Below are 72089 nucleotides of genomic sequence, written 5' to 3'. Positions count from 1 at the left end.
TACAACGAGCGATGATGTATATATACACTTTTACAAAAAATATCAATCAGGGCAACTCATTGCCTAAAAATAAAAAAGGACGCTGATTTTTGCAGGTCTTAACAATCACCAAAACCCGTTGAGCTTGACACACACTGGCAAAAAAAATATTCTACATGTAAACGTTTATTATGCCATTTTCAAAGAAATTTTGCTTCCAATATGCCAGTACCCCAACGTGCCAGTACCCCAACGGGCCAGTACCCTAACGTGCAAGTACCCCAACGTGCAAGGACTCCAACGTGGCCCGGGCTGCGAGGGCCCTTTATAGCTGCTCGCAGCTCTAGTTATTCTTCTTCTTCTTCTTCTTCTTCTTCTTTATTCTCCGCAAACGATCGCGATTTTGGGTACCTAAACATTCACGAAAACTCACCGAACTTTGCACACTCCTCAGGCCCGGCGAAAAATTTGATATTATTAAGTCGTCATAACAATGCGACTCGATAGCGCCCCCTAGCGTAGAAAAATAAAAACCAAGCCCGGCACGTTTGAGCTAGAGCAACAAAAATTGGCAGGCACGTGTAGCACCCCGAGACGCACAAAAAAGTCTATTGGGACCATGTAGCTAAAATGTACAGGAAGTGAGCTATGAATTTTTTTATGTCCAATTTTGGCCTATTTTGGCACATTCACTGTGGTCATGCTTTTTCCCCCTTTGCAAACATTTTTCATCCAATTGACTTCAAACTTGGCATTTATCATCTCAAGACCTGAGAGAACAACTGGGCAAAACATCTTGCCTTTTTGAAATACTATATGACGGGGGCGGGGCATCAAATATTGCCTTTAAAATTTCATTTGTCCAGAAAGAGCAAATGCTTAATAACTCCCATGTTCAAGCTCCAAAAAATCTCAAACTTCTCAGGCAACGTAATAGTCACGGCCTGAAAACATCTATATGATAAAATTCAGTTACACATATAGCGCCACCTAGTGGTTACAATAAATGTCATACTTTACGTTTTTAGCTACTGTGCTGAGCTTGTTGAAGGGATCCATTTGAAAATTGGTCAGACAAGCCTTAAGATGTTGATCATGCCCCACACCGAATATTGTAACTTTTCGCCAAAGGGCGTGGCCGCTACGGTGACGCAAATTCTGAAGATTTTTCGTGAAAATAAAAGCTGCATTAACTTGACCGAGATGATCCTATCTTCTCAAAATTTCACACATTTGATGAGAGTCCAGCCCTACAGACATCTACTGACTTATATTTCATCTAACTGATAGCGCCACCTAGTGGCAATTTTTTTTATTACGAATTTTCTTCTACGTTTTTCTCCTAACACGTTAACTGGACCTACCTTATATTTGCTCAGATGAGGGTTTCGGCCTTCATGATGTCACAACACGAAGTTTGTGAGTTTTCGCGAATTGCTGTGGGTGTGGCTAAGCGCTGTTCGCCAAGAAAACAACGCCAGTTTTGAGGGTCTAAACATGCACAGAAACTCATGAAACTTGGCACACACATCTGGCCTGGTAAAATGAGCAATATTTTATTGTTGATTGTGCTATTTTTACAAAAATGACTCAATAGCGCCCCCTAGAAGTTTTTAACGAAGCAGCCCCGGTTGTACGTTTAAGCAAGAACGACGAATATTTTTAGGTGTATGAGGGAGCCCAAGACCTACAAAAAAGTCTCTTGGACCCATATGCTAAAATGAACAGGAAGTGAGCTACGAATTTTTGAATGTCCCATTTTTGACAATTTTTGCACATTCACAGGGCGCAGACTTTTGCCCACTTCTCCTACACGTTTCATCTGACTGAGTTAAGACTTGACCTGGACCATGTCAAGACCTGAGCCAACGACAGGGGGAAAAATCTTGACCTTTCGAAATACTATATGTTGAAGGCGGGGCATCAAAATTTGTGTTTCGCACTGAAAAAGGATATGCTTAATAACTCCCCGGTACATGCTCCAAAAAATCCCAAACTTGACATGTATGTTTATCGTCAAGGCCTGAAGCTATCTCTATGACAACATTCAGTTATATATGCAGCGCCACCTAGCCCTTGAGGCATAAAAAAAAAATACCCCACATACGGTATTTTGTACAAAAAATGTAAACTCATTCTAAGTGTGATAACTAAGTCATTTATGAATATTCTTTTAGTTTCCACCACTCAAAATGTTCACTGGCATCAGACTTATCCAAACATATATATATTTTTATTTATTTTTGATAGCCTCTGTGGACATTAAAAGCAATATCGTGAATGAAGGATATGCTTAATAACTCCACGGTACATGCTCCAAAAAAAATCCCACACTTGACATGTATGCTTATAATCAAGGCCTGAAGGTATCTCGATGACAACATTCAGTTATAAATACAGCGCCACCTAGCCCTTGAGGCTTATATAAAAAAAAAACCCACATACGGTATTTTGTACAAAAAAATGTAAACTCATTCTAAGTGTGATGACTAAGTCATTTATGAATATTCTTTTAGTTTCCACCACTCAAATTGTTCACTGGCTTCACACCGATCCAAACGTATGTACGTTTCCATTTTGTTTTATTCATTTTTGATTGCCCCTTTGGACAATAAAAGTAACATTGTGCAATGAGTACAACGAGCGATGATGTATATATACACTTTTACAAAAAATACCAATCAGGGCAACTCATTGCCTAAAAATAAAAAAGGACGCTGATTTTTGCAGGTCTTAACAATCACCAAAACCCGTTGAGCTTGACACACACTGGCAAAAAAAATATTCTACATGTAAATGTTTATTATGCCATTTTCAAAGAAATTTTGCTTCCAATATGCCAGTACCCCAACGTGCCAGTACCCTAACGTGCAAGTACCCCAACGTGCAAGGACTCCAACGTGGCCCGGGCTGCGAGGGCCCTTTATAGCTGCTCGCAGCTCTAGTTATTATTAGGGCCCGAGCAGCGACCGCTGCGAGGTCCCTATTGTTTTTGTAAAAATTATTATTATTATTATTATTATTATTCTTTATTCTCCGCAAACAATCGCGATTTTGGGTACCTAAACATTCACGAAAACTCACCGAACTTTGCACACTCTTCAGGTCCGGCGAAAAATTTGATATTATGAAGTCGTTATAACAACGCGACTCTATAGCGCCCCCTAGCGTAGAAAAATAAAAACCAAGCCCGGCACGTTTGAGCTAGAGCAACGAAAATTGGCAGGCACGTGTAGCACCCCGAGACGCACAAAAAAGTCTATTGGGACCATGTAGCTAAAATGTACAGGAAGTGAGCTATGAATTTTTTTATGTCCAATTTTGGCCTATTTTGGCACATTCACTGTGGTCATGCTTTTTCCCCCTATGCAAACATTTTTCATCCAATTGACTTCAAACTTGGCATTTATCATCTCAAGACTTAAGAGAAAAACTAGGCAAAAAATCTTGCGTTTTCGAAATACTATATGACGGGGGCGGGGCATCAAATATTGCCTTTAAAATTTCATTTGTCCAGAAAGAGCAAATGCTGAATAACTCCCATGTACAAGCTCCAAAAAATCTCAAACTTCTCAGGCAACGTAATAGTCACGGCCTGAAAACACCTATATGAAAAAATTCAGTTATACATATAGCGCCACCTAGTGGTTACAATAAATGTCATACTTTACGTTTTTAGCTACTGTGCTGAGCTCGTTGAAGGGATCCAGTTGAAAATTGGTCAGAAAAGCCTTAAGATGTTGATGATGCCCCACACCGAATATTGTAACTTTTCGCCAAAGGGCGTGGCCGCTACGGTGACGCAAAATCTGAAGATTTTTCGTGACAATAAAAGCTGCATGAACTTGACCGAGATGATCCTATCTTCTCAAAATTTCACACATTTGATGAGAGTCCAGCCCTAAAGACATCTACGAACTTATATTTCATCTAACTGATAGCGCCACCTAGTGGCAATTTTTTTTCTTACGAATTTTCTTGTACATTTTTCTCCAAACACGTTAACTGGACCAACCTCATATTTGCTCAGATGGGGGTTTCGGCCTTCATGATGTCACAACACGAAGTTTGTGAGTTTTCGCGAATCGCTGTGGGCGTGGCTAAGCACTGTTCGCCAAGAAAACAACGCTAGTTTTGATGGTCTAAACATGCGCAGAAACTCATGAAACTTGGCACACACATCTGGCCTGGCAAAATGAGCAATATTTTATCATGTATTGTCCTATTTTTACAAAAATGACTCAATAGCGCCCCCTAGAAATTTTTAACGAAGCAGCCCCGATTGTACGTTTAAGCAAGATCTACGAAAATTTTTAGGTGTATGAGGGAGTCCAAGACCTACAAAAAAGTCTCTTGGACCCATGTGCTAAAATGAACAGGAAGTGAGCTATGAATTTTTGAATGTCCCATTTTTGACGATTTTTGCACATTTTCAGGGGGCATACTTTTGCCCACTTCTCCTACACATTTCATCCGACTGACTTTAGACTTGACCTGGACCATGTCAAGACCTGAGCCAACTACAGGCAGAAAAATCTTGACTTTTGGAAATACTATATGATGAGGGCGGGGCATCAAAATTTGTGTTTCGCACTGAAAAAGGATATGCTTAATAACTCCCCGGTACATGCTCCAAAAAATCCCAAACTTGACATGTATGTTTATAGTCAAAGCCTGAAGGTATCTCTATGACAAAATTCAGTTATATATGCAGCGCCACCTAGCCCTTCAGGCGTGAAAAAAAAATACCCCACATACGGTATTTTGTACAAAAAATGTCAACTCATTCTAAGTGTGATAACTCCCATGTTCAAGCTCCAAAAAATCTCAAACTTCTCAGGCAACGTAATAGTCACGGCCTGAAAGCATCTATATGATAAAATTCAGTTATACATATAGCGCCACCTAGTGGTAACAATAAATGTCATACTTTACGTTTTTAGCTACTGTGCCGAGCTCGTTGAAGGGATCCAGTTGAAAATTGGTCAGAAAAGCCTTAAGATGTTGATCATGCCCCACACCGAATATTGTAACTTTTCGCCAAAGGGCGTGGCCGCTACGGTGACGCAAAGTCCGAAAATTTTTCGTGACAATAAAAGCTGCATGAACTTGACCGAGATGATCCTATCTTCTCAAAATTTCACACATTTGATGAGAGTCCAGCCCTTAAGACATCTACGAACTTATATTTCATCTTACTGATAGCGCCACCTAGTGGCAATTTTTTTTCTTACGAATTTTCTTGTACATTTTTCTCCAAACACGTTAACTGGACCAACCTCATATTTGCTCAGATGAGGGTTTCGGCCTTCATGATGTCACAACACGAAGTTTGTGAGTTTTCGCGAATCGCTGTGGGCGTGGCTAAGCACTGTTCGCCAAGAAAACAACGCCAGTTTTGAGGGTCTAAACATGCGCAGAAACTCATGAAACTTGGCACACACATCTGGCCTGGTAAAATGAACAATATTTTATTGTTGATTGTACTATTTTTACAAAAATGACTCAATAGCGCCCCCTAGAAATTTTTAACGAAGCAGCCCCGATTCTACGTTTAAGCAAGATCTACGAAAATGTTTACGTGTATGAGGGAGCCAAAGACCTACAAAAAAGTCTCTTGGACCCATGTGCTAAAATGAACAGGAAGTGAGGTACGAATTTTTGAATGTCCCATTTTTGACGATTTTTGCACATTTTCAGGGGGCATACTTTTGCCCACTTCTCCTACATGTTTTATCCGACTGACTTATGACTTGACCTGGACCATGCCAAGACCTGAGCCAACAACAGACGGAAAAATCTTGACTTTTGGAAATACTATATGATGAGCGCGGGGCATCAAAATTTGTGTTTCGCACTGAATAAGGATATGCTTAATAACTCCCCGATACATGCTCCAAAAAATCCCAAACTTGACATGTATGTTTATCGTCAAGGCCTGAAGGTATCTCTATGACAACATTCAGTTATATATGCAGCGCCACCTCGCCCTTGAGGCAAAACAAAAAAATACCCCACATACGGTATTTTGTACAAAAAATGTAAACTCATTCTAAGTGTGATAACTAAGTCATTTATGAATATTCTTTTACTTTCCACCACTCAAAATGTTCACTGGCATTAGACTTATCCAAACATGTACTTTTTTATTTATTTTTGATAGCCTCTATGGACATTAAAAGCAATATCGTGAATGAAGGATATGCTTAATAACTCCACGGTACATGCTCCAAAAAAATCCCACACTTGACATGTATGTTTAGAGTCAAGGCTTGAAGGTATCCCTATGACAACATTCCATTATATATACAGCGCCACCTAGCCCTAGAGGCATAAAAAAAAATACACCAACTTAACGGTATTTTTACAAAAAAAAAAAAAATCCACATGTCAAGGTTTATCATGCCATTTTCAAAGAAATTCTGCTTCCAATGTGCCGTACCTAAACTTGCCAGTACCCCAACGTGCCAGTACCCCAACGTGCAAGTACCCCAACGTGCAAGTACCCCAACGTGGCCCGGGCTGCGAGGGCCCTTTATAGCTGCTCGCAGCTCTAGTTCTTCTTCTTCTTCTTCTTCTTCTTCTTCTTCTTCTTCTTCTTCTTCTTCTCCGTAAACGATCGCATTTTTGAGTACCTAAACATTCACGAAAACTCACCAAACTTTGCACACTCCTCAGGCCCGGCGAAAAATTTGATATTATGAAGTCGTCATAACAACGCGACTCTATAGCGCCCCCTAGCGTAGAAAAATAAAAACCAAGCCTGGCACGTTTGAGCTAGAGCAACGAAAATTGGCAGGCACGTGTAGCACCCCGAGACGCACAAAAAAGTCTATTAGGACCATGTAGCTAAAATGTACAGGAAATGAGCTATGAATTTTTTTATGTCCAATTTTGGCCTATTTTGGCACATTCACTGTGGTCATGCTTTTTCCCCCTCTGCAAACATTTTTCATCCAATTCACATCAAACTTGGCATTTATCATCTCAAGACCTGAGAGAACAACTGGGCAAAAAGTCTTGCCTTTTCGAAATACTATATGATGGGGGCGGGGCATCAAATATTGTCTTTAAAATTTCATTTGTCCAGAAAGAGCAAATGCTTAATAACTCTCATGTTCAAGCTCCAAAAAATCTCAAACTTCTCAGGCAACGTAATAGTCACGGCCTGAAAACATCTATATGATAAAATTCAGTTATACATATAGCGCCACCTAGTGGTGACAATAAATGTCATACTTTACGTTTTTAGCTACTGCGCTGAGCTCGTTGAAGGGATCCAGTTGAAAGTTGGTCAGAAAAGCCTTAAGATGTTGATCATGCCCAACACCGAATATTGTAACTTTTCGCCAAAGGGCGTGGCCGCTACGGTGCCGCAAAGTCTGAAGATTTTTCGTGACAATAAAAGCTGCATGAACTTGACCGAGATGATCCTATCTTCTCAAAATTTCACACATTTGATGAGAGTCCAGCCCTAAAGACATCTACGAACTTATATTTAATCTTACTGATAGCGCCACCTAGTGGCAATTTTTTTTCTTACGAATTTTCTTGTACATTTTTTCTCCAAACACGTTAACTGGACCAACCTCATATTTGCTCAGATGAGGGTTTCGGCCTTCATGATGTCACAACACGAAGTTTGTGAGTTTTCGCGAATCGCTGTGGGCGTGGCTAAGCACTGTTCGCCAAGAAAACAACGCCAGTTTTGAGGGTCTAAACATGCACAGAAACTCATGAAACTTGGCACACACATCTGGCCTGGTAAAATGAACAATATTTTATTGTTGATTGTGCTATTTTTACAAAAATGACTCAATAGCGCCCCCTAGAAATTTTTAACGAAGCAGCCCCGATTGTACGTTTAAGCAAGATCTACGAAAATTTTTACGTGTATGAGGGAGCCAAAGACCTACAAAAAAGTCTCTTGGACCCATATGCTAAAATGAACAGGAAGTGAGCTACGAATTTTTGAATGTCCCATTTTTGACGATTTTTGCACATTTTCAGGGGGCATACTTTTGCCCACTTCTCCTACACATTTCATCCGACTGACTTTAGACTTGACCTGGACCATGTCAAGACCTGAGCCAACTACAGGCAGAAAAATCTTGACTTTTGGAAATACTATATGATGAGGGCGGGGCATCAAAATTTGTGTTTCGCACTGAAAAAGGATATGCTTAATAACTCCCCGGTACATGCTCCAAAAAATCCCAAACTTGACATGTATGTTTATAGTCAAAGCCTGAAGGTATCTCTATGACAAAATTCAGTTATATATGCAGCGCCACCTAGCCCTTCAGGCGTGAAAAAAAAATACCCCACATACGGTATTTTGTACAAAAAATGTCAACTCATTCTAAGTGTGATAACTCCCATGTTCAAGCTCCAAAAAATCTCAAACTTCTCAGGCAACGTAATAGTCACGGCCTGAAAGCATCTATATGATAAAATTCAGTTATACATATAGCGCCACCTAGTGGTAACAATAAATGTCATACTTTACGTTTTTAGCTACTGTGCCGAGCTCGTTGAAGGGATCCAGTTGAAAATTGGTCAGAAAAGCCTTAAGATGTTGATCATGCCCCACACCGAATATTGTAACTTTTCGCCAAAGGGCGTGGCCGCTACGGTGACGCAAAGTCCGAAAATTTTTCGTGACAATAAAAGCTGCATGAACTTGACCGAGATGATCCTATCTTCTCAAAATTTCACACATTTGATGAGAGTCCAGCCCTTAAGACATCTACGAACTTATATTTCATCTTACTGATAGCGCCACCTAGTGGCAATTTTTTTTCTTACGAATTTTCTTGTACATTTTTCTCCAAACACGTTAACTGGACCAACCTCATATTTGCTCAGATGAGGGTTTCGGCCTTCATGATGTCACAACACGAAGTTTGTGAGTTTTCGCGAATCGCTGTGGGCGTGGCTAAGCACTGTTCGCCAAGAAAACAACGCCAGTTTTGAGGGTCTAAACATGCGCAGAAACTCATGAAACTTGGCACACACATCTGGCCTGGTAAAATGAACAATATTTTATTGTTGATTGTACTATTTTTACAAAAATGACTCAATAGCGCCCCCTAGAAATTTTTAACGAAGCAGCCCCGATTCTACGTTTAAGCAAGATCTACGAAAATGTTTACGTGTATGAGGGAGCCAAAGACCTACAAAAAAGTCTCTTGGACCCATGTGCTAAAATGAACAGGAAGTGAGGTACGAATTTTTGAATGTCCCATTTTTGACGATTTTTGCACATTTTCAGGGGGCATACTTTTGCCCACTTCTCCTACATGTTTTATCCGACTGACTTATGACTTGACCTGGACCATGCCAAGACCTGAGCCAACAACAGACGGAAAAATCTTGACTTTTGGAAATACTATATGATGAGCGCGGGGCATCAAAATTTGTGTTTCGCACTGAATAAGGATATGCTTAATAACTCCCCGATACATGCTCCAAAAAATCCCAAACTTGACATGTATGTTTATCGTCAAGGCCTGAAGGTATCTCTATGACAACATTCAGTTATATATGCAGCGCCACCTCGCCCTTGAGGCAAAACAAAAAAATACCCCACATACGGTATTTTGTACAAAAAATGTAAACTCATTCTAAGTGTGATAACTAAGTCATTTATGAATATTCTTTTACTTTCCACCACTCAAAATGTTCACTGGCATTAGACTTATCCAAACATGTACTTTTTTATTTATTTTTGATAGCCTCTATGGACATTAAAAGCAATATCGTGAATGAAGGATATGCTTAATAACTCCACGGTACATGCTCCAAAAAAATCCCACACTTGACATGTATGTTTAGAGTCAAGGCTTGAAGGTATCCCTATGACAACATTCCATTATATATACAGCGCCACCTAGCCCTAGAGGCATAAAAAAAAATACACCAACTTAACGGTATTTTTACAAAAAAAAAAAAAATCCACATGTCAAGGTTTATCATGCCATTTTCAAAGAAATTCTGCTTCCAATGTGCCGTACCTAAACTTGCCAGTACCCCAACGTGCCAGTACCCCAACGTGCAAGTACCCCAACGTGCAAGTACCCCAACGTGGCCCGGGCTGCGAGGGCCCTTTATAGCTGCTCGCAGCTCTAGTTCTTCTTCTTCTTCTTCTTCTTCTTCTTCTTCTTCTTCTTCTTCTTCTCCGTAAACGATCGCATTTTTGAGTACCTAAACATTCACGAAAACTCACCAAACTTTGCACACTCCTCAGGCCCGGCGAAAAATTTGATATTATGAAGTCGTCATAACAACGCGACTCTATAGCGCCCCCTAGCGTAGAAAAATAAAAACCAAGCCTGGCACGTTTGAGCTAGAGCAACGAAAATTGGCAGGCACGTGTAGCACCCCGAGACGCACAAAAAAGTCTATTGGGACCATGTAGCTAAAATGTACAGGAAATGAGCTATGAATTTTTTTATGTCCAATTTTGGCCTATTTTGGCACATTCACTGTGGTCATGCTTTTTCCCCCTCTGCAAACATTTTTCATCCAATTCACATCAAACTTGGCATTTATCATCTCAAGACCTGAGAGAACAACTGGGCAAAAAGTCTTGCCTTTTCGAAATACTATATGATGGGGGCGGGGCATCAAATATTGTCTTTAAAATTTCATTTGTCCAGAAAGAGCAAATGCTTAATAACTCTCATGTTCAAGCTCCAAAAAATCTCAAACCTCAGGCAACGTAATAGTCACGGCCTGAAAACATCTATATGATAAAATTCAGTTATACATATAGCGCCACCTAGTGGTGACAATAAATGTCATACTTTACGTTTTTAGCTACTGCGCTGAGCTCGTTGAAGGGATCCAGTTGAAAGTTGGTCAGAAAAGCCTTAAGATGTTGATCATGCCCAACACCGAATATTGTAACTTTTCGCCAAAGGGCGTGGCCGCTACGGTGCCGCAAAGTCTGAAGATTTTTCGTGACAATAAAAGCTGCATGAACTTGACCGAGATGATCCTATCTTCTCAAAATTTCACACATTTGATGAGAGTCCAGCCCTTAAGACATCTACGAACTTATATTTCATCTTACTGATAGCGCCACCTAGTGGCAATTTTTTTTCTTACGAATTTTCTTGTACATTTTTCTCCAAACACGTTAACTGGACCAACCTCATATTTGCTCAGATGAGGGTTTCGGCCTTCATGATGTCACAACACGAAGTTTGTGAGTTTTCGCGAATCGCTGTGGGCGTGGCTAAGCACTGTTCGCCAAGAAAACAACGCCAGTTTTGAGGGTCTAAACATGCGCAGAAACTCATGAAACTTGGCACACACATCTGGCCTGGTAAAATGAACAATATTTTATTGTTGATTGTACTATTTTTACAAAAATGACTCAATAGCGCCCCCTAGAAATTTTTAACGAAGCAGCCCCGATTCTACGTTTAAGCAAGATCTACGAAAATGTTTACGTGTATGAGGGAGCCAAAGACCTACAAAAAAGTCTCTTGGACCCATGTGCTAAAATGAACAGGAAGTGAGGTACGAATTTTTGAATGTCCCATTTTTGACGATTTTTGCACATTTTCAGGGGGCATACTTTTGCCCACTTCTCCTACATGTTTTATCCGACTGACTTATGACTTGACCTGGACCATGCCAAGACCTGAGCCAACAACAGACGGAAAAATCTTGACTTTTGGAAATACTATATGATGAGCGCGGGGCATCAAAATTTGTGTTTCGCACTGAATAAGGATATGCTTAATAACTCCCCGATACATGCTCCAAAAAATCCCAAACTTGACATGTATGTTTATCGTCAAGGCCTGAAGGTATCTCTATGACAACATTCAGTTATATATGCAGCGCCACCTCGCCCTTGAGGCAAAACAAAAAAATACCCCACATACGGTATTTTGTACAAAAAATGTAAACTCATTCTAAGTGTGATAACTAAGTCATTTATGAATATTCTTTTACTTTCCACCACTCAAAATGTTCACTGGCATTAGACTTATCCAAACATGTACTTTTTTATTTATTTTTGATAGCCTCTATGGACATTAAAAGCAATATCGTGAATGAAGGATATGCTTAATAACTCCACGGTACATGCTCCAAAAAAATCCCACACTTGACATGTATGTTTAGAGTCAAGGCTTGAAGGTATCCCTATGACAACATTCCATTATATATACAGCGCCACCTAGCCCTAGAGGCATAAAAAAAAATACACCAACTTAACGGTATTTTTACAAAAAAAAAAAAAATCCACATGTCAAGGTTTATCATGCCATTTTCAAAGAAATTCTGCTTCCAATGTGCCGTACCTAAACTTGCCAGTACCCCAACGTGCCAGTACCCCAACGTGCAAGTACCCCAACGTGCAAGTACCCCAACGTGGCCCGGGCTGCGAGGGCCCTTTATAGCTGCTCGCAGCTCTAGTTCTTCTTCTTCTTCTTCTTCTTCTTCTTCTTCTTCTTCTTCTTCTCCGTAAACGATCGCATTTTTGAGTACCTAAACATTCACGAAAACTCACCAAACTTTGCACACTCCTCAGGCCCGGCGAAAAATTTGATATTATGAAGTCGTCATAACAACGCGACTCTATAGCGCCCCCTAGCGTAGAAAAATAAAAACCAAGCCTGGCACGTTTGAGCTAGAGCAACGAAAATTGGCAGGCACGTGTAGCACCCCGAGACGCACAAAAAAGTCTATTGGGACCATGTAGCTAAAATGTACAGGAAATGAGCTATGAATTTTTTTATGTCCAATTTTGGCCTATTTTGGCACATTCACTGTGGTCATGCTTTTTCCCCCTCTGCAAACATTTTTCATCCAATTCACATCAAACTTGGCATTTATCATCTCAAGACCTGAGAGAACAACTGGGCAAAAAGTCTTGCCTTTTCGAAATACTATATGATGGGGGCGGGGCATCAAATATTGTCTTTAAAATTTCATTTGTCCAGAAAGAGCAAATGCTTAATAACTCTCATGTTCAAGCTCCAAAAAATCTCAAACTTCTCAGGCAACGTAATAGTCACGGCCTGAAAACATCTATATGATAAAATTCAGTTATACATATAGCGCCACCTAGTGGTGACAATAAATGTCATACTTTACGTTTTTAGCTACTGCGCTGAGCTCGTTGAAGGGATCCAGTTGAAAGTTGGTCAGAAAAGCCTTAAGATGTTGATCATGCCCAACACCGAATATTGTAACTTTTCGCCAAAGGGCGTGGCCGCTACGGTGCCGCAAAGTCTGAAGATTTTTCGTGACAATAAAAGCTGCATGAACTTGACCGAGATGATCCTATCTTCTCAAAATTTCACACATTTGATGAGAGTCCAGCCCTAAAGACATCTACGAACTTATATTTAATCTTACTGATAGCGCCACCTAGTGGCAATTTTTTTTCTTACGAATTTTCTTGTACATTTTTTCTCCAAACACATTAACTGGACCAACCTCATATTTGCTCAGATGAGGGTTTCGGCCTTCATGATGTCACAACACGAAGTTTGTGAGTTTTCGCGAATCGCTGTGGGCGTGGCTAAGCACTGTTCGCCAAGAAAACAACGCCAGTTTTGAGGGTCTAAACATGCACAGAAACTCATGAAACTTGGCACACACATCTGGCCTGGTAAAATGAACAATATTTTATTGTTGATTGTGCTATTTTTACAAAAATGACTCAATAGCGCCCCCTAGAAATTTTTAACGAAGCAGCCCCGATTGTACGTTTAAGCAAGATCTACGAACATTTTTACGTGTATGAGGGAGCCAAAGACCTACAAAAAAGTCTCTTGGACCCATATGCTAAAATGAACAGGAAGTGAGCTACGAATTTTTGAATGTCCCATTTTTTACGATTTTTGCACATTTTCAGAGGGCATACTTTTGCCCACTTCTCCTACACGTTTTATCCGACTGACTTATGACTTGACCTGGACCATGCCAAGACCTGAGCCAACAACAGACGGAAAAATCTTGACTTTTGGAAATACTATATGATGAGGGCGGGGGCATCAAATTTGTGTTTCGCACTGAAAAAGGATATGCTTAATAACTCCCCGATACATGCTCCAAAAAATCCCAAACTTGACATGTATGTTTATCGTCAAGGCCTGAAGGTATCTCTATGACAACATTCAGTTATATATGCAGCGCCACCTAGCCCTTGAGGCATGAAAAAAAAATACCCCACTTACGGTATTTTGTACAAAAAATGTAAACTCATTCTAAGTGTGATAACTAAGTAATTTAGGAATATTCTTTTACCTTCCACCACTCAAAATATTCACTGGCATCAGACCTAACCAAACATACATATTTTTGTTATTTAGTTTTATGTATTTTTGATAGCCTCTATGGACATTAAAAGCAATATCGTGAATGAAGGCTATGCTTAATAACTCCCAGGTACATGCTCCAAAAAATCCCATATTTGAAATGTATATTTAGAGTCAAGGCCTGAAGGTATCTCTATGACAAAATTCAGTTATAAATACAGCGCCACCTAGTCCTTGAGGCATAAAAAAAAATGCCTCACTTACGGTATTTTTGCAAAAATTGTAAACTCATTGTAAGTGTGATAACTAAGTCATTTATGAATATTCTTTTACTTTCCACCACTCAATATGTTCACTGGTATCAGACCGATCCAAACATACGTATTTTTTATTTAGTTTTATTTATTTTTTTTATCGCCTCTATGGACAATAAAAGCAACATTGTGCAATGAGTACGAGCGATGATGTGTGTATATATACTTTTACGAAAAATACCAATCAGAGCAACTCATTGCCTAAAAATAAAAAAAAGACGCAGATTTTTGCAGATCTTAACAATCACCAAAACCCATTGAGCTTGACACACTCATCACACCTGGCAAAAAAAAAAAAAAAAGTCCACATGTTTATCATGCCATTTTCAAAGAAATTCTGCTTCCAATGTGCCAGTACCCCAATGTGCAAGTTCCCCAACGTGCAAGTACCCCAACGTTGCCCGGGCTGCGGGGGCCCTTTATAGCTGCTCGCAGCTCTAGTTATTCTTCTTCTTCTTTATTCTCCGCAAACGATCGCATTTTTGAGGGCCTAAACATTTACGGAAACTCACCAAACTTTGCAGTCTCTTCGGGCCCGGCGAAAAATTTGATATTATGTAGTTGTCATAACAACGCGACTCTATAGCGCCACCTAGCGTAGAAAAATAAAAACCAATCCCGGCCCGTTTGAGCTAGAGCTACGAAAATTGGCAGGCACGTGTAGCACTCCGAGACGCACAAAAAAGTCATTGGAAGCCATTTCCTAAAATGTACAGGAAGTGAGCTATGAATTTTTTTATGTCCAATTTTGGCCTATTTTGGCACATTCACTGTGGTCATACTTTTTCCCCCTATGCAAACATTTTTCATCCCATTGACTTTAAACTTGGCATTTATCATCTCAAGACATAAGAGAACAACTAGGCAAAAAATCTTGCCTTTTCGAAATACTATATGACGGGGGCGGGGCATCAAATATTGCCTTTAAAATTTCATTTGTCCAGAAAGAGCAAATGCTGAATAACTCCCATGTACAAGCTCCAAAAAATCTCAAACTTCTCAGGCAACGTAATAGTCACGGCCTGAAAACACCTATATGAAAAAATTCAGTTATACATATAGCGCCACCTAGTGGTTACAATAAATGTCATACTTTACGTTTTTAGCTACTGTGCTGAGCTCGTTGACGGGATCCAGTTGAAAATTGGTCAGAAAAGCCTTAAGATGTTGATGATGCCCCACACCGAATATTGTAACTTTTCGCCAAAGGGAGTGGCCGCTACGGTGACGCAAATTCTGAAGATTTTTCGTGACAATAAAAGCTGCATGAACTTGACCGAGATGATCCTATCTTCTCAAAATTTCACACATTTGATGAGAGTCCAGCCCTAAAGACATCTACGAACTTATATTTCATCTTACTGATAGCGCCACCTAGTGGCAATTTTTTTTTTAACGAATTTTCTTGTACATTTTTCTCCAAACACGTTAACTGGACCAACCTCATATTTGCTCAGATGGGGGTTTCGGCCTTCATGATGTCACAACACGAAGTTTGTGAGTTTTCGCGAATCGCTGTGGGCGTGGCTAAGCACTGTTCGCCAAGAAAACAACGCTAGTTTTGATGGTCTAAACATGCGCAGAAACTCATCAAACTTGGCACACACATCTGGCCTGGCAAAATGAGCAATATTTTATCATGTATTGTCCTATTTTTACAAAAATGACTCAATAGCGCCCCCTAGAAATTTTTAACGAAGCAGCCCCGATTGTACGTTTAAGCAAGATCTACGAAAATTTTTAGGTGTATGAGGGAGCCAAAGACCTACAAAAAAGTCTCTTGGACCCATGTGCTAAAACGAACGGGAAGTGAGCTACGAATTTTTGAATGTCCCATTTTTGACGATTTTTGCACATTTTCAGGGGGCATACTTTTGCCCACTTCTCCTACACGTTTCATCCGACTGAGTTAAGTCTTGACCTGGACCATGTCAAGACCTGAGCCAACAACAGACGGAAAAATCTTGACTTTTGGAAATACTATATGATGAGGGCGGGGCATCAAAATTTGTGTTTCGCACTGAAAAAGGATATGCTTAATAACTTCCCGATACATTCTCCAAAAAATCCCAAACTTGACATCTATGTTTATCGTCAAGGCCTGAAGGTATCTTTATGACAACATTCAGTTATATATGCAGCGCCACCTAGCCCTTGAGGCATGAAAAAAAAATACCCCACTTACGGTATTTTGTACAAAAAATGTAAACTCATTCTAAGTGTGATAACTCAGTCATTTAGGAATATTCTTTTACTTTCCACCACTCAAAATATTCACTGGCATCAGACCTAACCAAACATACATATTTTTGTTATTTAGTTTTATGTATTTTTGATAGCCTCTATGGACATTAAAAGCAATATCGTGAAGGAAGGCTATGCTTAATAACTCCCCGGTACATGCTCCAAAAAATCCCATACTTGAAATGTATATTTATAGTCAAGGCCTGAAGGTATCTCTATGACAAAATTCAGTTATAAATACAGCGCCACCTAGTCCTTGAGGCTTAAAAAAGAAATGCCTCACTTACGGTATTTTTGCAAAAATTGTAGATTCATTGTAAGTGTGATAACTAAGTCATTTATGAATATTCTTTTACTTTCCACCACTCAATATGTTCACTGGCATCAGACCGATCCAAACATACGTATTTTTTATTTAGTTTTATTTATTTTTTTGATCGCCTCTATGGACAATAAAAGCAACATTGAGTACGAGCGATGATGTGTGTATATATACTTTTACGAAAAATACCAATCAGGGCAACTCATTGCCTAAAAATAAAAAAAAGACGCTGATTTTTGCAGATCTTAACAATCACCAAAACCCATTGAGCTTGACACACTCATCACACCTGGCAAAAAAAAAAAATAATCCACATGTTTATCATGCCATTTTCAAAGAAATTCTGCTTCCAATGTGCCAGTACCCCAATGTGCAAGTTCCCCAACGTACAAGTACCCCAACGTGGCCCGGGCTGCGAGGGCCCTTTATAGCTGCTCGCAGCTCTAGTTATTATTAGGGCCCGAGCAGCGACCGCTGCGAGGTCCCTATTGTTTTTCGTTCGAATTATTATTATTATTAGGGCCCGAGCAGCGGCGGCGGCGGTGCCGCTGCGAGGCCCTATTGTTTTGTAGGAATTCTTCTTATTAGGGCCCGAGCAGCGACCGCTGCGAGGTCCCTATTGTTTTTCAAGGAATTCTTATTATTCTTCTTCTTTTTATTTGTTATTATTCTTTTCCGCAAACAATCACATTTTTGAGACACTAAACGTGAACGAAAACTCACCAAACTTTACACACACGTCAGGCCTGGCGAAAAATTTGATATTTTAAAGTCGCCATAGGTGATAACAGAAAAATGGCTCCATAGCGCCACCTACATAGGTTAAACAGATCCCTGGCCCGCTACGATTGTCCGACGGCTATGAAAATTGTGTGGCACCTGTAGCACATCCAGATGAACAAAAACCTCTTTGATGTGTGTACCCTAAAATAGACAGGAAGTGAGATATGAGTATTTAAATGTCCAATTTTGGCCAATTTTTGCACATTTACAGGGGTCATACTTTTGCCTGCTTCTCCTACACGGGTAATCCAATTGACTTCAAACTTGGGATGTACCATCTCAAGACCTGGGACAACACCATGGTAAAAAATCTAAAGTTTTCGACATACTATATGACGGCGGTGGGGCATCAAATTTAGAGTTTCAAAACTCTTACTAAACGTAGTATTGCCGGTTGTATGTTTAACCTAGAGCTACGAAAATTGGTACACATATGTAACAGACTATGACCTACAAAAAAGTCTGTTGGTGCCATATGCTAAACCCAACAGGAAGTCCGCCAGAGGCGGGGCATCAAATTTTGAGTTTCAAAATTCTTACTTAATGAAGCATTCCCGGCTGTACGTTTCACCTAGAGTTACCAAAATTTAAAGACATATGTAACAGCCCTCAAGGTACAAAAAACTCTTTTTGAACCATATGCTAAACCTAACAGAAAGTCCACCATTTTGATTTACTTTGGAACGTGTTCCCATTTTTTTGGCCATTTCATAGGGGTCCTATTTTAACGAACTCCTCTTACAGAGTTTATCCGATCATCTTCAAACTTGGTGTGATTCATCTTAAGATGTTGAAGATGAAAAGTTATTGAAAGCTTTTTATTTCGCTGCACGCTGTTGTCGTGGCATGCACTTGTTTGCAAAGGAAAAAAATTCTTCTTAATGAAGAATTCTCAGTTGTACGAAGCAGCTAGAGCTACGAAAATTTGGAGACATATGTAACAGCCCACGATGTACAAAAAAGTCTCTTGCTGCTTTGTGCTAAACCCAACAGGAAGTCCCGCAAGGGCCGGGCATCACTTTTTGAGCTAAAAAACTCCTCTTTAACGAAGCATTCCCGGTTGTACCTTTCACCTAGCGCAATGATAATTTGGAGGCATACATAAGAGCCCACGATGTACAAAAAAGTCTTTTAGAACCATATGCTAAGCCAAACAGGAAGTCCGGCATTTTGATTTACTTTGCTATTTGTAGCCATATTTTGGGGGCCTTTTATAGGCCTCATATTTTCTACAAAACTTATCAGATTGTCTTCATTCTTTGGCATGTTTCATCTGAAGTATTGCCGGTTATACGTTTAATCTAGAGCTACGAAAATTGGTACACATATGTAACAGACTATGATCTACAAAAAAGCCTGTTGGTGCCATATGCTAAACCTAACAGGAAGTCCGCCAGAGGCAGGGCATCAAATTTTGCATTTCAAAATTTTTACTTAATGAAGCATTTCCGGCTGTACGTTTCACCTAGAGTGACCAAAATTTGAAGACATATGTAACAGCCCTCGAGGTACAAAAAACTCTTTTTGAACCATATGCTAAACCTAACAGGAAGTCTGCCATTTTGATTTACTTTGGAACATGTTGCCATTTTTTTGGCCATTTCATAGGGGTCTTATTTTAACGAACTCCTCCTACAGAGTTTATCCGATCATCTTCAAACTTGGTGTGATTCATCTTAAGATGTTGACGATGAAAAGTTATTGAAAGCTTTTTATTTCGTCGCACGCTGTTGTCGTGGTATGCACTGTTGGCAAAGGAAAAAAAAATCCTTCTTAATGCAGCGTTCCCAGTTGGACGAAGCAGCTCGAGCTACAAAAATTTGTAGACATATGTACACATTTGTCCACATATATATATTTACATATGCATGTAAAAAAAATATGTCAGGCTAAACTAAATGGTTGATTAGGCCCCACACATTTTCACCTTACCATACCCGGCCCTCTTTGCAAAAGGTTTGAACACTCCTGGCCTAAACCTAGGTGTATACTCAAACTATGCACGCACATAAAGCCTGGAACAAAATGTGTAATTTAGAGGGTTCTTGTTTTGTTTTTTGTATTCCTTATATTTCATGTCATTATACTTGACACACTATTTTTACTACTCACTGAATCAGTTATAAGAACATTTAATTGATACAATCCAATCACATCCTAGAGAATTGAAAACACATTCAATCATGAGGTTGTTAAGACACATTTACTTCTGTAGCACTTAACCACAAACAAGTTGCGACATCCCCTGATCTAACCCTCCAACCGAACAAGGAAAAACTTTCAGGGGTCATATTTTAACGAACCCCTCCTACAAAATTTATCCGACTGTCTTCAAACTTGGTGTGTTTCATCTTAAGATGTTTAAGATGCAAAGTAATCGAAAGTTTTTTATTTTGTAACACGCTGTTGCCATAGCAATACATTGTTTGTCAAGTGCTGCTTTTTTTTTTTTATACACATGAAAACTCATGGAACTTTGCAAACACATCAGACTTGTCATGAACATGAATTTTCAGAGATTTATTGTGCAATTTGCAATAAATAGCGCCCTCTAGACCTTTTTATGAAGCATTTCCGATTGTATGATTATGCTAGACCTACAAAAAAGTATTATGTAGCCATTTGCCAAACCAAAGAGGAAGTCCGCTATTTTGATTTTATTTTGGGAATTATACATCATTTTTGGCCTTTTTCATTCAACTTTGCACAGACAAGGCATGGAAAAAACTAACATTTTAAATGGTCCTTGTTCCATGTAACAGTTGTCAAGTGCTGCTTTTTTTTTTTTTTATACACATGAAAACTCATGAAACTTTGCAAACACATCAGACTTGTCATGAACATGAATTTTCAGAGATTTATTGTGCAATTTGCAATAAATAGCGCCCTCTAGACATTTTTATGAAGCATTTCCGATTGTATGATTATGCTAGACCTACAAAAAAGTATTATGTAGCCATTTGCCAAACCAAAGAGGAAGTCCGCTATTTTGATTTTATTTTGGGAATTATACATAATTTTTGGCCTTCTTCATTAAACTTTGCACAGACAAGGCATGGAAAAAACTAACATTTTAAATGGTCCTTGTTCCATGTAACAGTACCCCAACGTGCCAGTACCCTGACGTGCAAGTAACCCAACGTTGTGCTCAATAGCGCCCTCTATGCATTTTTATGGAGCATTTCCAATTGTATGATTCAAGCGATACACAACTAAAGATGACTTGACCTAGATTTGTGAAAACTGGGAGGCATACCTATTAGCTTAAGACCTACAAAAAGTATTCTGTAGCCGTATGCTAAACCTAAAAGGAAGTCCGCCATTTTGAATTTATTTTGGGAATTGCGCACCATATTTTGCGTTTTGATTAAACTTTGCACACACAAGGCTTGTCAAAAACATTTTAGATGGTCCTTGTCCTATTTGACAGTACCCCAACGTGCCAGTACCCCGACGTGCAAGTACCCCAACGTGGCACGCCTTTGCTGTAGCGATGCATTGTTTGCAAAGATTTTTTTTTTAATATGATTCAGCTAGATGTGTGAATATTGGGAGGCATACCTATCAGCCGAATACCTCGACAAAGCATTCCATAGCAATGTGAACAAACACAAAAAGCATGGCAAAACATTTACAATTTAGACGGTTTCTTATGAAACAGTACTAGAGGTGTGCAAAATTTCCGATTCTTAGATTATTCACGATTCGGCCGTGGAACAATCGAGAACGATTCACAAAAGTCCAAATTCCGATTATATAAATATGCCAAGGGAACCGAAACTAAAAGTGGACCGGAGCGGAAAGTACGCGGAACTGAAACGCAGTAGCGCGCGCGGTCTTCGGGACGCTTAATGGGACGGACCGAGAGTACACATCCACAACTCACGCCTCGACATTCAAAACAACAACAAGCATGACTGAGCTGACCAACCCACCTCTTCGTCAGATCAGACCTGCTCCGAAAAGGCAAACAACTTCAGGCGGAAGTATCAGCTAGCTGGCTGCAGTGCGTCGGTTAGCGTTCTACAGGGCGCCGCGCAGTGATACGAACGAACGAACAGAAAAGTAGTGGCTGGCGGTAATGGCGTCTGACTTTATTCAGAAAAGAGTATTGTGGTGGAAATGTATCACGCTTTTGAAAACAAATAGTTTTTAGAAGAAAAAGGCTTTATTTCCGAGACCCCAGCCAGCTTGCTGGACTATTTTCCTCTCGTCCAACGTCGAACATGAACGCGTGTCACCGAACGCTGTCAGAAAGAAGTCAGTGCTGATCGCACACACGGGAGGTGAGGATCAAATTGAGATTCATGTTAAAAAAGCCGAACGATCCCTTTAATGTTTACACGTTCATGTTTACACAAGTTAAAAAGCAGAAAAGCACTTGAGGTTTTTTTTTTGTACCTCTGAGAAACTTTAATGCTTACATGTTCATCTTTACACAACTTAAAAAGCAGGAAAGCACTTTTTTTTTTTTTAGGCATTTGTATATATGAAGTAGTAGTTCACATTGTCTTTCATTTATATCTCAGTGCACTTTTGAGTGGATAAAAATAATATATTTTTGCTCAATGCTATGTTTTATTCTGTTGAAGACTGAATATACTTAAAAGCTGTTGTTACAGAATGAGGACTTGAGTATTTTATTTACTGTTTTGAACTGTTAACTTGATACTGAAATAGTAGTTTATTTAGGCCTGAGAGGACTTTTGTACTATTTTTGTAACTAATGTACGAAACATTAAAAGCACCAAAATACATTGTTTTTTTTCTGCTGCCTGGGGGGAAATCAATAATCGTTTTATAATCGAATCGTAGCCTCTGAATCGTAATCGCAATCGAATCGTGAGGTGCCCCAAGATTCCCACCTCTAAACAGTACCCTAACGTGCCAGTACCCCGATGTGCAAATACCCCAACGTGGCACGGGTTGCGAGGGCCCTTTATTCTTCTTCTTTTTCTTCTCCGCAAACAATCGCATTTTTGAGACACTAAACGTGAACGAAAACTCACCAAACTTTACACGCACATCAGGCCTGGCGAAAAATTTGATATTTTAAAGTCGCCATACATGATAACAGAAAAATGGCTCTGTAGCGCCACCTACATAGGTTTAACGGATGCCTGTCCCGCTACGATTGTCCTACGGCTACGAAAATTGTGTGGCACCTGTAGCACATCCAGATGAACAAAAACCTCTTTGATAGTTGTACCCTAAAATAGACAGGAAGTGAGGTATGATCATTTGAATGTCCAATTTTGGCCCATTTTTGCACATTTACAGGGGTCATACTTTTGCCCACTTCTCCTACACGGTTAACCCAATTGAGTTCAAACTTGGGATGTACCATCTCAACACCTGGGACAACACCATGGTAAAAAATCTAAAGTTTTTGACATACTATATGACGGCGGCGGGGCATCAAATTTAGAGTTTCAAAATTCTTACTTAACATAGTATTGCCGGTTGTACGTTTAACCTAGAGCTACGAAAATTGGTACACATATGTAACAGACTATGATCTACAAAAAAGTCTTTGGTGCCATATGCTAAACCCAACAGGAAGTCCGCCAGAGGCGGGGCATCTAATTTTGCGTTTCAAAATTCTTAATTAAAGAAGCATTCCCGGCTGTACGTTTCACCTAGAGTTACCAAAATTTGAAGACATATGTAACAGCCCTCAAGGTACAAGAAACTCTTTTTGAACCATGTGCTAAACCTAACAGAAAGTCCACAATTTTTATTTACTTTGGAACGTGTTGCCATTTTTTTGGCCATTTCATAGGGGTCTTATTTTAACGAACTCCTCCTACAGAGTTTATCCCGTCATCTTCAAACTTGGTGTGATTCATCTTAAGATGTTGAAGATGACAAGTTATTGAAAGCTTTTTATTTCGTCGCACGCTGTTGCCGTGGCATGCACTTGTTTGCCTAAGAAAAAAAATTCTTCTTAATGAAGAATTCCCAGTTGTACGAAGCAGCTAGAGCTACGAAAATTTGTAGACATATGTAACAGCCCACAATGTACAAAAAAGTCTCTTGGTGCCCTGTGCTAAACCCAACAGGAAGTCCCCCAGAGGGCCGGGCATCACATTTTGAGCTAAAAAACTCCTCTTTAACGAAGCATTCCCGGTTGTACGTTTAATCGAGAGCTACGAAAATTGGTACACATATGTAACAGACTATGATCTACAAAAAAGCCTGTTGGTGCCATATGCTAAACCTAACAGGAAGTCCGCCAGAGGCGAGGCATCAAATTTTGTGTTTCAAAATTCTTACTTAATGAAGCATTCCCGGCTGTACATTTCACCTAGAGTTACCAAAATTTGAAGACATATGTAACAGCCCTCAAAGTACAAAAAACTCTTTTTGAACCATATGCTAAACCGAACAGGAAGTCCGCCATTTTGATTTACTTTGGAACGTGTTGCCATTTTTTGGGCCATTTCATAGGGGTCTTATTTTAACGAACTCCTCCTACAGAGTTTATCCGATCATCTCCAAACTTGGTGTGATTCATCTTAAGATGTTGAAGATGAAAAGTTATCGAAAGTTATTTATTTTGTCGCACGCCGTTGTCATGGCGATGCATTGTTTGCCAAGTAAAATGCTGCTTTTTTTTGGTCTAAACGTGCAAAAACTCATGAAACTTTACACACACATCAGGCTTGTCATAAGCATGAATATTTTAGAGATTTCTTATTCAATTTGCAATAAATGGTTCAATAGCACCCTCTAGACATTTTCATGAAGCTTTTGCAAATGTTTTGTATTTTATGATTCAGCTACATTTGTAAAAATTGGGATACCTATCAGCCTAAGACTTACAAAAAGGTTTCTAAAGCCATATGCTGAATCAAACAGGAAGTCTGCCATTTTTTGGGGCCTTTTATAGGGGTCATATTTTCAACAGAACTTATCAGATCGTCTTCATTCTTTGGCGTGTTTCATCTTAAGATATTTAAGATGAAAAGTTATTGAATTTTTTTATTTTGTCACACGGCTTTGCTGTAGCCATGCATTGTTTGTGAAGAAAAATGCTTTTTTGAGAGTCTAAATATGGGCGAAAACTCACAAAACTTTGCACACACACCAGACCTGTCTGGAACATGAATATTTTATTTAGAGATTTGTTGTGCAATTTGTAATAAATTGCTCAATAGCGCCCTCTAGACATTTTTGTGAAGTCTTTCCGATTATATGATTCAGCTAGATGTGTCAATATTGGCAGGCATGCCTAATATATTCAAAAAGTATTCTATATTGCCATGTGACAATCCATTTTGATTTTATTTTGTTAATTGTGCATCATTTTTGGCCTTTCCATGAAACTTTACAAACACAAAGCATGGCAAAAACGTTTACAATTTAGATGGTTTCCTATTTGACAGTACCCCAACATGCCAGGACCCCGACGTGCAAATACCCCAACGTGGCCCGGGTTGCGAGGGCCCTTTATAGCTGCTCGCAGCTCTAGTTAGGGCCCGAGCAGCGACCGCTGCGAGGTCCCTATTGTTTTTGTAAAATTTATTATTATTATTATTATTAGGGCCCGAGCAGCGACCGCTGCGAGGTCCCTATTGTTTTTGTAAAAATTCTTCTTCTTCTTCTTCTTCTTCTTCTTCTTCTTCTTTATTCTCCGCAAACAATCGCGATTTTGGGTACCTAAATATTCACGAAAACTCACCGAACTTTGCACACTCCTCAGGTCCGGCGAAAAATTTTATATTATGAAGTCGTTATAACAACGTGACTCTATAGCGCCCCCTAGCATAGAAAAATAAAAACCAAGCCCGGCACGTTTGAGCTAGAGCAACGAAAATTGGCAGGCACGTGTAGCACCCCGAGACGCACAAAAAAGTCTATTGGGACCATGTAGCTAAAATGTACAGGAAGTGAGCTATGAATTTTTTAATGTCCAATTTTGGCCTATTTTGGCACATTCACTGTGGTCATACTTTTTCCCCCTATGCAAACATTTTTCATCCCATTGACTTCAAACTTGGCATTTATCATCTCAAGAGCTAAGAGAACAGCTGGGCAAAAAGTCTTGCCTTTTCGAAATACTATATGACGGGGGCGGGGCATCAAATATTGCCTTTAAAATTTCATTTGTCCAGAAAGAGCAAATGCTGAATAACTCCCATGTACAAGCTCCAAAAAATCTCAAACTTCTCAGGCAACGTAATAGTCACGGCCTGAAAACATCTATATGACAAAATTCAGTTCTACATATAGCGCCACCTAGTGGTTACAATAAATGTCATACTTTACGTTTTTAGCTACTGTGCTGAGCTCGTTGAAGGGATCCAGTTGAAAATTGGTCAGAAAAGCCTTAAGATGTTGATGATGGCCCACACCGAATATTGTAACTTTTCGCCAAAGGGCGTGGCCGCTACGGTGACGCAAAGTCTGAAGATTTTTCGTGACAATAAAAGCTGCATTAACCTGACCGAGATGATCCTATCTTCTCAAAATTTCACACATTTGATGAGAGTCCAGCTCTAAAGACATCTACTAACTTACATTTCATCTAACTGATAGCGCCACCTCGTGGCAATTTTTTTTCTTACGAATTTTCTTCTACGTTTTTCTCCAAACACGTTAACTGGACCTACCTCATATTTGCTCAGATGAGGGTTTCGGCCTTCATGATGTCACAACACGAAGTTTGTGAGTTTTCGCGAATTGCTGTGGGCGTGGCTAAGCGCTGTTCGCCAAGAAAACAACGCCAGTTTTGAGGGTCTAAACATGCACAGAAACTCCTGAAACTTGGCACACACATCTGGCCTGGTAAAATGAGCAATATTTTATTGTTGATTGTGCTATTTTTAAAAAAATGACTCAATAGCGCCCCCTCGAAATTTTTAACGAAGCAGCCCCGGTTGTACGTTTAAGCAAGAACGACGAATATTTTTAGGTGTATGAGGGAGCCCAAGACCTACAAAAAAGTCTCTTGGACCCATATGCTAAAACGAACAGGAAGTTAGCTACGAATTTTTGAATGTCCCATTTTTGACTATTTTTGCACATTCACAGGGGGCAGACTTTTGCCCACTTCTCCTACACGTTTCATCTGACTGAGTTAAGACTTGACCTGGACCATGTCAAGACCTGAGCCAACGACAGGGGGAAAAATCTTGACCTTTCGAAATACTATATGATGAAGGCGGGGCATCAAAATTTGTGTTTCGCACTGAAAAAGGATATGCTTAATAACTCCCCGGTACATGCTCCAAAAAATCCCAAACTTGACATGTATGTTTATCGTCAAGGCCTGAAGCTATCTCTATGACAACATTCAGTTATAAATGCAGCGCCACCTAGCCCTTGAGGCATAAAAAAAAAATACCCCACATACGGTATTTTGTACAAAAAATGTAAACTCATTCTAAGTGTGATAACTTTCATTTATGAATATTCTTTTAGTTTCCACCACTCAAAATGTTCACTGGCATCAGACTTATCCAAACATATATATATTTTTATTTATTTTTGATAGCCTCTGTGGACATTAAAAGCAATATGGTGAATGAAGGATATGCTTAATAACTCCACGGTACATGCTCCAAAAAAAATCCCACACTTGACATGTATGCTTATAATCAAGGCCTGAAGGTATCTCGATGACAACATTCAGTTATAAATACAGCGCCACCTAGCCCTTGAGGCTTATATAAAAAAAAAACAAACACATACGGTATTTTGTAAAAAAAATGTAAACTCATTCTAAGTGTGATGACTAAGTCATTTATGAATATTCTTTTAGTTTCCACCACTCAAATTGTTCACTGGCTTCACACCGATCCAAACGTATGTACGTTTCCATTTTGTTTTATTCATTTTTGATTGCCCCTTTGGACAATAAAAGTAACATTGTGCAATGAGTACAACGAGCGATGATGTATATATACACTTTTACAAAAAATACCAATCAGGGCAACTCATTGCCTAAAAATAAAAAAGGACGCAGATTTTTGCAGGTCTTAACAATCCCCAAAACCCGTTGAGCTTGATACACACTGGCGAAAAAAATATTCTACATGTAAACGTTTATTATGCCATTTTCAAAGAAATTTTGCTTCCAATATGCCAGTACCCCAACGTGCCAGTACCCTAACGTGCAAGTACCCCAACGTGCAAGGACTCCAACGTGGCCCGGGCTGCGAGGGCCCTTTATAGCTGCTCGCAGCTCTAGTTATTCTTCTTCTTCTTCTTCTTCTTCTTCTTCTTCTTCTTCTTCTTCTTTATTCTCCGCAAACAATCGCGATTTTGGGTACCTAAATATTCACGAAAACTCACCGAACTTTGCACACTCCTCAGGTCCGGCGAAAAATTTGATATTATGAAGTCGTTATAACAACGCGACTCTATAGCGCCCCCTAGCGTAGAAAAATAAAAACCAAGCCAGACTCGTTTGAGCTCGAGCAACGAAAATTGGCAGGCACGTGTAGCACCCCGAGACGCACAAAAAAGTCTATTGGGACCATGTAGCTAAAATGTACAGGAAGTGAGCTATGAATTTTTTAATGTCCAATTTTGGCCTATTTTGGCACATTCACTGTGGTCATGCTTTTTCCCCCTTTGCAAACATTTTTCATCCAATTGACTTCAAACTTGGCATTTATCATCTCAAGACCTGAGAGAACAGCTGGGCAAAACATCTTGCCTTTTCGAAATACTATATGACGGGGGCGGAGCATCAAATATTGCCTTTAAAATTTCATTTGTCCAGAAAGAGCAAATGCTTAATAACTCCCATGTTCAAGCTCCAAAAAATCTCAAACTTCTCAGGCAACGTAATAGTCACGGCCTGAAAACATCTATATGATAAAATTAAGTTATACATATAGCGCCACCTAGTGGTTACAATAAATGTCATACTTTACGTTTTTAGCTACTGTGCTGAGCTTGTTGAAGGGATCCATTTGAAAATTGGTCAGAAAAGCCTTAAGATGTTGATCATGCCCCACACCGAATATTGGAACTTTTCGCCAAAGGGCGTGGCCGCTACGGTGACGCAAAGTCTGAAGGTTTTTCGTGACAATAAAAGCTGCATTAACTTGACCGAGATGATCCTATCTTCTCAAAATTTCACACATTTGATGAGAGTCCAGCCCTAAAGACATCTACTGACTTATATTTCATCTAACTGATAGCGCCACCTAGTGGCAATTTTTTTTCTTACGAATTTTCTTCTACGTTTTTCTCCAAACACGTTAACTGGACCTACCTCATATTTGCTCAGATGAGGGTTTCGACCTTCATGATGTCACAACACGAAGCTTGTGAGTTTTCGCGAATTGTTGTGGGTGTGGCTCAGCGCTGTTCGCCAAGAAAACAACGCCAGTTTTGAGGGTCTAAACATGCACAGAAACTCATGAAACTTGGCACACACATCTGGCCTGGTAAAATGAGCAATATTTTATTGTTGATTGTGCTATTTTTACAAAAATGACTCAATAGCGCCCCCTAGAAGTTTTTAACGAAGCAGCCCCGGTTGTACGTTTAAGCAAGAACGACGAATATTTTTAGGTGTATGAGGGAGCCCAAGACCTACAAAAAAGTCTCTTGGACCCATATGCTAAAATGAACAGGAAGTGAGCTACGAATTTTTGAATGTCCCATTTTTTACGATTTTTGCACATTCACAGGGGGCAGACTTTTGCCCACTTCTCCTACACGTTTCATCCGACTGAGTTAAGACTTGACCTGGACCATGTCAAGACCTGAGCCAACGACAGGGGGAAAAATCTTGACCTTTCGAAATACTATATGATGAAGGCGGGGCATCAAAATTTGTGTTTCGCACTGAAAAAGGATATGCTTAATAACTCCCCGGTACATGCTCCAAAAAATCCCAAACTTGACATGTATGTTTATCGTCAAGGCCTGAAGCTATCTCTATGACAACATTCAGTTATATATGCAGCGCCACCTAGCCCTTGAGGCATAAAAAAAAATACCCCACATACGGTATTTTGTACAAAAAATGTAAACTCATTCTAAGTGTGATAACGAAGTCATTTATGAATATTCTTTTAGTTTCCACCACTCAAAATGTTCACTGGCATCAGACTTATCCAAACATATATATTTTTTTTAGTTATTTTTGATAGCCTCTGTGGACATTAAAAGCAATATCGTGAATGAAGGATATGCTTAATAACTCCACGGTACATGCTCCAAAAAAAATCCCACACTTGTCATAGAGATACCTTCAGGCCTTGATTATAAGCATACATGTCAACATTCAGTTATAAATACAGCGCCACCTAGCCCTTGAGGCATAAAAAAAAAATAAAAATACCCCACATACGGTATTTTGTACAAAAAATGTACACTCATTCTAAGTGTGATAACTAAGTCATTTATGAATATTCTTTTAGTTTCCACCACTCAAATTGTTCACTGGCTTCACACCGATCCAAACGTATGTACGTTTCCATTTTGTTTTATTCATTTTTGATTGCCCCTTTGGACAATAAAAGTAACATTGTGCAATGAGTACAACGAGCGATGATGTATATATACACTTTTACAAAAAATACCAATCAGGGCAACTCATTGGCTAAAAATAAATAAGGACGCAGATTTTTGCAGGTCTTAACAATCACCAAAACCCGTTGAGCTTGACACACACTGGCAAATAAAATATTCTACATGTAAACGTTTATTATGCCATTTTCAAAGAAATTTTGCTTCCAATATGCCAGTACCCCAATGTGCCAGTACCCCAACGTGCAAGTACCCCAACGTGCAAGGACCCCAACGTGGCCCGGGCTGCGAGGGCCCTTTATAGCTGCTCGCAGCTCTAGTTATTAGGGCCCGAGCAGCGACCGCTGCGAGGTCCCTATTGTTTTTGTAAAAATTATTATTATTATTATTATTATTATTATTATTATTCTTTATTCTCCGCAAACAATCGCGATTTTGGGTACCTAAATATTCACGAAAACTCACCGAACTTTGCACACTCCTCAGGCCCGGCGAAAAATTTGATATTATGAAGTCGTCATAACAACGCGACTCTATAGCGCCCCCTAGCGTAGAAAAATAAAAACCAAGCCCGGCACGTTTGAGCTAGAGCAACGAAAATTGGCAGGCACGTGTAGCACCCCGAGCTGCACAAAAAAGTCTATTGGGACCATGTAGCTAAAATGTACAGGAAATGAGCTATGAATTTTTTAATGTCCAATTTTGGCCTATTTTGGCACATTCACTGTGGTCATGCTTTTTCCCCCTCTGCAAACATTTTTCATCCAATTAACATCAAACTTGGCATTTATCATCTCAAGACGTGAGAGAACAACTGGGCAAAAAGTCTTGCCTTTTCGAAATACTATATGATGGGGGCGGGGCATCAAATATTGCCTTTAAAATTTCATTTGTCCAGAAAGAGCAAATGCTTAATAACTCCCATGTTCAAGCTCCAAAAAACCTCAAACTTCTCAGGCAATGTAATAGTCACGGCCTGAAAACATCTATATGATAAAATTCAGTTATACATATAGCGCCACCTAGTGGTAACAATAAATGTCATACTTTACGTTTTTAGCTACTGCGCTGAGCTCGTTGAAGGGATACAGTTGAAAATTGGCCAGAAAAGCCTTAAGATGTTGATCATGCCCCACACCGAATATTGTAACTTTTCGCCAAAGGGCGTGGCCGCTATGGTGCCGCAAAATCTGAAGATTTTTCGTGACAATAAAAGCTGCATTAACTTGACCGAGATGATCCTATCTTCTCAAAATTTCACACATTTGATGAGAGTCCAGCCCTAAAGACATCTATTAACTTATATTTCATCTTACTGATAGCGCCACCTAGTGGTAATTTTTTTTCTTACGAATTTTCTTCTACGTTTTTCTCCAAACACGTTAACTGGACCTACCTCATATTTGCTCAGATGAGGGATTCGGCCTTCATGATGTCACAACACGAAGTTTGTGAGTTTTCGCGAATCGCTGTGGGCGTGGCTAAGCACTGTTCGCCAAGAAAACAACGCCAGTTTTGAGGGTCTAAACATGCACAGAAACTCATGAAACTTGGCACACACATCTGGCCTGGTAAAATGAACAATATTTTATTGTTGATTGTGCTATTTTTACAAAAATGACTCAATAGCGCCCCCTAGAAATTTTTAACAAAGCAGCCCCGGTTGTACGTTTAAGCAAGAACGACGAATATTTTTAGGTGTATGAGGGAGCCCAAGACCTACAAAAAAGTCTCTTGGACCCATATGCTAAAATGAACAGGAAGTGAGCTACGAATTTTTCAATGTCCCATTTTTGACAATTTTTGCACATTCACAGGGGGCAGACTTTTGCCCACTTCTCCTACACGTTTCATCTGACTGAGTTAAGACTTGACCTGGACCATGTCAAGACCTGAGCCAACGACAGGGGGAAAAATCTTGACCTTTCGAAATACTATATGATGAAGGCGGGGCATCAAAATTTGTGTTTCGCACTGAAAAAGGATATGCTTAATAACTCCCCGGTACATGCTCCAAAAAATCCCAAACTTGACATGTATGTTTATCGTCAAGGCCTGAAGCTATCTCTATGACAACATTCAGTTATATATGCAGCGCCACCTAGCCCTTGAGGCCTAAAAAAAAAATACCCCACATACGGTATTTTGTACAAAAAATGTAAACTCATTCTAAGTGTGATAACTAAGTCATTTATGAATATTCTTTTAGTTTCCACCACTCAAAATGTTCACTGGCATCAGACTTATCCAAACATATATATATTTTTATTTATTTTTGATAGCCTCTGTGGACATTAAAAGCAATATCGTGAATGAAGGATATGCTTAATAACTCCACGGTACATGCTCCAAAAAAAATCCCACACTTGACATGTATGCTTATAATCAAGGCCTGAAGGTATCTCGATGAATATTTGCTCAGATGAGGGATTCGGCCTTCATGATGTCACAACACGAAGTTTGTGAGTTTTCGCGAATCGCTGTGGGCGTGGCTAAGCACTGTTCGCCAAGAAAACAACGCCAGTTTTGAGGGTCTAAACATGCACAGAAACTCATGAAACTTGGCACACACATCTGGCCTGGTAAAATGAACAATATTTTATTGTTGATTGTGCTATTTTTACAAAAATGACTCAATAGCGCCCCCTAGAAATTTTTAACAAAGCAGCCCCGGTTGTACGTTTAAGCAAGAACGACGAATATTTTTAGGTGTATGAGGGAGCCCAAGACCTACAAAAAAGTCTCTTGGACCCATATGCTAAAATGAACAGGAAGTGAGCTACGAATTTTTCAATGTCCCATTTTTGACAATTTTTGCACATTCACAGGGGGCAGACTTTTGCCCACTTCTCCTACACGTTTCATCTGACTGAGTTAAGACTTGACCTGGACCATGTCAAGACCTGAGCCAACGACAGGGGGAAAAATCTTGACCTTTCGAAATACTATATGATGAAGGCGGGGCATCAAAATTTGTGTTTCGCACTGAAAAAGGATATGCTTAATAACTCCCCGGTACATGCTCCAAAAAATCCCAAACTTGACATGTATGTTTATCGTCAAGGCCTGAAGCTATCTCTATGACAACATTCAGTTATATATGCAGCGCCACCTAGCCCTTGAGGCCTAAAAAAAAAGATACCCCACATACGGTATTTTGTACAAAAAATGTAAACTCATTCTAAGTGTGATAACTAAGTCATTTATGAATATTCTTTTAGTTTCCACCACTCAAAATGTTCACTGGCATCAGACTTATCCAAACATATATATATTTTTATTTATTTTTGATAGCCTCTGTGGACATTAAAAGCAATATCGTGAATGAAGGATATGCTTAATAACTCCACGGTACATGCTCCAAAAAAAATCCCACACTTGACATGTATGCTTATAATCAAGGCCTGAAGGTATCTCGATGACAACATTCAGTTATAAATACAGCGCCACCTAGCCCTTGAGGCTTATATAAAAAAAAAAAACCCACATACGGTATTTTGTACAAAAAAATGTAAACTCATTCTAAGTGTGATGACTAAGTCATTTATGAATATTCTTTTAGTTTCCACCACTCAAATTGTTCACTGGCTTCACACCGATCCAAACGTATGTACGTTTCCATTTTGTTTTATTCATTTTTGATTGCCCCTTTGGACAATAAAAGTAACATTGTGCAATGAGTACAACGAGCGATGATGTATATATACACTTTTACAAAAAATACCAATCAGGGCAACTCATTGCCTAAAAATAAAAAAGGACGCTGATTTTTGCAGGTCTTAACAATCACCAAAACCCGTTGAGCTTGACACACACTGGCAAAAAAAATATTCTACATGTAAACGTTTATTATGCCATTTTCAAAGAAATTTTGCTTCCAATATGCCAGTACCCCAACGTGCCAGTACCCCAACGTGCCAGTACCCTAACGTGCAAGTACCCCAACGTGCAAGGACTCCAACGTGGCCCGGGCTGCGAGGGCCCTTTATAGCTGCTCGCAGCTCTAGTTATTATTAGGGCCCGAGCAGCTACCGCTGCGAGGTCCCTATTGTTTTTCGATCGGATTATTATTATTAGGGCCCGAGCAGCGACCGCTGCGAGGTCCCTATTGTTTTTCGTTCGAATTATTATTATTATTATTATTATTATTATTATTATTCTTTTTCTCCGTAAACAATCGCATTTTTGAGTACCTAAACATTCACGAAAACTCACCAAACTTTGCACACTCCTCAGGCCCGGCGAAAAATTTGATATTATGAAGTCGTCATAACAACGCGACTCTATAGCGCCCCCTAGCGTAGAAAAATAAAAACCAAGTCTGGCACGTTTGAGCTAGAGCAACGAAAATTGGCAGGCACGTGTAGCACCCCGAGACGCACAAAAAAGTCTATTGGGACCATGTAGCTAAAATGTACAGGAAATGAGCTATGAATTTTTTTATGTCCAATTTTGGCCTATTTTGGCACATTCACTGTGGTCATGCTTTTTCCCCCTCTGCAAACATTTTTCATCCAATTCACATCAAACTTGGCATTTATCATCTCAAGACCTGAGAGAACAACTGGGCAAAAAGTCTTGCCTTTTCGAAATACTATATGATGGGGGCGGGGCATCAAATATTGTCTTTAAAATTTCATTTGTCCAGAAAGAGCAAATGCTTAATAACTCCCATGTTCAAGCTCCAAAAAATCTCAAACTTCTCAGGCAACGTAATAGTCACGGCCTGAAAACATCTATATGATAAAATTCAGTTATCTATATAGCTCCACCTAGTGGTGACAATAAATGTCATACTTTACGTTTTTAGCTACTGCGCTGAGCTCGTTGAAGGGATCCAGTTGAAAGTTGGTCAGAAAAGCCTTAAGATGTTGATCATGCCCAACACCGAATATTGTAACTTTTCGCCAAAGGGCATGGCCGCTACGGTGCCGCAAAATCTGAAGATTTTTCGTGACAATAAAAGCTGCATGAACTTGACCGAGATGATCCTATCTTCTCAAAATTTCACACATTTGATGAGAGTCCAGCCCTAAAGACATCTTCGAACTTATATTTCATCTTACTGATAGCGCCACCTAGTGGCAATTTTTTTTCTTACGAATTTTCTTGTAAATTTTTTCTCCAAACACGTTAACTGGACCAACCTCATATTTGCTCAGATGAGGGTTTCGGCCTTCATGATGTCACAACACGAAGTTTGTGAGTTTTCGCGAATCGCTGTGGGCGTGGCTAAGCACTGTTCGCCAAGAAAACAACGCCAGTTTTGAGGGTCTAAACATGCGCAGAAACTCATGAAACTTGGCACACACATCTGGCCTGGTAAAATGAACAATATTTTATTGTTGATTGTGCTATTTTTACAAAAATGACTCAATAGCGCCCCCTAGAATTTTTTAACGAAGCAGCCCCGATTGTACGTTTAAGCAAGATCTACGAAAATTTTTACGTGTATGAGGGAGCCAAAGACCTACAAAAAAGTCTCTTGGACCCATATGCTAAAATGAACAGGAAGTGAGCTACGAATTTTTGAATGTCCCATTTTTTACGATTTTTGCACATTTTCAGAGGGCATACTTTTGCCCACTTCTCCTACACGTTTCATCCGACTGACTTCAGACTTGACCTGGGCTATGTCAAGACCTGAGCCACCGACAGGGAGAAAAATCTTGACTTTTCGAAATACTATATGATGGGGGCGGGGCATCAAAATTTGTGTTTCGCACTGAAAAAGGATATGCTTAATAACTCCCCGATACATGCTCCAAAAAATCCCAAACTTGACATGTATGTTTATCGTCAAGGCCTGAAGGTATCTCTATGACAACATGCAGTTATATATGCAGCGCCACCTAGCCCTTGAGGCATGAAAAAAAAATACCCCACATACGGTATTTTGTACAAAAAATGTAAACTCATTCTAAGTGTGATAACTAAGTCATTTATGAATATTCTTTTACCTTCCACCACTCAAAATATTCACTGGCATCAGACCTAACCAAACATACATATTTTTGTTATTTAGTTTTATGTATTTTTGATAGCCTCTATGGACATTAAAAGCAATATCGTGAATGAAGGCTATGCTTAATAACTCCCAGGTACATGCTCCAAAAAATCCCATATTTGAAATGTATATTTAGAGTCAAGGCCTGAAGGTATCTCTATGACAAAATTCAGTTATAAATACAGCGCCACCTAGTCCTTGAGGCATAAAAAAAATGCCTCACTTACGGTATTTTTGCAAAAATTGTAAACTCATTGTAAGTGTGATAACTAAGTCATTTATGAATATTCTTTTACTTTCCACCACTCAATATGTTCACTGGTATCAGACCGATCCAAACATACGTATTTTTTATTTAGTTTTATTTTATTTTTTTATCGCCTCTATGGACAATAAAAGCAACATTGTGCAATGAGTACGAGCGATGATGTGTGTATATATACTTTTACGAAAAATACCAATCAGAGCAACTCATTGCCTAAAAATAAAAAAAAGACGCTGATTTTTGCAGATCTTAACAATCACCAAAACCCATTGAGCTTGACACACTCATCACACCTGGCAAAAAAAAAAAAAAGTCCACTTGTTTATCATGCCATTTTCAAAGAAATTCTGCTTCCAATGTGCCAATACCCCAATGTGCAAGTTCCCCAACGTGCAAGTACCCCAACGTGGCCCGGGCTGCGAGGGCCCTTTATAGCTGCTCGCAGCTCTAGTTATTCTTCTTCTTCTTCTTCTTCTTCTTCTCCGTAAACGATCACGATTTTGGGTACCTAAACATTTACGAAAACTCACCAAACTTTGCACACTCCTCAGGCCCGGCGAAAAATTTGATATTATGAAGTCGTCATAACAACGCGACTCTATAGCGCCCCCTAGCGTAGAAAAATAAAAACCAAGTCTGGTACGTTTGAGCTAGAGCAACGAAAATTGGCAGGCACGTGTAGCACCCCGAGACGCACAAAAAAGTCTATTGGGACCATGTAGCTAAAATGTACAGGAAGTGAGCTATGAATTTTTTAATGTCCAATTTTGGCCTATTTTGGCACATTCACTGTGGTCATGCTTTTTCCCCCTTTGCAAACATTTTTCATCCAATTGACTTCAAACTTGGCATTTATCATCTCAAGACCTGAGAGAACAACTGGGGAAAAAATCTTGCCTTTTCGAAATACTATATGACGGGGGCGGGGTTATCAAATATTGCCTTTAAAATTTCATTTGTCCAGAAAGAGCAAATGCTTAATAACTCCCATGTTCAAGCTCCAAAAAATCTCAAACTTCTCAGGCAACGTAATAGTCACGGCCTGAAAACATCTATATGATAAAATTCAGTTATCCATGTAGCGCCACCTAGTGGTAACAATAATTGTCATACTTTACGTTTTTAGCTACTGTGCTGAGCTCGTTGAAGGGATCCAGTTGAAAATTGGTCAGAAAAGCCTTAAGATGTTGATCATGCCCCACACCGAATATTGTAACTTTTCGCCAAAGGGCGTGGCCGCTACGGTGCCGCAAAGTCTGAAGATTTCTCGTGACAACAAAAGCTGCATTAACTTGACCGAGATGATGCTATCTTCTCAAAATTTTACACAATTGATGAGAGTCCAGCCCTAAAGACATCTACAAACTTATATTTCATCTTACTGATAGCGCCACCTACTGGCAATTTTTTTTCTTACGATTTTTCTTCAATGTTTTTCTCCAACCATGTTAACTGGACCTACCTCATATTTGCTCAGATGAGGGTGTCGGCCTTCATGCTGTCACAACACGAAGTTTGTGAGTTTTCGCGAGTCGCTGTGGGCGTGGCTAAGCGCTGTTCGCCAAGAAAACAACGCCAATTTTGAGGGCCTAAACTGGCACAGAAACACACGAAACTTGGCACACACAGCTGGCCTGGCAAAATGAGCAATTTTTTATCGGCGATTGTGCTATTTTTACAAAAATGACTCAATAGCGCCCCCTAGAAATCTTTAACGAAACAGCCCCAGTTGTACGTTTAAGCAAGAACGACGAATATTTTTAGGTGTATGAGGGAGCCCAAGACCTACAAAAAAGTCTCTTGTACCCATATGCTAAAATGAACAGGAAGTGAGCTACGAATTTTTGAATGTCCCATTTTTGACGATTTTTGCACATTCACAGTGGGCAGACTTTTGCCCACTTCTCCTACACGTTTCATCCGACTGAGTTAAGACTTGGCCTGGACCATGTCAAGACCTGAGCCAACGACAGGGGGAAAAATTTTGACTTTTCAAAATACTATATGATGAGGGCGGGGCATCAAAATTTGTGTTTCGCAATGAAAAAGGATATGCTTGATAACTCCCCGGTACATGCTCCAAAAAATCCCAAACTTGACATGTATGTTTATCGTCAAGGCCTGAAGTTATCTCTATGACAACATTCAGTTATATATGCAGCGCCACCTAGCCCTTGAGGCATAAAAAAAAAATACCCCACATACGGTATTTTGTACAAAAAATGTAAACTCATTCTAAGTGTGTTAACTAAGTCATTTATGAATATTCTTTTAGTTTCCACCACTCAAAATGTTCACTGGCATCAGACTTATCCAAACATATATATATTTTTATTTATTTTTGATAGCCTTTATGGACATTAAAAGCAATATCGTGAATGAAGGATATGCTTAATAACTCCACGGTACATGCTCCAAAAAAAATCCCACACTTGACATGTATGCTTATAATCAAGGCCTGAAGGTATCTCTATGAGAACATTCAGTTATAAATACAGCGCCACCTAGCCCTTGAGGCATTTATATATATATATATATAAAAAAAAACACATACGGTGTTTTGTACAAAAAATGTACACTCATTCTAAGTGTGATAACTAAGTCATTTATGAATATTCTTTTAGTTTCCACCACTCAAATTGTTCACTGGCTTCACACCGATCCAAACGTATGTACGTTTCCATTTTGTTTTATTCATTTTTGATTGCCCCTTTGGACAATAAAAGTAACATTGTGCAATGAGTACAACGAGCGATGATGTGTATATACACTTTTACAAAAAATACCAATCAGGGCAACTCATTGCCTAAAAATAAAAAAGGACGCTGATTTTTGCAGGTCTTAACAACCACCAAAACCCGTTGAGCTTGACACACACTGGCAAAAAAAAATATTCTACATGTAAACGTTTATTATGCCATTTTCAAAGAAATTTTGCTTCCAATATGCCAGTACCCCAACGTGCAAGGACCCCAACGTGGCCCGGGCTGCGAGGGCCCTTTATAGCTGCTCGCAGCTCTAGTTATTAGGGCCCGAGCAGCGACCGCTGCGAGGTCCCTCTTGTTTTTGTAAGAATTATTATTATTAGGGCCCGAGCAGCGACCGCTGCGAGGTCCCTATTGTTTTTGTAAAAATTATTATTATTATTATTATTCTTCTTCTTCTTCTTCTTCTTCTTCTTCTTCTTCTTCTTTATTCTCCGCAAACGATCGCATTTTTGAGGGCCTAAACATTTACGAAAACTCACCAAACTTTGCAGTCTCTTCGGGCCCGGCGAAAAATTTGATATTATGTAGTTGTCATAACAACGCGACTCTATAGCGCCACCTAGCGTAGAAAAATAAAAACCAATCCCGGCCCGTTTGAGCTAGAGCTACGAAAATTGGCAGGCACGTGTAGCACTCCGAGACGCACAAAAAAGTCAGTGGAAGCCATTTCCTAAAATGTACAGGAAGTGAGCTATGAATTTTTTAATGTCCAATTTTGGCCTATTTTGGCACATTCACTGTGGTCATGCTTTTCCCCCCTATGCAAACATTTTTCATCCCATTGACTTCAAACTTGGCATTTATCATCTCAAGACCTAAGAGAACAGCTGGGCAAAAAATCTTGCCTTTTCGAAATACTATATGACGGGGGCGGGGCATCAAATATTGCCTTTAAAATTTCATTTGTCCAGAAAGAGCAAATGCTGAATAACTCCCATGTACAAGCTCCAAAAAATCTCAAACTTCTCAGGCAACGTAATAGTCACGGCCTGAAAACACCTATATGAAAAAATTCAGTTATACATATAGCGCCACCTAGTGGTTACAATAAATGTCATACTTTACGTTTTTAGCTACTGTGCTGAGCTCGTTGAAGGGATCCAGTTGAAAATTGGTCAGAAAAGCCTTAAGATGTTGATGATGCCCCACACCGAATATTGTAACTTTTCGCCAAAGGGCGTGGCCGCTACGGTGACGCAAAATCTGAAGATTTTTCGTGACAATAAAAGCTGCATGAACTTGACCGAGATGATCCTATCTTCTCAAAATTTCACACATTTGATGAGAGTCCAGCCCTAAAGACATCTACGAACTTATATTTCATCTAACTGATAGCGCCACCTAGTGGCAATTTTTTTTCTTACGAATTTTCTTGTACATTTTTCTCCAAACACGTTAACTGGACCAACCTCATATTTGCTCAGATGGGGGTTTCGGCCTTCATGATGTCACAACACGAAGTTTGTGAGTTTTCGCGAATCGCTGTGGGCGTGGCTAAGCACTGTTCGCCAAGAAAACAACGCTAGTTTTGATGGTCTAAACATGCGCAGAAACTCATGAAACTTGGCACACACATCTGGCCTGGCAAAATGAGCAATATTTTATCATGTATTGTCCTATTTTTACAAAAATGACTCAATAGCGCCCCCTAGAAATTTTTAACGAAGCAGCCCCGATTGTACGTTTAAGCAAGATCTACGAAAATTTTTAGGTGTATGAGGGAGTCCAAGACCTACAAAAAAGTCTCTTGGACCCATGTGCTAAAATGAACAGGAAGTGAGCTATGAATTTTTGAATGTCCCATTTTTGACGATTTTTGCACATTTTCAGGGGGCATACTTTTGCCCACTTCTCCTACACATTTCATCCGACTGACTTTAGACTTGACCTGGACCATGTCAAGACCTGAGCCAACTACAGGCAGAAAAATCTTGACTTTTGGAAATACTATATGATGAGGGCGGGGCATCAAATTTTGTGTTTCGCACTGAAAAAGGATATGCTTAATAACTCCCCGGTACATGCTCCAAAAAATCCCAAACTTGACATGTATGTTTATAGTCAAAGCCTGAAGGTATCTCTATGACAAAATTCAGTTATATATGCAGCGCCACCTAGCCCTTCAGGCGTGAAAAAAAAATACCCCACATACGGTATTTTGTACAAAAAATGTCAACTCATTCTAAGTGTGATAACTCCCATGTTCAAGCTCCAAAAAATCTCAAACTTCTCAGGCAACGTAATAGTCACGGCCTGAAAGCATCTATATGATAAAATTCAGTTATACATATAGCGCCACCTAGTGGTAACAATAAATGTCATACTTTACGTTTTTAGCTACTGTGCCGAGCTCGTTGAAGGGATCCAGTTGAAAATTGGTCAGAAAAGCCTTAAGATGTTGATCATGCCCCACACCGAATATTGTAACTTTTCGCCAAAGGGCGTGGCCGCTACGGTGACGCAAATTCCGAAAATTTTTCGTGACAATAAAAGCTGCATGAACTTGACCGAGACGATCCTATCTTCTCAAAATTTCACACATTTGATGAGAGTCCAGCCCTTAAGACATCTACGAACTTATATTTCATCTTACTGATAGCGCCACCTAGTGGCAATTTTTTTTCTTACGAATTTTCTTGTACATTTTTCTCCAAACACGTTAACTGGACCAACCTCATATTTGCTCAGATGAGGGTTTCGGCCTTCATGATGTCACAACACGAAGTTTGTGAGTTTTCGCGAATCGCTGTGGGCGTGGCTAAGCACTGTTCGCCAAGAAAACAACGCCAGTTTTGAGGGTCTAAACATGCGCAGAAACTCATGAAACTTGGCACACACATCTGGCCTGGTAAAATGAACAATATTTTATTGTTGATTGTACTATTTTTACAAAAATGACTCAATAGCGCCCCCTAGAAATTTTTAACGAAGCAGCCCCGATTCTACGTTTAAGCAAGATCTACGAAAATTTTTACGTGTATGAGGGAGCCAAAGACCTACAAAAAAGTCTCTTGGACCCATATGCTAAAATGAACAGGAAGTGAGGTACGAATTTTTGAATGTCCCATTTTTGACGATTTTTGCACATTTTCAGGGGGCATACTTTTGCCCACTTCTCCTACATGTTTTATCCGACTGACTTATGACTTGACCTGGACCATGCCAAGACCTGAGCCAACAACAGACGGAAAAATCTTGACTTTTGGAAATACTATATGATGAGCGCGGGGCATCAAAATTTGTGTTTCGCACTGAAAAAGGATATGCTTAATAACTCCCCGATACATGCTCCAAAAAATCCCAAACTTGACATGTATGTTTATCGTCAAGGCCTGAAGGTATCTCTATGACAACATTCAGTTATATATGCAGCGCCACCTCGCCCTTGAGGCAAAACAAAAAAATACCCCACATACGGTATTTTGTACAAAAAATGTAAACTCATTCTAAGTGTGATAACTAAGTCATTTATGAATATTCTTTTACTTTCCACCACTCAAAATGTTCACTGGCATTAGACTTATCCAAACATGTACTTTTTTATTTATTTTTGATAGCCTCTAATGGACATTAAAAGCAATATCGTGAATGAAGGATATGCTTAATAACTCCACGGTACATGCTCCAAAAAAATCCCACACTTGACATGTATGTTTAGAGTCAAGGCTTGAAGGTATCCCTATGACAACATTCCATTATATATACAGCGCCACCTAGCCCTAGAGGCATAAAAAAAAAATACACCAACTTAACGGTATTTTTACAAAAAAAAAAAAAATCCACATGTCAAGGTTTATCATGCCATTTTCAAAGAAATTCTGCTTCCAATGTGCCGTACCTAAACTTGCCAGTACCCCAACGTGCCAGTACCCCAACGTGCAAGTACCCCAACGTGCAAGTACCCCAACGTGGCCCGGGCTGCGAGGGCCCTTTATAGCTGCTCGCAGCTCTAGTTAGGGCCCGAGCAGCTACCGCTGCGAGGTCCCTATTGTTTTTCGATCGGATTATTATTATTATTATTATTATTATTATTCTTTTTCTCCGTAAACGATCACGATTTTGGGTACCTAAACATTTACGAAAACTCACCAAACTTTGCACACTCCTCAGGCCCGGCGAAAAATTTGATATTATGAAGTCGTCATAACAACGCGACTCTATAGCGCCCCCTAGCATAGAAAAATAAAAACCAAGCCCGGCATGTTTGAGCTAGAGCAACGAAAATTGGCAGGCACGTGTAGCACCCCGAGACGCACAAAAAAGTCTATTGGGACCATGTAGCTAAAATGTACAGGAAGTGAGCTATGAATTTTTTAATGTCCAATTTTGGCCTATTTTGGCACATTCACTGTGGTCATGCTTTTTCCCCCTTTGCAAACATTTTTCATCCAATTGACTTCAAACTTGGCATTTATCATCTCAAGACCTGAGAGAACAACTGGGGAAAAAATCTTGCCTTTTCGAAATACTATATGACGGGGGCGGGGCATCAAATATTGCCTTTAAAATTTCATTTGTCCAGAAAGAGCAAATGCTTAATAACTCCCATGTTCAAGCTCCAAAAAATCTCAAACTTATCAGGCAACTTAATAGTCACGGCCTGAAAACATCTATATGATAAAATTCAGTTATCCATGTAGCGCCACCTAGTGGTAACAATAATTGTCAGACTTTACGTTTTTAGCTACTGTGCTGAGCTCGTTGAAGGGATCCAGTTGAAAATTGGTCAGAAAAGCCTTAAGATGTTGATCATGCCCCACACCGAATATTGTAACTTTTCGCCAAAGGGCGTGGCCGCTACGGTGCCGCAAATTCTGAAGATTTCTCGTGACAACAAAAGCTGCATTAACTTGACCGAGATGATGCTATCTTCTCAAAATTGTACACAATTGATGAGAGTCCAGCTCTAAAGACATCTACTAACTTACATTTCATCTAACTGATAGCGCCACCTAGTGGCAATTTTTTTTCTTACGAATTTTCTTCTACGTTTTTCTCCAAACACGTTAACTGGACCTACCTCATATTTGCTCAGATGAGGGTTTCGGCCTTCATGATGTCACAACACGAAGTTTGTGAGTTTTCGCGAGTCGCTGTGGGCGTGGCTAAGCGCTGTTCGCCAAGAAAACAACGCCAATTTTGAGGGCCTAAACTGGCACAGAAACACACGAAACTTGGCACACACAGCTGGCCTGGCAAAATGAGCAATTTTTTATCGCCGATTGTGCTATCTTTACAAAAATGACTCAATAGCGCCCCCTAGAAATCTTTAACGAAACAGCCCCAGTTGTACGTTTAAGCAAGAACGACGAATATTTTTAGGTGTATGAGGGAGCCCAAGACCTACAAAAAAGTCTCTTGTACCCATATGCTAAAATGAACAGGAAGTGAGCTACGAATTTTTGAATGTCCCATTTTTGACGATTTTTGCACATTCACAGGGGGCAGACTTTTGCCCACTTCTCCTACACGTTTCATCCGACTGAGTTAAGACTTGGCCTGGACCATGTCAAGACCTGAGCCAACGACAGGGGGAAAAATTTTGACTTTTCAAAATACTATATGATGAGGGCGGGGCATCAAAATTTGTGTTTCGCAATGAAAAAGGATATGCTTGATAACTCCCCGGTACATGCTCCAAAAAATCCCAAACTTGACATGTATGTTTATCGTAAAGGCCTGAAGTTATCTCTATGACAACATTCAGTTAGAAATGCAGCGCCACCTAGCCCTTGAGGCATAAAAAAAAAATACCCCACATACGGTATTTTGTACAAAAAATGTAAACTCATTCTAAGTGTGATAACTAAGTCATTTATGAATATTCTTTTAGTTTCCACCACTCAAAATGTTCACTGGCATCAGACTTAACCAAACATATATATATTTTTATTTATTTTTGATAGCCTTTATGGACATTAAAAGCAATATCGTGAATGAAGGATATGCTTAATAACTCCACGGTACATGCTCCAAAAAAAATCCCACACTTGACATGTATGCTTATAATCAAGGCCTGAAGGTATCTCTATGACAACATTCAGTTATAAATACAGCGCCATCTAGCCCTTGAGGCATATTATATAAAAAAAAAAAAAAACACATACGGTATTTTGTACAAAAAATGTAAACTCATTCTAAGTGTGATAACTAAGTCATTTATGAATATTCTTTTAGTTTCCACCACTCAAATTGTTCACTGGCTTCACACCGATCCAAACGTATGTACGTTTCCATTTTGTTTTATTCATTTTTGATTGCCCCTTTGGACAATAAAAGTAACATTGTGCAATGAGTACAACGAGCGATGATGTCTATATACACTTTTACAAAAAATAACAATCAGGGCAACTCATTGCCTAAAAATAAAAAAGGACGCTGATTTTTGCAGGTCTTAACAATCACCAAAACCCGTTGAGCTTGACACAGACTGGCAAAAAAAAAATTCTACATGTAAACGTTTATTATGCCATTTTCAAATAAATTTTGCTTCCAATATGCCAGTACCCCAACGTGCCAGTACCCTAACGTGCAAGTACCCCAACGTGCAAGGACCCCAACGTGGCCCGGGCTGCGAGGGCCCTTTATAGCTGCTCGCAGCTCTAGTTATTAGGGCCCGAGCAGCGACCGCTGCGAGGTCCCTATTGTTTTTGTAAAAACTATTATTATTATTATTATTATTATTATTATTATTATTATTATTATTATTATTATTATTAGGGCCCGAGCAGCGGCGGCGGCGGTGCCGCTGCGAGGCCCTATTGTTTTTGTAGGAATTCTTCTTATTATTCTTCTTTTTCTTCTCCGCAAACAATCGCATTTTTGAGACACTAAACGTGAACGAAAACTCACCAAACTTTACACGCACATCAGGCCTGGCGAAAAATTTGATATTTTAAAGTCGCCATACATGATAACAGAAAAATGGCTCCTTAGCGCCCCCTACATAGGTTAAACGGATCCCTGTCCCGCTACGATTGTCCGACGGCTATGAAAATTGTGTGGCACCTGTAGCACATCCCAATGAACAAAAACCTCTTTGAAGTGTGTACCCTAAAATAGACAGAAAGTGAGGTATGAGTATTTAAATGTCCAATTTTTGCCAATTTTTGCACATTTACAGGGGTCATACTTTTGCCCGCTTCTCCTACACGGTTAACCCGATTGACTTCAAACTTGGGATGTACCATCTCAACACCTGGGACAACATCATTGTGAAAAATGAAAAGTTTTTGATATACTATATGACGGTGGCGGCGCATCAAATTTAGAGTTTAAAAATTCTTACTTCACGAAGCATTGCCGGTTGTACGTTTAATCTAGAGCTACGAAAATTGGTACACATATGTCACAGGCTATGACCTACAAAAAACTCTTTTTGAACCATATGCTAAACCTAACAGGAAGTCCACCATTTTGATTTATTTTGGAACGTGTTGCCATTTTTTTGGCCATTTCATTGGGGTCTTATTTTAACGAACTCCTCCTACAGTGTTTATCCGATCATCTTCAAACTTGGTGTGATTCATCTTAAGATGTTGAAGATGAAAAGTTATTGAAAGCTTTGTATTTCGTCGCACACTGTTGTCATGGCATGCACTGTTTTTAAAGGAAAAAAAATATCCTTAAAGAAGCATTCCCATTTGTACGAAGCAGCTAGAGCTACGAAAATTTGTAGACATATGTAACAGCCCAAGATGTACAAAAAAGTCTCTTGGTGCCCTGTGCTAAACCCAACAGGAAGTCCCCCAGGGGCCGGGCATCACATTTTGAGCTAAAAAACTCCTCTTTAACAAAGCATACCCGGCTGTACGTTTCACATAGAGTTACCAAAATTTGTAGAGGTATATAACAGCCCTCGAGGTACAAAAAACTCTTTTTGAACCATATGCTAAACCTAACAGGACGTCCGCCATTTTGATTTACTTTGGAATGTGTTGCCATTTTTTTGGGCCATTTCATAGGGGTCATATTTTAACAAACTCCTCCTACAGAGTTTATCCGATCATCTTCAAACTTGGTGTGATTCATCTTAAGATGTTGAAAATGAAAAGTGATTGAAAGTTTTTTATTTCGTCACACGCTGTTGTCGTGGCATGCACTTTTTGCAAAGGAAAAAAAATCTTATTAATGAAGCATTCCCAGTTGTACGAAGCAGCTAGAGCGACGAAAAATTGTAGACATATGTAACAGTCCAGGATGTACAAAAAAGTCTCTTGGTGCCATGTGCTTAACCTAACAGGAAGTCCCCCAGGGGCCGGGCATCACATTTTGAGCTAAAAAACTCCTCTTTTGCAGGCATACATAAGAGCCCACGATGTACAAAAAAGTCTCTTGGAACCATGTGCTAAACCAAACAGGAAGTCTGCCATTTTGATTTATGATGGGATTTGTTGCCATTTTTTGTGGCCTTTTTCAGGGGTCATATTTTAACGAACCCCTCCTACAAAATTTATCCGACTGTCTTCAAACTTGGTGTGTTTCATCTTAAGATGTTTAAGATGCAAAGTAATCGAAAGTTTTTTATTTTGTAACACGCTGTTGCCATAGCAATGCATTGTTTGTCAAGTGCTGCTTTTTTTTTTATACACATGAAAACTCATGAAACTTTGCAAACACATCAGACTCGTCATGAACATGAATTTTCAGAGATTTATTGTGCAATTTGCAATAAATAGCGCCCTCTAGACATTTTTATGAAGCCTTTCCGATTGTATGATTATGCTAGACCTACAAAAAAGTATTATGTAGCCATTTGCCAAACCAAAGAGGAAGTCCGCTATTTTGATTTTATTTTGGGAATTATACATCATTTTTGGCCTTTTTCATTAAACTTTGCACAGACAAGGCATGGAAAAAAGTAACATTTTAAATGGTCCTTGTTCCATGTAACAGTTGTCAAGTGCTGCTTTTTTTTTTTTTTTATACACATGAAAACTCATGAAACTTTGCAAACACATCAGACTTGTCATGAACATGAATTTTTAGAGATTTATTGTGCAATTTGCAATAAATAGCGCCCTCTAGACATTTTTATGAAGCATTTCCGATTGTATGATTATGCTAGACCTACAAAAAAGTATTATGTAGCCATTTGCCAAACCAAAGAGGAAGTCCGCTATTTTGATTTTATTTTGGGAATTATACATCATTTTTGGCCTTTCTCATTAAACTTTGCACAGACAAGCCATGGAAAAAACTAACATTTTAAATGGTCCTTGTTCCATGTAACAGTACCCCAACGTGCCAGTACCCTGACGTGCAAGTAACCCAACGTTGTGCTCAATAGCGCCCTCTATGCATTTTTATGGAGCATTTCCAATTGTATGATTCAAGCGATACACAACTAAAGATGACTTGACCAAGATTTATGAAAACTGGGAGGCATACCTATTAGTTAAGACCTACAAAAGGTATTCTGTAGCCGTATGCTAAACCTAAAAGGAAGTCCACCATTTTGAATTTATTTTGGGAATTGCACACCATATTTTGCGTTTTGATTAAACTTTGCACACACAAGGCTTGTCAAAAACATTTTAGATGGTCTTGTCCTATTTGACAGTACCCCAACGTGCCAGTACCCCGACGTGCAAGTACCCCAACGTGGCCCGGGTTGCGAGGGCCCTTTATAGCTGCTCGCAGCTCTAGTTCTTCTTCTTCTTCTTCTTTTTCTTTGTTATTATTCTTTTCCGCAAACAACCACATTTTTGAGGCACTAAACATGAACGAAAACTCACCAAACTTTACACGCAGATCGGGCCTGGCGAAAAATTTGATATTTTAAAGTCGCCATACATGATAACAGAAAAATGGCTCTGTAGCGCCACCTACATAGGTTTAACGGATCCCTGTCCCGCTACGATTATCCTATGGCTACGAAAATTGTGTGGCACCTGTAGCACATCCAGATGAACAAAAACCTCTTTGATATGTGTACCCTAAAATAGACAGGAAGTGAGGTATGAGTATTTGAATGTCCAATTTTGGCCCATTTTTGCACATTTACAGGGGTCATACTTTTGCCCGCTTCTCCTACACGGTTAACCCGATTGACTTCAAACTTGGGCTGTACCATCTCAACACCTGGGACAACATCATGGTAAAAAATCAAAAGTTTTTGACATACTATATGACGGTGGCGGGGCATCAAATTTACAGTTTCAAAATTCTTACTTAACAAAGCATTGCCGGTGGTACGTTTAATTGAGAGCCATGAAAATTGGTACACATATGTAACAGACTATGATCTACAAAAAAGCCTGTTGGTGCCATATGCTAAACCTAACAGGAAGTCCGCCAGAGGCGAGGCATCAAATTTTGTGTTTCAAAATTCTTATTTAATGAAGCATTCCCGGCTGTACATTTCACCTAGAGTTACCAACATTTGAAGACATATGTAACAGCCCTCAAGGTACAAAAAACTCTTTTTGAACCATATGCTAAACCGAACAGGAAGTCCGCCATTTTGATTTACTTTGGAACGTGTTGCCATTTTTTTTGGCCATTTCATAGGGGTCATATTTTAACAAACTCCTCCTACAGAGTTTATCCGATCATCTTCAAACTTGGTGTGATTCATCTTAAGATGTTGAAAATGAAAAGTTATTGAAAGTTTTTTATTTCGTCACACGCTGTTGTCGTGGCATGCACTTTTTGCAAAGGAAAAAATTCCTTCTTAATGAAGCATTCCCAGTTGTACGAAGCAGCTAGAGCGACGAAAAATTGTAGACATATGTAACAGCCCAGGATGTACAAAAAAGTCTCTTGGTGCCATGTGCTAAACCCAACAGGAAGTCCCCGAGGGGCCGGGCATCACATTTTGAGCTAAAAAACTCCTCTTTAACGAAGCATTCCCGGTTGTACGTTTCACCTAGCGCTATGATAATTTGCAGGCATACAAAAGAGCCCATGATGTACAAAAAAGTCTCTTGGAACCATGTGCTAAACCAAACAGGAAGTCTGCCATTTTGATTTATGATGGGATTTGTTGCCATTTTTTGTGGCCTTTTTCAGGGGTCATATTTTAACGAACCCCTCCTACAAAATTTATCCGACTGTCTTCAAACTTGGTGTGTTTCATCTTAAGATGTTTAAGATGCAAAGTAATCGAAAGTTTTTTATTTTGTAACACGCTGTTGCCATAGCAATGCATTGTTTGTCGAGTGCTGCTTTTTTTTTTTATATACACATGAAAACTCATGAAACTTTGCAAACACATCAGACTTGTCATGAACATGAATTTTCAGAGATTTATTGTGCAATTTGCAATAAATAGCGCCCTCTAGACATTTTTATGAAGCATTTCCGATTGTATGATTATGCTAGACCTACAAAAAAGTATTATGTAGCCATTTGCCAAACCAAAGAGGAAGTCCGCTATTTTGATTTTATTTTGGGAATTATACATCATTTTTGGCCTTTTTCATTAAACTTTGCACAGACAAGGCATGGAAAAAACTAACATTTTAAATGGTCCTTGTTCCATGTAACAGTACCCCAACGTGCCAGTACCCTGACGTGCAAGTAACCCAACGTTGTGCTCAATAGCGCCCTCTATGCATTTTTATGGAGCATTTCCAATTGTATGATTCAAGCGATACACAACTAAAGATGACTTGACCTAGATTTGTGAAAACTGGGAGGCATACCTATTAGCTTAAGACCTACAAAAAGTATTCTGTAGCCGTATGCTAAACCTAAAAGGAAGTCCGCCATTTTGAATTTATTTTGGGAATTGCGCACCATATTTTGCGTTTTGATTAAACTTTGCACACACAAGGCTTGTCAAAAACATTTTAGATGGTCCTTGTCCTATTTGACAGTACCCCAACGTGCCAGGACCCCGACGTGCAAGTACCCCAACGTGGCCCGGGTTGCGAGGGCCCTTTATAGCTGCTCGCAGCTCTAGTTAGGGCCCGAGCAGCGGCGGCGGCGGTGCCGCTGCGAGGCCCTATTGTTTTTGTAGGAATTCTTCTTATTATTCTTCTTCTTATTATTATTCTCCGCAAACAATCGCATTTTTGAGACACTAAACGTGACCGAAAACTCACCAAACTTTACACGCACATCAGGCCTGGCGAAAAATTTGATATTTTAAAGTCGCCATACATGATAACAGAAAAATGGCTCCTTAGCGCCCCCTACATAGGTTAAACGGATCCCTGTCCCGCTACGATTGTCCGACGGCTATGAAAATTGTGTGGCACCTGTAGCACATCCCAATGAACAAAAACCTCTTTGAAGTGTGTACCCTAAAATAGACAGAAAGTGAGGTATGAGTATTTAAATGTCCAATTTTTGCCAATTTTTGCACATTTACAGGGGTCATACTTTTGCCCGCTTCTCCTACACGGTTAACCCGATTGACTTCAAACTTGGGATGTACCATCTCAACACCTGGGACAACATCATTGTGAAAAATGAAAAGTTTTTGATATACTATATGACGGCGGCGGCGCATCAAATTTAGAGTTTAAAAATTCTTACTTCACGAGGCATTGCCGGTTGTACGTTTAATCTAGAGCTACGAAAATTGGTACACATATGTAACAGGCTATGACCTACAAAAAACTCTTTTTGAACCATATGCTAAACCTAACAGGAAGTCCACCATTTTGATTTATTTTGGAACGTGTTGCCATTTTTTTGGCCATTTCATTGGAGTCTTATTTTAACGAACTCCTCCTACAGTGTTTATCCGATCATCTTCAAACTTGGTGTGATTCATCTTAAGATGTTGAAGATGAAAAGTTATTGAAAGCTTTGTATTTCGTCGCACGCTGTTGTCATGGCATGCACTGTTTGCAAAGGAAAAAAAATATCCTTAAAGAAGCATTGCCAGTTGTACGAAGCAGCTAGAGCTACGAAAATTTGTAGACATATGTAACAGCCCAAGATGTACAAAAAAGTCTCCTGGTGCCCTGTGCTAAACCCAACAGGAAGTCCCCCAGGGGCCGGGCATCACATTTTGAGCTAAAAAAAACTCCTCTTTAACAAAGCATACCCGGCTGTACGTTTCACCTAGAGTTACCAAAATTTGTAGAGGTATATAACAGCCCTCGATTTACAAAAAACTCTTTTTGAACCATATGCTAAACCTAACAGGACGTCCGCCATTTTGATTTACTTTGGAATGTGTTGCCATTTTTTTTGGCCATTTCATAGGGGTCATATTTTAACAAACTCCTCCTACAGAGTTTATCCGATCATCTTCAAACTTGGTGTGATTCATCTTAAGATGTTGAAAATGAAAAGTTATTGAAAGTTTTTTATTTCGTCACATGCTGTTATCGTGGCATGCACTTTTTGCAAAGGAAAAAAATCCTTCTTAATGAAGCATTCCCAGTTGTACGAAGCAGCTAGAGTGACGAAAAATTGTAGACATATGTAACAGCCCAGGATCTACAAAAATGTCTCTTGGTGCCATGTGCTAAACCCAACAGGAAGTCCCGTAGGGGCCGGGCATCACATTTTGAGCTAAAAAACTCCTCTTTAACGAAGCATTCCCGGTTGTACGTTTCACCTAGCGCTATGATAATTTGGAGGCATACATAAGAGCCCACGATGTACAAAAAAGTCTCCTAGAACCATATGCTAAATCAAACAGGAAGTCCGGCATTTTGATTTACGCCTTTTTTAGGGGTCACATTTTAACGAACTCCTACGATATTTATCCGACTGTCTTCCAACTTGGTGTGTTTCATCTTAAGATGTTTAAGATGCAAAGTTATCGAAAGTTTTTTTTATTTTGTCGCAAGCCGTTGCCATAGCGATGCATTATTTGCCAAGTAAAATGCTGCTTTTTTTTTTTTTTTTTTTGTCTAAACGAGCGAAAACTCATGAAACTTTACACACACATCAGACTTGTCATAAACATGAATATTTTAGAGATTTCTTGTGCAATTTGCAATAAATGGCAATAGCGCCCTATAGACATTTTTAGGAAGCTTTTGGAAATGTATGATTCAGCTAGATTTGTAAAAATTGGGATACCTATCAGCCTAAGACTGACAAAAAAGTTTCTAAAGCCATATGCTAAACCAAACAGGAAGTCTGCCATTTTGATTTAATTTGCTATTTGTAGCCATTTTTTGGGGCCTTTTATAGGCCTCATATTTTACAAAACGTATCAGATTGTCTTCATTCTTTGGCGTGTTTCACCTGAAGATATTTAAGATGAAAAGTTATTGAAATTGTTTGTCACGCCTTTGCTCTAGCGATGCATTGTTTGCAAAGAAAAATGCTTTTTTTTTTTAAAGTCTAAACATGAGCGAAAACTCAAAAATTGCACGCAGATCAGACCTCTCAAGAACATGAATATTTTAGAGATTTGTTGTGCAATTTGTAATAAATGGCTCAATAGCGCCCTCTAGACATTTTTTATGAAGTATTTCCGATTATATGATTCAGCTAGATGTGTGAATATTTGGAGGCACACCTATCAGTCTAATACCTACACAAATTATTCTATAGCCATGTGCCAAACCATTTTGATTTTATTTTGTTAATTGTGCATCATTTTTGGCCTTTCCATGAAACTTTGCAAGCACAAAGCATGGCAAAAAAGTTTACAATTTAGACGGTTTCCTATGAAACAGTACCCCAACATGTCAGTACCCCGACGTGCAAGTACCCCAACGTGGCCCAGGTTGCGAGGGCCCTTTATAGCTGCTCGCAGCTCTAGTTATTATTATTATTCTTTATTCTCCGCAAACGATCGCGATTTTGGGTACCTAAACATTCACGAAAACTCACCGAACTTTGCACACTCCTCAGGCCCGGCGAAAAATTTTATATTATTAAGTCGTCATAACAATGCGACTCGATAGCGCCCCCTAGCGTAGAAAAATAAAAACCAAGCCCGGCACGTTTGAGCTAGAGCAACAAAAATTGGCAGGCACGTGTAGCACCCCGAGACGCACAATTTTTGCACAGTCACAGGGGGCAGACTTTTGCCCACTTCTCCTACACGTTTCATCTGACTGAGTTAAGACTTGACCTGGACCATGTCAAGACCTGAGCCAACGACAGGGGGAAAAATCTTGACCTTTCGAAATACTATATGATGAAGGCGGGGCATCAAAATTTGTGTTTCGCACTGAAAAAGGATATGCTTAATAACTCCCCGGTACATGCTCCAAAAAATCCCAAACTTGACATGTATGTTTATCATCAAGGCCTGAAGCTATTCTATGACAACATTCAGTTATATATGCAGCGCCACCTAGCCCTTGAGGCATAAAAAAAAAAATACCCCACATATGGTATTTTGTACAAAAAATGTAAACTCATTCTAAGTGTGATAACTAAGTCATTTATGAATATTCTTTTAGTTTCCACCACTCAAAATGTTCACTGGCATCAGACTTATCCAAACATATATATATTTTTATTTATTTTTGATAGCCTCTGTGGACATTAAAAGCAATATCGTGAATGAAGGATATGTACATGCTCCAAAAAAAATCCCACACTTGACATGTATGCTTATAATCAAGGCCTGAAGGTATCTCGATGACAACATTCAGTTATAAATACAGCGCCACCTAGCCCTTGAGGCTTATATAAAAAAAAAAACCCACATACGGTATTTTGTACAAAAAAATTTAAACTCATTCTAAGTGTGATGACTAAGTCATTTCTGAATATTCTTTTAGTTTCCACCACTCAAATTGTTCACTGGCTTCACACCGATCCAAACGTATGTACGTTTCCATTTTGTTTTATTCATTTTTGATTGCCCCTTTAGACAATAAAAGTAACATTGTGCAATGAGTACAACGAGCGATGATGTATATATACACTTTTACAAAAAATACCAATCAGGGCAACTCATTGCCTAAAAATAAAAAAGGACGCAGATTTTTGCAGGTCTTAACAATCCCCAAAACCCGTTGAGCTTGACACACACTGGCAAAAAAAATATTCTACATGTAAACGTTTATTATGCCATTTTCAAATAAATTTTGCTTCCAATATGCCAGTACCCCAACGTGCCAGTACCCTGACGTGCAAGTACCCCAACGTGCAAGGACTCCAACGTGGCCCGGGCTGCGAGGGCCCTTTATAGCTGCTCGCAGCTCTAGTTATTATTATTCTTCTTCTTCTTTATTCTCCGCAAACAATCGCAATTTTGGGTACCTAAATATTCACGAAAACTCACCGAACTTTGCACACTCCTCAGGTCCGGCGAAAAATTTGATATTATGAAGTCGTTATAACAACGCGACTCTATAGTGCCCCCTAGCATAGAAAAATAAAAACCAAGCCCGGCACGTTTGAGCTAGAGCAACGAAAATTGGCAGGCACGTGTAGCACCCCGAGACGCACAAAAAAGTCTATTGGGACCATGTAGCTAAAATGTACAGGAAGTGAGCTATGAATTTTTTAATGTCCAATTTTGGCCTATTTTGGCACATTCACTGTGGTCATGCTTTTTCCCCCTATGCAAACATTTTTCATCCCATTGACTTCAAACTTGGCATTTATCATCTCAAGACCTAAGAGAACAGCTGGGCAAAAAGTCTTGCCTTTTCGAAATACTATATGATGGGGGCGGGGCATCAAATATTGCCTTTAAAATTTCATTTGTCCAGAAAGAGCAAATGCTGAATAACTCCCATGTACAAGCTCCAAAAAACTCTCAAACTTCTCAGGCAACGTAATAGTCACGGCCTGAAAACATCTATATGACAAAATTCAGTTCTACATATAGCGCCACCTAGTGGTTACAATAAATGTCATACTTTACGTTTTTAGCTACTGTGCTGAGCTCGTTGAAGGGATCCAGTTGAAAATTGGTCAGAAAAGCCTTAAGATGTTGATGATGCCCCACACCGAATATTGTAACTTTTCGCCAAAGGGCGTGGCCGCTACGGTGACGCAAAGTCTGAATATTTTTCGTGACAATAAAAGCTGCATTAACCTGACCGAGATGATCCTATCTTCTCAAAATTTCACACATTTGATGAGAGTCCAGCTCTAAAGACATCTACTAACTTACATTTCATCTAACTGATAGCGCCACCTAGTGGCAATTTTTTTTCTTACGAATTTTCTTCTACGTTTTTCTCCAAACACGTTAACTGGACCTACCTCATATTTGCTCAGATGAGGGTTTCGGCCTTCATGATGTCACAACACGAAGTTTGTGAGTTTTTGCGAATTGCTGTGGGCGTGGCTAAGCGCTGTTCGCCAAGAAAACAACGCCAGTTTTGAGGGTCTAAACATGCACAGAAACTCCTGAAACTTGGCACACACATCTGGCCTGGTAAAATGAGCAATATTTTATTGTTGATTGTGCTATTTTTAAAAAAATGACTCAATAGCGCCCCCTCAAAATTTTTAACGAAGCAGCCCCGGTTGTACGTTTAACCCTTGTGCCTTGGAATCAGTGACACCCTCTAAGAGTACATTTTAGCCAAATAAGTAATTCTACTTTGAGGTGTGATAACGAAGTCAATTTTTAACATTTTTTTTTATTTCAACCACTCAAAATGTTCATTGGCATCAGAACTATCCATACATATGAAGTTTTTTTTTTTTTTTTTATGTATTCCCCCCTCTTAGGACAATACAAGCCCAAAGAATGGACTATGAAGAAAACGAACTGTGCTGTATACATGTATAAAAAATAAATAAAAAATTAATACTTCATATGACATAATTAGAGCTTCGAATAAGGCAATAAGTTATAACAACAATTTTTTCAATGCATGCCAAATTTTTTGACAATGGCAATTTAACTCAGAACACCCTCGAAGAGTACATTTTAGCCAAATAAGTAATTCTACTTTGAGGTGTGATAACTAAGTCATTTTTTAATATTTTTTTTTCTTTCAACCACCCAAAATGTTCATTGGCATCAAAACTATGCATAAATATAGTATATTTATTTATTATTATTATTTCCCCCCGCCATAGGACAACAGAAGCCAAATAATAGATTATGAAGAAAATTAACTGTGTTGTATATATGTATAATAAAGAAATAAATTTGAATCTTTCATATGACATAGTTAGAGCATCAGGCAACACGGTAGCTTTGATAGAAAACTTTGGGGAAAAAAGTACTTTTTGTGGGGCTCCGGAGCGGCACCGGGACCCTCCGTGACTTTAGCCGCAAATTGTGTTTGATTTTCGGGTACAGGAAGGCCCGATTTACACCCCCGTATCCGGCGTCGCACTTCAACGAGCCACGTATCTCTTGTGCTCACGGTTCCAGATATGTGTCAGATATGTGTCATTTTCCCCGTAGGACGTACGGTTCCGGACAAATAACGGAAAGAAAAAGCTCCATTACACCGATCCGTCCGTTTACTTTACCCGGAAATCGTGCGTGTTTTTCGGATAAATTTACACCGCCTGTATCCAATTGTATCCGGCGAACGGAAGTCAACACAGCGACGAGCTACATACCGTTGGGAAGCTACACGGCCCCCGCGGCATTCCAGGACGTGCTCATATGTTCGTTTATGTTTATTTTGAGGAAGTACTTACTTGCCAACTTGCATTTGCAGCTTTTTGTGTCTCCGATCGCCGTTCTTTTCCTTAGATCCAGGAAGCTCATGTCTCGTGCACGTTAGCCTCTTAGCACGTTAGCACGTTGTTGTGAATACAAACTAGCCGAATAAAAATCGAAGCTTAGCACTTTCACACGTAGAATTGCAACGGCCAGATAAGATAACCGACGAGGAATTCATCTCGACAACCGTTACATGTTACACTTCATAAGTTGCAAAAAAAAAACGTTTTTTTTGTTTTGTCTTATCCCTTCTGCTTATTGTTTTCACCGATCCATGCTCCTTGCCATGTTTTGAAGAATGCACGAAGGGAAATACGTCACCTCCACGTTGCACGCACGTTTGGCCACAATGGCAGGCCTGCCCCCTGCAGCCTTGGCAGAGCAAATGTCAATGCTCGGCTGTTCAAAATGGATGATCGAACTGTGCATGCGTGTGGAATATGCACGCTATTAATTCTGAAGTTCTGAAGTGAAGAAAGAGAAAAAAAAAATTAAATAACAGCCTTCACACACTGAGGAAAACCGCTGTATTGCAACGACGGCCACCTCTAACAGTGGCTCATTTTGGGGACATAACAACGGCAAAGAGCATTGCCATTCGACCCCTCCCACTAGGGAACGTGCTTCCCACGTCCATGCAGACAAACAAACAGCATATCCCAACACGAAACATAAGTCAATAGCTCGCAATACCTTTTTCTGCACAAAAATATAAGTGGCGCGCGTGTACGCGCATCCACGAACACGCACGCGCGCCCACTAACGTGCACGCGCATCCACTAACATCCTGTCGAATGCACAATCAGTAAAAAGCACGAAGAAATAAGTCTGTGTGGAATATGGCGTGCTGGAATCAGTGCGGCGTTTGCAAGGAAAATCATTAATTGGCCTCTACCGCCACCTGGTGGATTTGGGGTGCGAAATCTTTCTCATGGCCATGGCACCGTCGAGGAATGTCCATAGAAGGATTTCATGCAGAAATCACGGAAATTGCAATAAAATACATGCAGTGTCCAATCGGTCCAAAAATGTCACTTATAATGTACATTAATGTTACGCGGTTGGCTAACGCCGATTCCAGGGATATTATAATAGTTATCTCCCTCATGCAATGGCTGAGAAATGTTGGCACACTCGCATTTTGACGGTCCCCCAGTTTTCCAAAGCCGTGGCTCATTTTTTTTTTTTTTTTTTTTTTTTCCCCCTGCACAATCAACTCCTAATTTACATATTTGGCTAAGCAAATGGCACAAGGGTTAATTAAGCAAGAACGACGAATATTTTTAGGTGTATGAGGGAGCTCAAGACCTACAAAAAAGTCTCTTGTACCCATGTGCTAAAATGAACAGGAAGTGAGCTACGAATTTTTGAATGTCCCATTTTTGACGATTTTTGCACATTCACAGGGGGCAGACTTTTGCCCACTTCTCCTACACGTTTCATCCGACTGAGTTAAGACTTGGCCTGGACCATGTCAAGACCTGAGCCAACGACAGGGGGAAAATTTTTGACTTTTCGAAATACTATATGATGAGGGCGGGGCATCAAAATGTGTGTTTCGCAATGAAAAAGGATATGCTTGATAACTCCCCGGTACATGCTCCAAAAAATCCCAAACTTGACATGTATGTTTATCGTCAAGGCCTGAAGTTATCTCTATGACAAGACAACATTCAGTTATATATGCAGCGCCACCTAGCCCTTGAGGCATGAAAAAAAAATACCCCACATACGGTATTTTGTACAAAAAATGTAAACTCATTCTAAGTGTGATAACTAAGTCATTTATGAATATTCTTTTAGTTTCCACCACTCAAAATGTTCACTGGCATCAGACTTATCCAAACATATATATATTTTTATTTATTTTTGATAGCCTCTATGGACATTAAAAGCAATATCGTGAATGAAGGATATGCTTAATAACTCCACGGTACATGCTCCAAAAAAAATCCCACACTTGACATGTATGCTTATAATCAAGGCCTGAAGGTATCTCTATGACAACATTCAGTTATAAATACAGCGCCACCTAGCCCTTGAGGCTTATATATAAAAATAAAAAAAATACCCCACATACGGTATTTTGTACAAAAAATGTACACTCATTCTAAGTGTGATAACTAAGTCATTTATGAATATTCTTCTAGTTTCCACCACTCAAATTGTTCACTGGCTTCACACCGATCCAAGCGTATGTACGTTTCCATTTTGTTTTATTCATTTTTGATTGCCCCTTTGGACAATAAAAGTAACATTGTGCAATGAGTACAACGAGCGATGATGTGTATATACACTTTTACAAAAAAATACCAATCAGGGCAACTCATTGCCTAAAAATAAAAAAGGACGCTGATTTTTGCAGGTCTAAACAATCACCAAAACCCGTTGAGCTTGACACACACACTGGCAAAAAAATATTCTACATGTAAACGTTTATTATGCCATTTTCAAAGAAATTTTGCTTCCAATATGCCAGTACCCCAACGTGCCAGTACCCCAACGTGCAAGTACCCCAACGTGCAAGGACCCCAACGTGCAAGGACTCCAACGTGGCCCGGGCTGCGAGGGCCCTTTATAGCTGCTCGCAGCTCTAGTTAGGGCCCGAGCAGCGACCGCTGCGAGGTCCCTATTGTTTTTGTAAAAATTATTATTATTATTAGGGCCCGAGCAGCGGCGGCGGCGGTGCCGCTGCGAGGCCCTATTGTTTTTGTAGGAATTCTTCTTATTATTATTCTTATTATTATTCTTCTCCGCAAACAATCGCATTTTTGAGACACTAAACGTGACCGAAAACTCACCAAACTTTACACGCACATCAGGCCTGGCGAAAAATTTGATATTTTAAAGTCGCCATACATGATAACAGAAAAATGGCTCCTTAGCGCCCCCTACATAGGTTAAACGGATCCCTGTCCTGCTACGATTGTCCGACGGCTATGAAAATTGTGTGGCACCTGTAGCACATCCCAATGAACAAAAACCTCTTTGAAGTGTGTACCCTAAAATAGACAGAAAGTGAGGTATGAGTATTTAAATGTCCAATTTTGGCCCAGTTTTGCATATTTACAGGGGTCATACTTTTGCCCGCTTCTCCTACACGGTTAACCCGATTGACTTCAAACTTGGGATGTACCATCTCAACACCTGGGACAACATCATTGTGAAAAATGAAAAGTTTTTGATATACTATATGACAGCGGCGGCGCATCAAATTTAGAGTTTAAAAATTCTTACTTCACGAGGCATTGCCGGTTGTACGTTTAATCTAGAGCTACGAAAATTGGTACACATATGTAACAGACTATGACCTACAAAAAACTCTTTTTGAACCATATGCTAAACCTAACAGGAAGTCCACCATTTTGATTTATTTTGGAACATGTTGCCATTTTTGTGGCCATTTCATTGGGGTCTTATTTTAACGAACTCCTCCTACAGTGTTTATCCGATCATCTTCAAACTTGGTGTGATTCATCTTAAGATGTTGAAGATGAAAAGTTATTGAAAGCTTTGTATTTCGTCGCACGCTGTTGTCATGGCATGCACTGTTTGCAAAGGAAAAAAAGTATCCTTAAAGAAGCATTGCCAGTTGTACGAAGCAGCTAGAGCTACGAAAATTTGTAGACATATGTAACAGCCCAAGATGTACAAAAAAGTCTCTTGGTGCCCTGTGCTAAACCCAACAGGAAGTCCCCCAGGGGCCGGGCATCACATTTTGAGCTAAAAAAAACTCCTCTTTAACAAAGCATACCCGGCTGTACGTTTCACCTAGAGTTACCAAAATTTGTAGAGGTATATAACAGCCCTCGAGGTACAAAAAACTCTTTTTGAACCATATGCTAAACCTAACAGGACGTCCGCCATTTTGATTTACTTTGGAATGTGTTGCCATTTTTTTTTGGCCATTTCATAGGGGTCATATTTTAACAAACTGCTCCTACAGAGTTTATCCGATCATCTTCAAACTTGGTGTGATTCATCTTAAGATGTTGAAAATGAAAAGTTATTGAAAGTTTTTTATTTCGTCACACGCTGTTATCGTGGCATGCACTTTTTGCAAAGGAAAAAAATCCTTCTTAATGAAGCATTCCCAGTTGTACGAAGCAGCTAGAGCGACGAAAAATTGTAGACATATGTAACAGCCCAGGATGTACAAAAATGTCTCTTGGTGCCATGTGCTAAACGCAACAGGAAATCCCCCAGGGGCCGGGCATCACATTTTGAGCTAAAAAATTCCTCTTTAACGAAGCATTCCCGGTTGTACGTTTCACCTAGCGCTATGATAATTTGCAGGCATACATAAGAGCCCACGATGTACAAAAAAGTCTCTTGGAACCATGTGCTAAACCAAACAGGAAGTCCGCCATTTTGATTTATGATGGGATTTGTTGCCATTTTTTGTGGCCTTTTTCAGGGGTCATATTTTAACGAACCCCTCCTACAAAATTTATCCGACTGTCTTCAAACTTGGTATGTTTCATCTTAAGATGTTTAAGATGCAAAGTAATCGAAAGTTTTTTATTTTGTCACACGCTGTTGCCATAGCAATGCATGGGAATTGCACACCATATTTTGCGTTTTGATTAAACAGACAAAGCATTCCTGGTTGTACGTTTCACCTAAAGCTATGATAATTTGCAGGCAAACATAAGAGCTCAGGATGTACAAAAAAGTCTCTTGGAGCCATATGCTAAACCAATCAGGAAGTCCACCATTTTGATTTACGTTGGGATTTGTAGCCATTTTTTGTGGCCTTTTTTAGGGGTCATATTTTAACGAACTCCTCCTACAAAATTTATCCGACTGTCTTTAAACTTGGTGTGCTTCATCTTAAGATGTTTAAGATGCAAAGTTATCGAAAGTTATTGATTTTGTCGCACGCCGTTGTCATGGCGATGCATTGTTTGCCAAGTAAAATGCTGCTTTTTTTTGGGGGGTCTAAACATGTGCAAAAACTCATGAAACTTTACACACACATCAGGCTTGTCATCAGCATGAATATTTTAGAGATTTCTTATTCAATTTGCAATAAATGGTTCAATAGCGCCCTCTAGACATTCTTATGAAGCTTTTGCAAATGTTTTGTGTTTTATGATTCAGCTAGATTTGTAAAAATTGGGATACCTATCAGCCTAAGACTTAAAAAAAGGTTCCTAAAGCCATATGCTGAATCAAAAAGGAAGTCTGCAATTTTGATTTACTTTGGTATTTGTAGCCATTTTTTGGGGCCTTTTATAGGGGTCATATTTTCAACAGAACTTATCAGATCGTCTTCATTCTTTGGCGTGTTTCATCTTAAGATATTTAAGATGAAAAGTTATTGAATTTTTTTATTTTGTCACACGCCTTTGCTGTAGCCATGCATTGTTTGTGAAGAAAAATGCTTTTTTGAGAGTCTAAATATGGGTGAAAACTCACAAAACTTTGCACACACACCAGACCTGTCTGGAACATGAATATTTTATTTAGAGATTTGTTGTGCAATTTGTAATAAATGGCTCAATAGCGCCCTCTAGACATTTTTATGAAGTCTTTCCGATTATATGATTCAGCTAGATGTGTGAATTTTGGCAGGCATGCCGAATATATTCAAAAAGTATTCTATATAGCCATGTGCCAATCCATTTTGATTTTATTTTGTTAATTGTGCATCGTTTTTGGCCTTTCCATGAAACTTTAAAAACACAAAGCATGGCAAAAACGTTTACAATTTAGATGGTTTCCTATTTGACAGTACCCCAACATGCCAGTACCCCGACGTGCAAATACCCCAACGTGGCCCGGGTTGCGAGGGATCTTTATAGCTGCTCGCAGCTCTAGTTAGGGCCCGAGCAGCGACCGCTGCGAGGTCCCTATTGTTTTTGTAAAAATTATTATTATTATTATTATTATTATTATTCTTCTTCTTCTTCTTCTTCTTCTTTATTCTCCGCAAACAATCGCGATTTTGGGTACCTAAACATTCACGAAAACTCACCGAACTTTGCACACTCCTCAGGCCCGGCGAAAAATTTGATATTATTAAGTCGTCATAACAATGCGACTCGATAGCGCCCCCTAGCGTAGAAAAATAAAAACCAAGCCCGGCACGTTTGAGCTAGAGCAACAAAAATTGGCAGGCACGTGTAGCACCCCGAGACGCACAAAAAAGTCTATTGGGACCATGTAGCTAAAATGTACAGGAAGTGAGCTATGAATTTTTTTATGTCCAATTTTGGCCTATTTTGGCACATTCACTGTGGTCATGCTTTTTCCCCCTTTGCAAACATTTTTCATCCAATTGACTTCAAACTTGGCATTTATCATCTCAAGACCTGAGAGAACAACTGGGCAAAACATCTTGCCTTTTTGAAATACTATATGACGGGGGCGGGGCATCAAATATTGCCTTTAAAATTTCATTTGTCCAGAAAGAGCAAATGCTTAATAACTCCCATGTTCAAGCTCCAAAAAATCTCAAACTTCTCAGGCAACGTAATAGTCACGGCCTGAAAACATCTATATGATAAAATTCAGTTATACATATAGCGCCACCTAGTGGTTACAATAAATGTCATACTTTACGTTTTTAGCTACTGTGCTGAGCTTGTTGAAGGGATCCATTTGAAAATTGGTCAGAAAAGCCTTAAGATGTTGATCATGCCCCACACGGAATATTGTAACTTTTCGCCAAAGGGCGTGGCCGCTACGGTGACGCAAAGTCTGAAGATTTTTCGTGAAAATAAAAGCTGCATTAACTTGACCGAGATGATCCTATCTTCTCAAAATTTCACACATTTGATGAGAGTCCAGCCCTAAAGACATCTACTGACTTATATTTCATCTAACTGATAGCGCCACTTAGTGGCAATTTTTTTTCTTACGAATTTTCTTCTACGTTTTTCTCCAAACACGTTAACTGGACCTACCTCATATTTGCTCAGATGAGGGTTTCGGCCTTCATGATGTCACAACACGAAGTTTGTGAGTTTTCGCGAATCGCTGTGGGCGTGGCTAAGCGCTGTTCGCCAAGAAAACAACACCAATTTTGAGGGCCTAAACTGGCACAAAAACTCCTGAAACTTGGCACACACATCTGGCCTGGTAAAATGAGCAATATTTTATTGTTGATTGTGCTATTTTTACAAAAATGACTCAATAGCGCCCCCTAGAAGTTTTTAACGAAGCAGCCCCGGTTGTACGTTTAAGCAAGAACGACGAATATTTTTAGGTGTATGAGGGAGCCCAAGACCTACAAAAAAGTCTCTTGGACCCATATGCTAAAATGAACAGGAAGTGAGCTACGAATTTTTGAATGTCCCATTTTTGACAATTTTTGCACATTCACAGGGGGCAGACTTTTGCCCACTTCTCCTACACGTTTCATCCGACTGACTTCAGACTTGACCTGGGCTATGTCAAGACCTGAGCCAACGACAGGGAGAAAAATCTTGACTTTTCTAAATACTATATGATGAGGGCGGGGCATCAAAATTTGTGTTTCGCAATGAAAAATGATATGCTTAAAGGAAGGCTCCTTTAATTTTACATGTATGGCTTGATCGGCAGTAAATAGTTAGTTTAGCTACGAAAAATGCATAAGAGCTGAAGAATACACCCTTATATTGATTTATTTAACTTTTCTTCAACATAGAAGTACTTCCGTGTTGGAACGCCCCCGAGTGGTGACGTAGCAAGTGTGTATACTCGCTTGGCGAACAGTAGTTCACGCAGACATAACAACGAGGAGGACACAAACTGTCACTTATGCCTTTGTGTATTGCAAAATTTTGCAAGGCGTCGGCAAGGAAAAACCCGCGAGACCCCCCTAAAAAAAAAAAAAAAAAGACTTGAGTAGACAATGGTTTGTTTGCTAAGTGCTGTCAACCTCCCGAAGGACAAGCAGGCGTGCGCGCAGCGAACATTTCAGGCATGAGGACTAAGAAAATATGTTACAATTTGAGATGGGGTACGCCACACGCCTAATACTAAAGCCCAACGCAGTACCGAGTATCTTTAAAGAACCAGACGTGGGAAATAATCCAGCCGATGGAGGATCTCTGGCGGCTATTTCCGCAACTGCTAGCAACACGGAGCCTTCACTGTCACCAACAGCCGGCACAAATCGAGTCCCTACCTACGGCCACTGAAAGATCTCGGAGAAGCGAAGCAAATTTAAAGCGAAAGGTAGGCATGTTTCGGGGGTGGGGGGGCATTGGTTATTATACTGCACGGACTGTTTTATTTCATAATTCATTTGAGTGTGAACATCGTCAAGTACGGGGACGAGGACGTTATGTTTTATTAGCTCGTAAGTTGTTTATACTAAACAAACTGACCATGTTCATAATCTTATTTTACCAAAAAATTTATAGAATGTGGATTAGTGTCATTATCATGTGTCATGTGCGACGTACTACATTTGTGTTCTGTCCCGCTGTTCTTCCTGTGGTGCCTTCCACTTTCATTTGCATAATCTATTAATTTCGTTCGGATCCAAACCATTGATAACCAGCCTAGGTAACGGCGTCTCGCATTTCCTTACTTCATTCTGTCTATAAATAAACACGGTTAATACACAACCTTCTTGCAAGCTTTCGTTTACATCATCGGGACGCTACGCAAAAAAAGAAAAGAAAAAAAACAGCTAGGGGAGGTTGGGCGCTGTAACGATGATACATTTAATTTGACTATTTTTTCTTTTTCCTGAAATAGTTCGTCAGTTCCACACGTTTTGCATTGCTCGTGCTGTGTGTCACGTTACCTGTTGGATATTGGCAGTTGAGATTGTCCGCAAGGAACCGATCCTCGAGTTCTTTCATTTCCAGACAGCACACATTCATTAGCGGATTGTCCATTCCTGTGCAGCTCCCGCACCACCCCCCGCCTGATTCACTCGTTCGTTAAAGTTTATTTTGTGCCCGAAAAGACCATCTGGCGCCACAACTTTCACATCCAAGGCAGACTTTCCTTCGGTAGGGTTATTTTGTCGTGTTGGATCGAAGCGATAAGGTTTAATCCTTCCGGGTTTGACGCTAGATGCACGGCTGCGTTGCATAGTGCTTCCATAGTGTAGCGTTTACACACTAGTGACGTAAACATCCGGGTTATTTAGTCACGTGTAACAAACATGCCGGCGTTCGATTCATTTTAACATCGGTTTAAAAGTTATTAAATGTACATAAAAAAATAATCACGTCACCAAATTAATTATTGAAAAAGTAGCAACTTTTTGCTGCTAAAAATGGATCAATAAGTAAAGTGTTCCTTTAATAACTCTCCGGTACATGCTCCAAAAAATCCCAAACTTGACATGTATGTTTATCGTCAAGGCTTGAAGCTATCTCTATGACAACATTCAGTTATATATGCAGCGCCACCTAGCCCTTGAGGCATAAAAAAAAAATACCCCACATACGGTATTTTGTACAAAAAATGTAAACTCATTCTAAGTGTGATAACTAAGTCATTTATGAATATTCTTTTAGTTTCCACCACTCAAAATGTTCACTGGCATCAGACTTATTCAAACATATATATATTTTTATTTATTTTTGATAGCCTCTGTGGACATTAAAAGCAATATCGTGAATGAAGGATATGCTTAATAACTCCACGGTACATGCTCCAAAAAAAATCCCACACTTGACATGTATACTTATAATCAAGGCCTGAAGGTATCTCGATGACAACATTCAGTTATAAATACAGCGCCACCTAGCCCTTGAGGCTTATATAAAAAAAAAAAACCACATACGGTATTTTGTACCAAAAAACTTAATCTCATTCTAAGTGTGATGACTAAGTCATTTCTGAATATTCTTTTAGTTTCCACCACTCAAATTGTTCACTGGCTTCACACCGATCCAAACGTATGTACGTTTCCATTTTGTTTTATTCATTTTTGATTGCCCCTTTGGACAATAAAAGTAACATTGTGCAATGAGTACAACGAGCGATGATGTATATATACACTTTTACAAAAAATATCAATCAGGGCAACTCATTGCCTAAAAATAAAAAAGGACGCTGATTTTTGCAGGTCTTAACAATCACCAAAACCCGTTGAGCTTGACACACACTGGCAAAAAAAATATTCTACATGTAAACGTTTATTATGCCATTTTCAAAGAAATTTTGCTTCCAATATGCCAGTACCCCAACGTGCCAGTACCCTAACGTGCAAGTACCCCAACGTGCAAGGACTCCAACGTGGCCCGGGCTGCGAGGGCCCTTTATAGCTGCTCGCAGCTCTAGTTATTATTCTTCTTCTTCTTCTTCTTCTTTATTCTCCGCAAACGATCGCGATTTTGGGTACCTAAACATTCACGAAAACTCACCGAACTTTGCAGACTCCTCAGGCCCGGCGAAAAATTTGATATTATTAAGTCGTCATAACAATGCGACTCGATAGCGCCCCCTAGCGTAGAAAAATAAAAACCAAGCCCGGCACGTTTGAGCTAGAGCAACAAAAATTGGCAGGCACGTGTAGCACCCCGAGACGCACAAAAAAGTCTATTGGGACCATGTAGCTAAAATGTACAGGAAGTGAGCTATGAATTTTTTTATGTCCAATTTTGGCCTATTTTGGCACATTCACTGTGGTCATGCTTTTTCCCCCTTTGCAAACATTTTTCATCCAATTGACTTCAAACTTGGCATTTATCATCTCAAGACCTGAGAGAAAAACTGGGCAAAACATCTTGCCTTTTTGAAATACTATATGACGGGGGCGGGGCATCAAATATTGCCTTTAAAATTTCATTTGTCCAGAAAGAGCAAATGCTTAATAACTCCCATGTTCAAGCTCCAAAAAATCTCAAACTTCTCAGGCAACGTAATAGTCACGGCCTGAAAACATCTATATGATAAAATTCAGTTATACATATAGCGCCACCTAGTGGTTACAATAAATGTCATACTTTACATTTTTAGCTACTGTGCTGAGCTTGTTGAAGGGATCCATTTGAAAATTGGTCAGAAAAGGCTTAAGATGTTGATCATGCCCCACACCGAATATTGTAACTTTTCGCCAAAGGGCGTGGCCGCTACGGTGACGCAAAGTCTGAAGATTTTTCGTGAAAATAAAAGCTGCATTAACTTGACCGAGATGATCCTATCTTCTCAAAATTTCACACATTTGATGAGAGTCCAGCCCTAAAGACATCTACTGACTTATATTTCATCTAACTGACAGCGCCACCTTGTGGCAATTTTTTTAATTACGAATATTCTTCTACGTTTTTCTCCAAACACGTTAACTGGACCTACCTCATATTTGCTCAGATGAGGGTTTCGGCCTTCATGATGTCACAACACGAAGTTTGTGAGTTTTCGCGAATTGCTGTGGGTGTGGCTAAGCGCTGTTCGCCAAGAAAACAACGCCAGTTTTGAGGGTCTAAACATGCACAGAAACTCATGAAACTTGGCACACACATCTGGCCTGGTAAAATGAGCAATATTTTATTGTTGATTGTGCTATTTTTACAAAAATGACTCAATTGCGCCCCCTAGAAGTTTTTAACGAAGCAGCCCCGATTGTACGTTTAAGCAAGAACGACTAATATTTTTAGGTGTATGAGGGAGCCCAAGACCTACAAAAAAGTCTCTTGGACCCATATGCTAAAATGAACAGGAAGTGAGCTACGAATTTTTGAATGTCCCATTTTTGACAATTTTTGCACATTCACAGGGCGCAGACTTTTGCCCACTTCTCCTACACGTTTCATCTGACTGAGTTAAGACTTGACCTGGACCATGTCAAGACCTGAGCCAACGACAGGGGGAAAAATCTTGACCTTTCGAAATACTATATGATGAAGGCGGGGCATCAAATTTTGTGTTTCGCACTGAAAAAGGATATGCTTAATAACTCCCCGGTACATGCTCCAAAAAATCCCAAACTTGACATGTATGTTTATCGTCAAGGCCTGAACCTATCTCTATGACAACATTCAGTTATATATGCAGCGCCACCTAGCCCTTGAGGCATAAAAAAAAAAAACCCCACATACGGTATTTTGTACAAAAAATGTAAACTCATTCTAAGTGTGATAACTAAGTCATTTCGGAATATTCTTTTACCTTCCACCACTCAAAATATTCACTGGCATCAGACCTAACCAAACATACATATTTTTGTTATTTAGTTTTATGTATTTTTGATAGCCTCTATGGACATTAAAAGCAATATCGTGAATGAAGGCTATGCTTAATAACTCCCAGGTACATGCTCCAAAAAATCCCATATTTGAAATGTATATTTAGAGTCAAGGCCTGAAGGTATCTCTATGACAAAATTCAGTTATAAATACAGCGCCACCTAGTCCTTGAGGCATAAAAAAAAATGCCTCACTTACGGTATTTTTGCAAAAATTGTAAACTCATTCTAAGTGTGATAACTAAGTCATTTATGAATATTCTTTTACTTTCCACCACTCAATATGTTCACTGGTATCAGACCGATCCAAACATACGTATTTTTTATTTAGTTTTATTTATTTTTTTTATCGCCTCTATGGACAATAAAAGCAACATTGTGCAATGAGTACGAGCGATGATGTGTGTATATATACTTTTACGAAAAATACCAATCAGAGCAACTCATTGCCTAAAAATTAAAAAAAGACGCTGATTTTTGCAGATCTTAACAATCACCGAAACCCATTGAGGTTGACACACTCATCACACCTGGCAAAAAAAAAAAAAAAAGTCCACATGTTTATCATGCCATTTTCAAAGAAATTCTGCTTCCAATGTGCCAGTACCCCAATGTGCAAGTTCCCCAACGTGCAAGTACCCCAACGTGGCCCGGGCTGCGAGGGCCCTTTATAGCTGCTCGCAGCTCTAGTTCTTCTTCTTCTTCTTTATTCTCCGCAAACGATCGCAATTTTGGGTATCTAAACATTCACGAAAACTCACCAAACTTTGCACACTCCTCAGGCCCGGCGAAAAATTTGATATTATGAAGTCGTCATAACAACGCGACTCTATAGCGCCCCCTAGCATAGAAAAATAAAAACCAAGCCCGGCACGTTTGAGCTAGAGCAACGAAAATTGGCAGGCACGTGTAGCACCCCGAGACGCACAAAAAAGTCTATTGGGACCATGTAGCTAAAATGTACAGGAAGTGAGCTATGAATTTTTTTATGTCCAATTTTGGCCTATTTTGGCACATTCACTGTGGTCATGCTTTTTCCCCCTTTGCAAACATTTTTCATCCAATTGACTTCAAACTTGGCATTTATAATCTCAAGACCTAAGAGAACAACTGGGCAAAAAATCTTGCCTTTTCGAAATACTATATGACGGGGGCGGGGCATCAAATATTGCCTTTAAAATTTCATTTGTCCAGAAAGAGCAAATGCTTAATAACTCCCATGTTCAAGCTCCAAAAAATCTCAAACTTCTCAGGCCACGTAATAGTCACGGCCTGAAAACATCTATATGATAAAATTCAGTTATACATATAGCGCCACCTAGTGGTAACAATAAATGTCATACTTTACGTTTTTAGCTACTGTGCCGAGTTCGTTGAAGGGATCCAGTTGAAAATTGGTCAGAAAAGCCTTAAGATGTTGATCATGCCCCACACCGAATAGTGTAACTTTTCGCCAAAGGGCGTGGCCGCGACGGTGCCGCAAAGTCTGAAGATTTTTCGTGACAAAAAAAGCTGCATTAACTTGACCGAGATGATCCTATCTTCTCAAAATTTCACACATTTGATGAGAGTCCAGCCCGAAAGACATCTACGAACTTATATTTCATCTTACTGATAGCGCAACCTCGTGGCATATTTTTTTCTTACGAATTTTCTTCTACGTTTTTCTCCAAACACGTTAACTGGACCTACCTCATATTTGCTCAGATGAGGGTTTCGGCCTTCATGATGTCACAACACGAAGTTTGTGAGTTTTCGCGAATTGCTGTGGGCGTGGCTAAGCGCTGTTCGCCAAGAAAACAACGCCAGTTTTCAGGGTCTAAACATGCACAGAAACTCATGAAACTTGGCACACATATCTGGCCTGGTAAAATGAGCAATATTTTATTGTTGATTGTGCTATTTTTACAAAAATGACTCAATAGCGCCCCCTAGATGTTTTTAACGAAGCAGCCCCGGTTG

The sequence above is a fragment of the Festucalex cinctus genome, chromosome 5, assembly GCF_051991245.1.
Source record: "Festucalex cinctus isolate MCC-2025b chromosome 5, RoL_Fcin_1.0, whole genome shotgun sequence".
Lineage (NCBI taxonomy): Eukaryota > Metazoa > Chordata > Actinopteri > Syngnathiformes > Syngnathidae > Festucalex > Festucalex cinctus.
The sequence above is the reverse complement of the archived record's forward strand: the minus strand, read 5'-3'. Positions refer to the sequence as shown.